Source organism: Phyllostomus hastatus, unplaced genomic scaffold (assembly GCF_019186645.2).
Source record: "Phyllostomus hastatus isolate PE091 unplaced genomic scaffold, TTU_PhHast_1.1 phas_contig_40, whole genome shotgun sequence".
NCBI classification, from domain to species: domain Eukaryota; kingdom Metazoa; phylum Chordata; class Mammalia; order Chiroptera; family Phyllostomidae; genus Phyllostomus; species Phyllostomus hastatus.
In genome coordinates, this window is record NW_025333872.1 from 88,298,430 (window position 1) to 88,368,798 (window position 70,369).

The 70,369-nt window shown below is 49.4% G+C and overlaps 2 protein-coding genes and 1 pseudogene across 4 annotated transcripts; 1 reads left to right on the forward strand and 2 right to left on the reverse strand.

The window, feature by feature from the left end:
* Nucleotides 1-1,774: 1,774 nt before the first annotated feature.
* LOC123821516 lies at nucleotides 1,775-22,775 on the reverse strand (annotated as a pseudogene).
* A 665-nt stretch (nucleotides 22,776-23,440) lies between these two features.
* Nucleotides 23,441-47,339, reverse strand: RAET1E (retinoic acid early transcript 1E). 2 transcript variants are annotated; one of them, XM_045843747.1, is made up of 7 exons: nucleotides 47,202-47,339; nucleotides 46,677-46,952; nucleotides 27,137-27,400; nucleotides 26,611-26,883; nucleotides 25,803-25,943; nucleotides 24,533-24,663; nucleotides 23,441-23,698 (listed from the first exon to the last, which is right to left on the reverse strand). In XM_045843747.1, exons 2-7 carry the CDS (start codon nucleotides 46,834-46,836, stop codon nucleotides 23,627-23,629), a joined length of 1,041 nt encoding a protein of 346 aa, XP_045699703.1. In that variant the 5' UTR covers nucleotides 46,837-46,952; nucleotides 47,202-47,339; the 3' UTR covers nucleotides 23,441-23,626. The 2 variants fall into 2 exon arrangements, with proteins under 2 accessions (XP_045699703.1, XP_045699704.1); XM_045843748.1 differs by lacking the exons at nucleotides 23,441-23,698; nucleotides 46,677-46,952; nucleotides 47,202-47,339 and adding an exon at nucleotides 42,452-42,673 and having other exon boundaries at nucleotides 24,452-24,663.
* A 14,706-nt stretch (nucleotides 47,340-62,045) lies between these two features.
* On the forward strand, nucleotides 62,046-67,561 carry LOC123822058 (UL16-binding protein 3-like). 2 transcript variants are annotated; one of them, XM_045843897.1, is made up of 5 exons: nucleotides 62,046-62,203; nucleotides 64,508-64,738; nucleotides 64,969-65,244; nucleotides 66,008-66,181; nucleotides 67,228-67,561. In XM_045843897.1, the coding sequence occupies exons 2-5, from the start codon at nucleotides 64,579-64,581 to the stop codon at nucleotides 67,422-67,424; spliced, it is 807 nt and encodes a 268-aa protein (XP_045699853.1). In that variant the 5' UTR covers nucleotides 62,046-62,203; nucleotides 64,508-64,578; the 3' UTR covers nucleotides 67,425-67,561. The 2 variants fall into 2 exon arrangements, with proteins under 2 accessions (XP_045699853.1, XP_045699852.1); XM_045843896.1 differs by having other exon boundaries at nucleotides 62,046-62,184.
* Nucleotides 67,562-70,369: the final 2,808 nt, after the last annotated feature.

Here is a 70,369-nt window from a genome sequence, read left to right on the forward strand (position 1 = left end):
AAGCCTTAATATCACTGTCTGAGATGCAAATATATTTCAAGTTGGGTGGCAACTCCCACGCCTGGTGGTGGCAGCCTGGCGTGTTATTTTCAAGATGATTCTGAGGCTGGGTCCTCACTCCCCAGGAGCCAGCACTGGGGCTGGACAGGAGCGCAGGAAGCTAGGAGATTACTGGGCAAGTGGGATGAAGGGGGCTGAGAAAACAGTTCAACCAGGCCAAGCAGTGAAGAACCAAATAAACCACAAGCTCTTGTCTTCCCTAACCAAGGCCACTTGTGAGCAGATGGTTGACACCTCTCCTCCCCAACAAGAGAACGAATAGCTTACATCACCCTGCTCAGGCAGAGACAGAACAGAGACCCCGATGGCCCCATTAGGGCCAGCCAAACCCCACAACAGAAAGAGTTGGGAATAAATCACAGAAAGTCCAATTAGATCCAGATAAACACAAGATAAAAATAGTAAAACCCTGAAGCTGACCAGAGAATCAGCCCAAATCCCCTGCCCACTCATTCTGATGTGCCAGCACCTGGAAGGACACACCCAGGAAGCTGTTGAGTGTTCTGCTGAGACCCTCCCCTGAGACCCCCCCTTCAGAAGACAGACAGAAACTCTCAAGGAAAAGGGCCCAGTCTGTGCTCCTCCCTGAGCACGCCCACACCCCTCCCCGCTGCCTTTTCTCTGGCGTTTGCTTTTGCTTGCTTTCTCCGAAGCTCTAAGGGTCCCCACAAAACCTGCAACTAGGGGAGCAGTGGGCAGTGGCAGCTCATTCCGGGCTAACCCCCCGAGCCTGTGTCCCTTCGCCTCTGTAACTTCCCTTCCTGAGCCCACACAGTCCCGGGTGGCTCACTCCTGTTACTGTGACCTCCTTCCTGAGTCAAGGCAGCCCAGTCTAGGCTGGGTTCACTGCTGTTGCTGTGAGCTTGCCTCTTCTATCTGCAGCCCTTCCTTTGTTTCACTGTCCCCAGCTTTAATAAATGCACTCTCAAAGTCATCTGGACTCACGTTGGGAAATCTTCCCTGCACAAAGCCAAGAACCCACACATTCCAGACCGTGCTGGGTCAGACCTGCCTCAGCCCTGGTCCCTTTCAGGTGACAGGAGCGCTGAGCAGCACCCAGCACAAATCAGGGCTGATGCACTGCTGCATGAACCTCAGGCTATTTAGCATCCCTGAAACAGACTCAGTGCTGCATGGGGCCATAGGTCATCTGCTTGAAATCCTGTGTGAACTGTGAGGAAACTGAGGTCTAGAGACAGGAAGCAACTTGTCTCTCAAGGTTCTAAAGGCAGAGCTGAGACTGGAACCTAATTCAGAAGACCTGGCCTTGGGTCTCCACTCTGCCTGCTGTGAATTCATTCATGCCCACGTGGGCCTCTCTACCACAGGGACACAGCAGGAGTGCATCCACCCTGGCCTCTGAAAGCTCAGTTCTCTCCATCAGCTCTTCATGCCTCCTGCCAAAAATGCCTGGCCTGCCCGGACTCAGTTTCTTAGGTGGCTGTCCTCGCCACAAAGAGAAAATGGACTAAAATCCCAAGGCAGGGATGCAGTACTGAAATTGACCATTAGGTGGCAGGATCCACAAGGAATTGAGCAAAGCGGGCATCTGAAGTGCACTTAACCTCAACTGTCAAAAACAAAAGTCCAGAATGGATTTTTTGCAAACATATTTGTATGAAGGCACTTAAAATCTACAAAGTGGATAAGCAAAATACTGTAAGCAAATATACAAAGACATTCAACTTTGTTTCCAATAAAGGGTGATATTTTAAAGCTATTTTTATTTGTATCCTCTGTATCTTCTGCAATGGACACAAACTTTTCATAAGTCATTAAAATAGTGACAAATCACTTGAATGTATACAGAGTTTGAGTACTGAAAATATTTGCAAAAGCATACATAACTGTGATCATCTATATTTCTTTTTCGTATGTCATACAATCATGCAGCTATAAATGTATAAAAAAGAAATTTAGAATGATATAAGCTTGCAATGCTTCAGCAGTGTGAATGCTTTTAAAAGTATTACTGGCCTTATTAAACTATAAATTACGGATTTAGTTAAATTGAAAGCATAATTCTGAATTATTAGCACATGCAACCATTTCAACATAATATTTTCTTTTCATTCACTTAGTGTGAAGAGGATTTACATGTGAATACATAGGGGTTATACTGCTTTGTCTCAAAATAATCTGAAATTTAACACTTAGGGCATTAGTTTCCTTAACATAGTTGGTAAAACTTTAAGCTCTAGACCTGGTCGGTGTGGCTCATTTGGTTGGAGCATCATCCTGTAAACTGAAGGGTCGTGGGTTCGACGCCCGGCCAGGGCAGATGCCTGGCCTGTGTGGGTGCCGTGCCCAGATGGGGCGGGTATGAAAGGCAGCCTATCGATGTTTCTCTCTGGCCTCAACGTTTCTCTCCCTCTCTCCTTCCCTCCCTTCCACTCTCTCTAAAATCAATAAGCATGTCTTTACATGAGGATTAAAAATATAAACCTTTCTAACTCTAATTTATTTACAAATAAACATAGTGATACCTCTGGATTGTGCATCTAGTTATGAATGTAAGAAGGCAATTAGTAAGTGTTTCTGACTATAAATAATCAGAGCAAATGTCAGGTGTTTTTTTTTTTCTTTTGGCTAAATTCTTCATTTAACTCTTCTTCCTTTTGAGCTATTTCCTTAACACTCTTCAAATATAACCTTAATTTTCAGCCAGTGTCATTACAGAAAATGAGGCTCTTTGTGGAGAACCTGTCTCAAGTCCTTTCCTGGCATCACAGGGTCCGTTTGAATCTTTGGTCCCCGAAAGGTGGAACGATCCCTCTTCCCCGTGTCTGATGATGCAGGTGGCCTGTTTGGGGCCGTGGTTTTCTGAGACTTCTCCAGCAAGAAGCCGCCTGCTGCATCCTTGCTTGGTCCTGTGGGTCTAGGCTGGGAAGTCGCTATGTGAGTCTCGGCCTTCTGCTCCAGGCTCACTGAAGCGTAGAAGAGCTAGTTAGTTGCTGGCTTCCTTTTCTGAACTTTAAGGAAAACCACTGAATCTGCAGTAGAGTTGAAATCATGGGTACTGGGGAATAATCACCTATGCATTTAAGACATGTCAGAGCCCCCATGAAAACTTCTCTCCCTTGCTTTCAAGGGATGCCTCCTCTTTCAATGATTCACTTTCTACCTCTCACACATAAACTGACAGAGATGAAACATTTAAACCTAAGGCTGTGAGAACCATCATCCTTCCTCAAACCAGCAGTTCAGGAACTTTCTGCAGCTTTCCCTCTTCCTTATGCTGCATGTTTATGTATGTGACATAAGACTGCTTTAGGTGACTTAGCCACACCCTAGTGTATCACAAATTTTCTTTAAAAATTTTACCAAAACAAATGTTATCTCATTAAGCTTTCTGAAAGCATATATAGCAGAACCTCGGTAATTCATTCTGAAAACAGTTTGAGAAACGACTTGTTCAAAATCCGAATCTCTTTGTTTGTGGCCTGAGAGGCGCGTGCTGATCTTACAGGTGTCCGCACGAAAGGGCTGTTGGGTGGAGAATCGAGACCCAGAACCCTGTTGGACAACCAGGAGGTTTTTTTCCATGAACAGCTTGGTCGAGAACCAAATTGTTCAAGAACCGAGACGTTTGAGAACTGAGGTTGACTGTATTAATAGAGCAGTTTTAGGATGGTGAAGAAACTTTTGGAAAATCAAAAACAATTTCTGAAAAATGTCAGCAATACAGAATATCTGACCTTTGTAACCAGCACTAGAGACTCAGAATAAATGCTGCTTAATTTAAGGCAAAGCTTGTTCGCATAAAGTCTCACCTGAAACGGGGCAGAAAAAGAGCGATACTGACTTTGCATTGCACGTGAGAATACTGACGCCCCCTCTCCCCAGATGCCACGCCGCTGACTCACGGCTGTGGCAGAAAGCTTCGTCAGACCCGTCCGGGCACTGCTCCACTCCGGGCACTGCTCCACTCCATCGCAGGCCAGTGTGATGTCGATGCAACAGCCGTCGTCACAGAAGAAGTGGTAGCGCAAGCAAGCCTTCGAGCACCCTATTTATAAAGAAGACTCAAGGCACAGGAGCTCAGGAACGCCGACGTCCACCGCGTCAAGATGAACAGAGACTAGATGTGTGATGCGATGCACGTGGGTAAAGAGAGGCAGACACTGAGGAAACACCCGGTAATCGGAGCTGGAGCAACAGGTTCTGGAAAATTTAAGGGGGGGGGTCTCTTCTCGGCCCCCTTGACTAAATTCTCAGGAATCACCGCGGGTTTCACTGCAGGGCTGCTCTCCAAGCCGACACTGCCTGCGAGGTGGGAGGAGAGAAGCAGCAGCTCTGGCCTGCCCCCTCCTGACCTGGCCTCCTCACTCAGGAGTCTGCCTCTGCGTGCGTTCCTTCACCCCATCATCTCCTCGGCTACACCCTGTGCGGCCCTCAGGGGGCTGGCCATGTTTTATACATGCGGTGTCTTACATTCTTGTTGCCTAAGTGATGCTTTTCACTGGGGTTAACTTTTTACTCTTGAACCCTACTTGTCCATTCATCTAGATCATATTGGACTGCCATTCCCACCTTGGTACAGTAAAGAATAAACAGAAACTTTAGACACCAGCTGGTATGAATTTATTTTCTTTAAATAATGAAACTGTCTCCCTTCTGGAGCTCTTAGGAGTTTTTAATCCACAGTGCAATGCACAGAAGCTATCATACGTTTTCTTAAAAGGCATTCCCCGCTCCAGATTGAGCCAAATTTACTAGACTCAGCTATGTAACAGCTGCGGGACTTCCTGAGACTGGGAATGCAGATGGAAGAGATCAGGCTGGAGGCACAGGAGGAGCCCGTAACTCCCCAGGGACGGGATGGACTAGAGAACTCTCTCAGGACCCGCGCCAGTGGCGCCGATGCCACTCCCCTGAGACAGGTGGCCAAGCGTGGTGAGCAGGCTCAGGTGAGGTCCTGGCTGCATAGTCCACCGCGGGGCAGGTAAAGGCCAGCAAAGGAGTGCAAGAGGAAGACGAGGGTGGAGAAAAGACAGATTGGTTAAGGCTCCTGAGAAAGAAGAGGAAGCAAGGGGCCTGTGGTTGTGACTGAGAACTTGGGCCTCAAAAGGAGCTTCTGCTTCCGTCAGCAGGGAAGGAGTTTAGAGGGAGAGTGAAGGGGAATCTGGACCCCATGCAGGACATGGCCACTGCTCACGTTCCCTGAGTCCACATGAGTCCATAAAATTCCTAAATACACTGAAGTTTACTTATTCCTTGGTAGTTTTGGAGATAGATCCGTATTTATAATTTGTCCATTTCTTTCTAACGGGTGGTCTCTAAACTTTTGACCACGTGTCCCAATTCACAGCATGTTGGTGAACACACATCTCCCGTCTATAAATAACATGCATGTACCTCTGTGCTAACATTCTGTGCATGTTATGAAACACACTGAGAACTTAGAAAAGAAGATTAAAATTCATAAAACATAAATCCCTGTGTCTTTTTTTCCACCCTAAAAATGTCTTCACCATTTGTGGGGGACCCTACTGGGAGACCACTCATCTAGATCATACCGGAAGTGTCTGTTGGCTGGCTCTTTGAGTGGATTATTATCCCCTGAAGCCTGAGAACATGCAGCCCCTATATCCAACACTGTGCCGAGTCGTCATCACGTCAGCAGAGGTATGTGCTTGTCTGTTCGCCCCGGAAGGGGCCGCCACCCTTGGTTACCATTACAGCTGGGTCTTAACTAGAAGACCAATACTTGCAATAGAGAGACAGAAACACCTCTTCATCTCCACCTCTGGTTTTCAATGCCTCAGTGCGGTGTTTTATTTAATTCATAGTGTGTTATTCCATTCTAACCAGTGAGTGACTCTGGAGGGCAGACCGTAGTACAGCATCCTTTTTTAGCTCCTATATAGAGTTATATACACTAGACCTATGCTCAAGAGGCCTTTTGGTAATCAAAAGTGATCCCAATAACTGCCTGCCACTTTGAATGCATTTTATTACCCTTTTGGAGAAAGGCCAGAAATGTATGACCAGCAATGTACCTCTGGGGCCTGGGACATGGGCCTGAGTGAACAAACCAGGGAGGACAAGTGGGGGTGGGGTGCTTTAGCCCCGCCTCCCCGTGCATCTCAGCACAGGCCCCTGCTCCCTCCCAGGCTGTGCACAGCAACCCCTCCCTCACTTCTGCAGGGAAGGCAGGGTTTCTCTGTCTTCTTCCTGAGAGCGAGCACTTTTCTCCCAGAATCAGCTCTCTGCTCAGTCCCTGCCCAGGCCTGCACTCCATCGCAGGAGGACAGCCCTCTGAGGCCCACCGTCCTGTGCTGGGGAGTGACTGGCTGGAGACAGTGTCACGTTTCCAATGGCCCTGGTGCTCGCCCAGCACACGAAGACACTCAGACTGTTGATATGTCCCCAGGGCTGGCTGGCAAAGGCATAGGCGGGGCTGATGGCTCCGCTGCCTCCCAGAGCTGCTGTGGGCAGCCCCTGGAGTCTGGCCTGTACCCATGAACTCACCCCTCTTCCCGCAGAGTCAGCGTAAACCTTGGCTGGATTGAGCATCAGCCCCCAAACTCTGAAGGCTGCTCATGCTCTGATTCCCTGGGGAATGCAAATCACCAAGGTTGCCAAGTCCTTGGGATTCTAAAATCTCCTTCCTTCATTTCTCCCTCCCCCACCGCCCCTGCCCCTCTCCCCCCCCCCCCCAATTCAGCAAACAGTTTACCCAGTAGACATACAGGTACCGAGGTTTCCGATTCCAACACAGCACACAGATAGCGGCAGCAGCAGGTCCGAGCAGGTGCAGCCCCCAGGCACCCTGGTCTCCAAGTGCTCCGGTCCTGGGAGCCAAGGCCCTCCGCGCATAGGCTGCACCTCCCAGAAGGAACAGCAGCCTGACCTGTGCAAGGAGCTATTTACCGCACCCTCGATCGGAAGCACAGCTGCCCCAGATCTGGGACACCACCACCACGTCACACCTTCTGCTTCACACAAACACGGCACCCGGCACACAGCAGAAGTGTACGGAGCTTGCTGATGCCCTCAGAGCTGCGCTGTGACCGCGGTTTGGGGATCAACCCGCACTGCCCTTCAGATGGCTGCGATGGCCTCAGTCTGTGGGTTCGAATGTCCCCTGCACGTGACACTAACAAACACCGGAAAGTTAACCCGCTTCCCCCTTCTTTTTGTGAGTCTGAGCGTAATATTTTTTAATGTATAATTTTAATGATAGTAACGTTTAAATGGGAACTTCAGGTCTCAAGGTACAAATACCGCCTGCATCCCTCTCTGTCTTTGATGGAAGAGGAGATCAGCAACAGTGCTAGTAATTCACAGTCACATTCCAACCTCCCTTTCCTTACTCTTCCAACTGCTGGCCCGACTACCACCCACGCACTGAGCAATCAAGGATGTCACAGACATGCTGCAAGGATGTCACAGACAAGCTGCAAGTTCACCAGAGCCAAGGCTAGTGACCGTGCCGGTTCAGTGCACCGGGGCTGGGACCAGGTCTCGGAGCCACACCCTGGGCCCAGCACTGCGCTTGCGCACTGCGGACACTCCCACGCACTTGCAGACCCAATGACAGGAGCGTCTGATGCACCAGTCTCAGCCCTTCCCCGCCAGTGAGAGGCGGGGATTCCCTCTGCAACCTGTCTGGACCTTCAGTGGTCCTGGTTTCATATGATTTTTTGGCAAGCTACTCTTAGAAATGTAGACGTTTGCGAAAGAAAGCCACATATAAATGAGATGGGTTTACACCATGCAGCAGAACACGGGCCCGAAACAGGCAGCAAAATCTGTGTTATCAATGCACCTGTGCGTCCGCAGAAACGGTCCGCACAAATGTTTAAACAGCCCTTTCATACTGACACACGCACTTCATATATTCTCACGTGTCTTCAATGTACTTCCTACTCTTGAGCGCACATATCAGACAGGCCACCCAGCTTGCAATGAGGTCCTCCCCGGAAAAGCCCTTTTTCGAAACCGACTCAAGGGCAGACGGGTCCCTCTGGCTCACACAGGGTGCTCCCACCCCATCCCGCAGCGTTCGTTGCCCAGAGCACTGTTGAACGGAGCCCACGTCCGTGATCGCACTTTTGGCAGAGACTGTCTCCTTCCACAACCCCCGTCCGCCCCCCGTGGAATGTGGTGCTAGACCCTGCAAAGCCGATCGATACCATCCTGCCTCAGCAGCCTGGCCTCCGCTGGCCACTGAGAATGCGAGGGAAGGACCTCCTCCTCACCTCCCGGGGACGAGGCCAGGGGCAGCAGGGTCACCGAGACGTTGTCGGAGCTCCTCTGCGCGGCGCTGTCCGTCACGGTGAGCTGAAAGGTGTACGCTCCTTCCCGCAAGTGGGACAGCTTCAGGGTTCCCGACTCAGGTACCTGCCACGGGACGGGAAACATCACGTTTGGTTAGGAGACGTGACGCGTGCAGTCCCACACCGTCCTGGACTGGAAGTCGGTGTGGTCCTTGCTGCCCGGCCCACGACCTGCCTCTCCCCTCCTGTCCGAGGCTGCGGGACGCTGAATCAAGCGCTACTTTGGCAGGCTGGCCCGACTCTGAACCCCCAGTTTCCCGTTTTACCTGGGCTATAAGGCCCTTGACGGGCAGTCCTCCTGTCCTCACAGCCCCTGTCCCAAACCTGTACTGCTCCCCAGCTCCATGCCCTGTACCAGCCCTTCCTTCTCAGCTGGTGACCTCATCTACATCAAGAAGGAAATCAGGACCTCCGCTGTGGTCAGGATCAGGCTCCACCCTCCACCTCCAAGGTGCCCAAATCTGAGTCATTGCCACGCCCTCCTGCAGTCATTGGCTCAGCTGTCCTGGTCTTAGGCAGCACCCTGGTCCTTGACCCCTTTCCCTCTGACCTCTCTGCTCAAGTTTCTCTTGACCTAACAACAAACCAACAGCAAATAAAACTCCCCAGGTCGTCTCTAGCCGCCATATGGTTTCCTTTCCATTTCAACTCAACTTCTTGAAAGGACTGTCTGGCCACGCTGCACATGCAGTTTGTATTTGATTCTTGTCCACTTACTGTTTACCCCACCCCCTGAAACGGTGCTGGAAAAACTCACTAACCGACCCTGCAAAGGTCACCTAGCATCAAGGTCAACAGTACTTCTTAGCCTTGTCTTTTAAAAAAAAAAATTACACTGGCCCTCTGCCTGTATTTAACAGTGTTGGCCACTCTGTCTTCTGAACTGCCTGCTTCCCTGGCTTCTGTTCTGCATCCCAGGCCCCCAGCTGTTCCCTGCTGATCACCCTCAGGGGTGTCTGCTCACCCCCTAAAGCCGGGCACCACCCCGAACTTCTGCTCTCCTCACAACAAAGCAGCGTCCTGGTCACGGCCAGAGCAATAGCTTCTGAGGTCCTGCTCTGCGGTGTGATTTTGGGAATCACTTTTAGATGCTCAATCTAAACACTGTTTTGTTTAAACGCCCCAATGATACTGTTTCGTGTCCCACCTGTCAGAAGATTCCTTTCCACTTAACTGAATTACTTTGGAAATTATTCTCTACCAACGAACTCTGACCTTATACATTTTATAACACTGACGCAGTGATGGACTTGAAATAACTCACCTGCTTGTTTTTATTTATGAAATCCTAGATTTGGACGCCTGCACATAACCTTAGAGGACTTGCCAGTACCATAAACCCACGAGCAGGAGGCTGTACGACCATTTGGCAGCAGCATAATGAGATACAGTCAGTGGCTGTGACACTTCAGGCTGCTCAGTCACCACCAGGCAGATCTCCCAGCTCAGCCTGCGTCTGAGCCAGTGGCTCTGGAGAGGGGCATCTGGGAGTCTGCACATAACAGGCTCCCGGTGATCCAGTGACCACAGGGAAGGACCGCAGGTGAGGTGGTCAAGGGCGTGGAGCCCGGTGTCTAGCAGACCTGGGTTGGAATGCCGGCCCTACCATGTACCAGCTGTGTGACCTTGTACACGCCACTTAACCAATGTAAATCTCAGTGTCTTCATCTGTAAAATGGAAGTAATAGCACCTGCCTCATGAGGATCAAATGAGATAACCATGTAAAAAAAAATCTTAATGTAGGGCCTAAAGAAATTGCATAAATTATTTTTTTTAATCTAAAAAAGAGCTTTAGTATGATAAATGCTTAAATATATCCACTCTCTCCTTTGCTTTCATTCTCATCTCAAGCTGAATGGCATTGCCCTGTTTTTACAGCTGGGTACAGGGAAACTATTAAAGTGACTGTCACTCACTGAGGCAGGCAGAATTGAGACCTCCGATTTGTAAAACAGCCTACAAGTTGTCCCATCCCTTTTGGGGCAAAAGGTTTAAGCTGGAGAGTTGGCAAAGAAAGGTCACCTGTCCTCTGCTGTTTATTTCACAGAGGTGTGAGGCGGTGCTCACTGCCTCACTGTCACACTGTCTTCAGGCCCAAGTGCACCGCCAGGGGGCCAGACAGGGGTCACTTTTGTGAGTGCTCACTGCTACCTGAAAGGCCAGCCGTGAGAAAGCTGGAGAGAAGGAGATCACTTTAGAAGAGGGTGGAGTGGGTGACTGATGCTCAGAGACAAGGGTGCACCGAGTTGAAGGGGGCAGGCGGTCTGAGAACAAGCAGAGATGATCAGAGAGTCAGACGAATAAGGTTTAGAACAAGACAAGAGCTGTGGTTTGGAACCTAGAGTCATATTTAACCTCTCTTCTTTCACATTCTACCAATCTACCAGGAAAAATGAAAAGGATTTAAAGTATCTCTAAACAGTTCTGAAGTGTCAGGAGTGAGGATAAGTATATGCATATTTATACACACAGGTCTATGCACCATACCCAATTTGTAACCTTAGTAAAACAAGGAGTTTCTAATCTCTGCCCAAGACCTGCTGGAGCCTTTGATGTTTGGCCTCTGCTAAACCACTACCTCCCGCAGAACACCCAGCCTGCTGTTCTGACTCAACTCCGCCTTCCCAAGAAGGTGATCTAGTATCAGATACCACAGTTGGGTTTATTTATATACACTAAGTTACACACACACCTACACATATTATTAGTTACCATTATTGTAACACACTTACCATTATATACACTTAGGTACAAAATAATACCTAACTATTCTTGCCACCCAACAGTTGCTCCTAAAGTCTATAAGGCAATTGGGTGTAAGTCAGGTACAAACGAGTGGGGAGGTAGCGTGGTACAAAATGCAACTAGCTTTCTGCCTTGTGTCTGGACTAATCTAACTTGGAAAACTGGATGAGATCTCTACAAGTGGTTTGACTGACGTAATAATCCTTATCGTGATCCCATGACATCTTGCCGGAGGCAGTGGGAAGAAGACAATGAGCAGGTCCCCTGAGGCCAAAAAATGAACTGGCGCTCTAACCGTCTAGATATAACACTGCAGGCAAACACACGTTTAGACTCTGCTCTTCAGTTCAGGGTTCCCTCCGTCTGCTTGTCGTCACACATAGGATGTAGAGTTCCACAAAGACAAGCAAAATGAGTCCAGCGGCCTGACCTTTCCTGTTACACATGGTCAGATGAATGCAGTTAGAGCATCTTTACAAAGAACAGACCTCTGACTGACCGTCTTTCTCAATTCGGGGGTAAGGTGTTAAGTGAGTTTCCTCAAGAAGTGGGAATTTCTCTGGTCAGTGTCGAGGCATCTACTCACAGATTTGCTGATCAGGAAGAAAAGATCATTTTAATACCCATTTTCTTCAGGAAAAATAAACGAAGTTATATTGCTGATGATTTGAAAAAGACAGTAAAGAAAAAGCAACTTTAACTAACCACCCTAAGACAACCATCAGTAGCCACTGTATTTATTTTTTTGGTCCTTTATTTGGATATTTTTTTACAACCATCAGCAGCATTTATATTATTTCTTTTTCTTAATTTGTATTTTTTGCATAATTTTAAATTTTACTATAAATTATGGAATGGGTATCTTCAAATTAATCCAATGTAGAAAATGATCATACATTATTCTAAGAAAAAGAATAAAGCTTCTAATGGTTAATAAAAAGAGTTGAGTATTTCTCATATAAACCTGTCCCAGAAGAGGATCATTTTCAAAAGAATAGGACCAGAGAAGGCAGTAATTAAGGCAGAATTAAATTGCATATATTGAGATTTCAGGAATCAGTAGGAGAAATAGTTTTGGACTAAAGCCTCTCTCTTTTCTGTCAAATCCTCTTAAAACACACCATGTACATAGTGGCCTGCTTCTAAAGTTGGCCAGGATTAGAAGCCTCTAGAAGTAAAGAACAGAGGGAAGAACAGACTTATTCTTCCCTTCTGCAACCCAACCAAATGTCACTGCTGCTTTACTGTTTCAGAATGCGTCTACAGTTTTCTTCAACTCTGCCCTCATTTCCCTTTCATGCCTCTAACCCAACCCAATCAGAGAAGAATTATTTTTTAATGTCAAAAGTGTAAAATGCTTTCAGATATAAGCAGAGCTGCTTAAATAGGAAGGAGACTCAGAAGCACGAAGAAACAGTGCAGAAAATCGGAGGGGAGAGGCCACTTAGCTCTTAGCAGCGTGCAAAAACAAACACAGAAATCTAGGAAACAGCCGGCCTCCTGGGCACGGTGTGTGCAGACTCCACGCCCCGTGCTCAGTGTGAAAGAAAGCACCTCCGGGGCGCTCCTGGCCTCTCTGACTGGGGTGACTGGAACAAGAATCTGACTTCTTTCATCTTCTTATTGCTGGCAGGACCTAAGTTCTTCTTTTTTTAAAGATTTCATTTATTTATTTTTTAGAGCGAGGGGAAGGGACCGAGAAAAACGAGAAGGAAACATTGATGTGCAAGAGATACATCAATCAGTTGCTTCTTGCATGTCCCTCACAGGGGACCTGGCCCACAACCTTGACTGGGAATTGAACCAGGGACCCTTCGGTTCCCAGGCCGGCACTCAATCCACTGAGCCAAACACGGAGGGCAGAAGTCAATATTCTTGTGTCTATTTAAGTTTGCTTCCCAAAACCTTTCTCTCTGGGTCAGTTTTAAAATACTCCTTTGACCTGTTGAGAGCAGTCTGAAAGAGAGGCTGACCGGGAAACCTCGGACCGTACCGTCTCACGAAACTTGGATTTCATCAGGTTTTCTGTCTGCTCAGGGACGTCCCAGTTTGCCTCTGTGCGCCTGGTGTCATTACTGAAACCACACCCTTTCACTCTCAAACATGTCCCTATTTAGATGGTATTCTGCCTATTTACTTAAAATGATTATGCAGGGCAGTCAAGCCAGTGGGCAATTGGCTTGAATTTAATAATGAACTTATTGGTGTGAACAACACCCACGTTTTGGTAAGCTGCTACTACATGTGGTATTCAAAAATCATTTGGTTAGAACATTTTCCACATCTGATGAGTGCAAATCGATCCACAAACAAATGAAGACCAAATCTCCCTGAACATCCTTGTACTCTGTGTCGTGTTCCTGAATGTCATATTTTACATTCTGACTTCAGATGCAAATGTATTATGTTGAATAATCATGAAACTCAGTGTCATCTAATGAGCCACCAGAAAAAATTTGTATTCTTGCATTTAAGAAATGTGTTCTAGATTAACATTCGGTTAAGGGGAGGTAGAATATCTTTTTCCAGAGCAGGAAATAAGTAACTTTAAAATCTAGCCATCAGCCCCCTGGTTCTGACGAATCCTCTCTCCTCTTCTTTCTTCCTGAATGGAGAAACCAGGCCAGGAACACGAGCTGTCCCTCCATGAGGGGCTGAGCACAGTGCTGGACACGCACTAGGTGCTAAAACAGTTAGCTGCCAATCTTGTTATCACTAAGGTGGCAGCATAATTCCTCTTAGGGCGAGGCCCTCACTGGGTTTTGTTGGTTTCCGAGTGCCTGGGTGGGTCATTTGGACGTGACAAGATCGGTCCTACAACCTGGCCCCAAACTGTTGCAAGGCAAAGGGACACTGACTATTGTCCCCGGGAGACGAGAGGAGGGCTGAGGAGTCTGTGCAGATGGGGACCACGGGGGACGAGAGAGGAGGACTTCAGGGGGCTGCCGCAGGTGCTCAGGGGGAAGGGAACAGCGAGAGCCCCCGAGACTCAGGGATCGTCTAAGGGCTTCAGAAGAGGGGTGTTCATCCAACACGGGCTTCCACTTAACCTCCGCACTATGCTGGGCTGCCACTGCCCTTCCTCCCGCCCCAAGCCCCTTCCCAGCTGGCCCCACTCCCCAGCTTGGGGGTGGGGGTGCATTCACACTGCAGTCAGCTGGAGCCCCTTCTCAGAAAACAGTGACCTGGCTGGAGAGTCCAGCTCTCCTGGCAGGAATCGTGGAGTGTGAACTCTGGCTGCCCAGGTAACAGGGACCAGAGGGGTGGCCCTTGAAGGCTGTTAATTACTGTTCAGGAAGACTCTCAAAATGTAAAAACCATGATCTCACACACATACATGAACACGCATCAATGATTTTAACTCATTAATTGAAGAGAGCCAAAAAGGTGTTCTGCTAATTCACAGGAGAATCGGAAAGGATATAAGCAGTCAGGAATGATGGCTAGTACAAAGTTGCTAGTACATGCAAAACTGAACCAAGTTTGCTATTAGTACCTATTAGGTGAGGAAATGAGTGTATTAATAGATTAATACCTACAAGTGCTGAAATGTCTTCTTTGAAACGCACTTTTCTACATGTCAGAAACACTACATTTCTATATGGAAAAATTATTTGCATTTCTATGGGCAAGAATCACTTGCATTACTAACTGTTTTCTAGAATTAATAAATGCACATCCTGAAAAATCTGCCCCCCAACCGCCAGCATTCTGCTGACAGACATTCAGTAATCTCTTGCCATTTCAGTCGTTCACAGCTTTTTAGGGCCATTTCATCTACAGAATGGGAAGGCACCCCCTAGTGGGGCGGCTCTGAGGAGCACGGGTGTGTCTGAACCACCTGCCACCGCGCGGCCCCTCAGTCAGTGACGCTTTATTATGACGAAGTCACAGCAGGATGAGAGTTTACTTTGCGGGTGCTTGTGGGTATACTTCGTTGTAAGACAGTCACAGTTCGGCTGCAGGGTCTCTCCTACCACAGACGCTGTCACTTGGGTGGTGGTTTTGTGACTCCAGGTCTACCTGCCATCGCTGTTCTGCACTTGGCTGGGAAATCGGTCCAGATTTACCTCCTGACGGCCCGGCAGTCAGCCGGAAAGGCCTATAAGAAATGTCTAATCTTGTTGCTCCTTTATAAATATCCTCAATAACTACCATACTGGACCATTAGCCTTATTTAACACTCATAAGTGCCATTCTTCATTTACAGGACAGAGCTTTTAGTAGTGCGATGAAAAGCCAGATGGTAGCAGAGGCGGCCTGTGACTGCTCGGACAGACGTACCCCAGAAGCGCCCACGAGTAGGCAGCGTCCCTGTCCGGGGAGCTCTCCGGTGATGCGATCGCTATGTCCACGAACCTTTCCTGATCAACCTCGGTTCTCAAGGGTTTCCGTGAGGATAGAACAGTTTCACAGCTGACACAGTGCACAGAAGGGTGATAAGTAAGTCTGATGGCTGACCCTCTAAGTTCAAATGATTTCTACGGCAGATGAAAACCCAGAAGTTGGTATGTGAAAAGGATAAACATACGGTCCTGCCCTCAGGTTCAACAACTCAATGACACAAACGAGGCGGAGACACCATCAGGGCAGCGGTGTCTGTAAAAGACGAAGCAGGTTTCAGGTAATCCTGCGAATGGGCGACGCCACGCAGACCTGCTGTGTGACGCAGCCACTAAAGCAGTTTATGTAAATTAAGTCTCCCTAGTAGAAGTGGAGGGGTCTGGATCACAGGAGGTGGCATCTGTGTCAGGAAGACACACACAACTTCAGGTGACATATGGGGTTCAATGAGTGGTGTCAGATTTTAGTGGTATCAGACTTTAGTGGTATCAGAGGGATGACTCTGAGAAAATCCAGCAGAGGCTGGAGGGTGGACGCTCTGGCCCTCAGTTCATGTGAAGACATCTGAAAGGAGTGGGGGTGTTCCGTTCCGAGAGAGCATTCCAAGTGGTGACATTAATTTTTTTCAGACTTAAGCAACTGTCACCCAGAACAAAGAAAGATGTGCCGGGCCAGGTAGCTCAGTTGGGTGGAGCATCAGCCCGATATGCCAAGGTCGTGGGTTTGATCCCAGGTCAGGGCACATACAAGAATCAGTCAATGAATGCATGAATAAGTTGAACAACAAATCAATGTTTGTTTTCCTCTATCTCTCTTTCTCTCTCCTCCTTCCCTCCCCCTTTAAAAAAATCAATCAATAATTTCTTTTTAAAAAAGAAAGAGGCATTCAATGCTTTTCCAAAGAGAAGATTCTGCTCCAATGCACAGAAGTAACAGGGAGACACAACCTGTTTGCCTAATGACTACAGCTGATTGAAGGCGTCATAGGACACAACGTGAGGTAGTGAGCGTCCGTCTCTGGAAGTATCTGGGCGGAGAGTGGGAGAGCCCTGAAGGGATGTGTAGGAGGGGCTCTTATATGGGTGGGAGGCTGGGTGCCAGGCTGAACGGGGGCCCGGCCCCATTCTAAGACTACATAACCATCGAGTAAATCAGTGCATGGAAATCAGTCTTGAGGGACTAGGTGATTGTTTTTGTTTTTGTTTTGAGAGAATATAAATCAATGTGTCCCCACAGAGGGAAGATCTTGTGAAGATGCAGGAAGGAAAAGGCAGCCAATGACAAGCCAAGAAGAGACGCTTTAACAGAAGCCAACCCCACTGGAACCTATGGATTTCTCCCCTCCGGAACTGTGAGAAGATAAACAGTATCTGTTTAAGCCACAGAGTCTGTGGTTCTTTGTTGGGGCAGAGCCAGCAAACCAACACTGATTTTTCCCACTTCCTCTAACCAAAGTGGTTTGGATGGAGTTTATCTGCCCAAACCAGGAAATACTGCTAACCAGAAGCTGTCCAGATGAGATTAACAACAAGCCTTGGGACTCAAGACTCCGGGTGTGTCTGCAGCTGCCAACAGGGGCTCATTCCTACCCACAGCAACTGCAGCTTGGCCGAGGAGCCTGGTGAAGATCAGAGTGGAACATGCTCACTTAGTCAGTCAGTGATCTCAAGCAGGCCTGACTGCTAGGTAAGATGACTGCTTTCTGGATCGTGTGAAGGGTGAGTTCATTAGAATGTGATTTTCCTCTTTATGCTGCTTTGCATTTTCAAATTTTCTACCTGAATCTTAAACAAAGAAAAGAAGAAATCAAAAATTTAAATAGTAATCTCAGTCATTAAAATAAAGCATGAGTCTTTTTCCCCAGAGCTTTTTTGTATCCTGGAGCAGTCAACAAAAAAAGCAGCAAGAACAAAGCAAGCTTCAAAACAAATGACAAGGATCACTGTTTACTCAGTAGAAAAGTAAATTCATAAACTAAACCATTTTGTGGACAATCACTTTTATACTCTCTCCATTTTAGACCTTCTCTGCCGGCTGACAGGCCTTTTGGAAACCTAAGTGGAAACACCACTTTGCTGCAAACATCAGCTTTCGTGACAATGAAGAAGGACAATAATTACCTTCATGTCCACCGACGGGTCGCCCTGCAGCAGTGCCCACTCGTACGGGACCATGGCATGGTCATCTGTGCTCTCACGGCCATCCAAAGTCACCTCGTCTGCGGGCAGACGCAGAACCACGTCCCGCCCGGCCTTGCTGAGGGGAGGCTCATCCTTTTCTGTGAAAGAAAGTAATTCACAGGAGAGATGATTCCCTACTTTTCCTAATGGAGAAGTATCTTGTTTGCTAGGATAGAGGTAGTCCAGCAAAGAACCACTGAGAAAATATCTAGCAACTGGAAGTTATTTTCCTATTGATTTTCACTGTATTTTCTTTACATAATAAACAACAGTATGAATACAGAATTGAGCTGAAATACATGCAGGAGAAGAGGTGTGGCGTGTCAGGAATGAGCAAGAGCAAGGACAGGCTTGTGGGTGCACGACAGGGAACCAGGCCCTCCAATGCGTCCATCTGAAGGAGTTTCACTCTCCAGAGGGAAATTTTCACTTACTTTTTAAACCACTTATGTTCCAAGTTCTGTTAAATGATTTTATAACAAAAATTCCTGAAACAAACCTTAAACAAAACTAAGTCCACCTCTGAGACAGATTTTCCTTGTCCTCAAGTTTTTAAAACAGGAATGATGTAAAGTGTCCAATGCATGGGAAACAAATCACACTGGGAAGTTAAGACAAGTTCTTGGACCCACGCAAAATAAAGCCCACGTGAACTTTTCTGGAGTCTAGTTTTTCAGCTAGGAAAGCAGAAGTTCACAGCTTCTAATAAACTAATTTTTATAACAGAAGCCAGCACACTGAGTTTTGAGTTGTTCCACAAAAGCAAAACACATACATATAATATTTACCTGTGACCTAGAATGGAACTAAATAATTGAAGGCTACTTATAGTCACTTAAATATTTTTTTAAAAGATTTTATTTATGTTCAGAGAGAGGGGAAAAGAGGGAGAAAGAGAGAAACATCAGTGAACGGGAGAAACATGGATTGATTGCCTCTCACACACCCCCAACTGGGGACCTGGCCCACAAGCCAGGCTCTGACTGGGAACTGAACCAGCAACCTTTCAGTTCCCAGGGCGGTGCTCAATCCACTGAGCCACACCAGGCAGGGCCATGTTCACTTAAATATTAATAATTAACTGACAGCTGGTTCAGTGATGACTGATGGGAGAAGCTGCATTTCTAAAAGCAGAGTTGTGACTATTTTAATTGATTTAAGGTTCTTATTAGTAAGTATACACAAGTGCAGATGTATTTTAAAGAGATTCAGTAGTATCACTTGAAACACAAACTCTACAGGATGGCACACACCCTTTTTGGTATCTACTATTTCTTCCACCCTCCAGTGCCAAAGCTCTGGTCCAAATGCTGGCCTGGACTAGTTCCTCCTTGACTCAGTCTGAATGACGTTGTGAGTAAGGCACTGCCTTTCTTCTTCTGCCACCAAAGCTGTCTCCTAAGCAAACTTCTGTGGGTCCCAGATGTCCCAGTGCCTGGCAAGTGAGGTTAGGGGCAATCCTAGCAGCTTCCCAAGAGGCAACAACAGGTAGTTGTTCTCCACAGGTTGCAGCTAGAACAATGCTTCTGGAATGCTAATCTAAAAGTCACCATTCCCTTCCAGATTCTAGAGACCTACCTGTCCAGCCCTATCTTCTCAACTAGTGATTCCCTCAAGGCCCAGAAACAGGGCCTGTATGTGAGGGGGATGCAGCTCTTGGAGCTGCGACTTGTCTGAATGAGAAGGCTGCTGCCAGCCTCAAAGGGAGATGCCTTTTTTAATGAGCATGTTACAAAGAACAAGTGCACCTGAATGTCTACTGAGAACAAAATGAGTCCCGTTTTTAGAGTCCTTTAAAACAGTGAGGACTTGTAACTCAGATTTCAATAAGCCACTGCTTAAGAAGAAACTTGTTCTGACTTTTTCCACCTCTGAGCAAAGATCCAAGCCTGATGTCTTTATTCTGCTTCTCCCAGGTAAAGAGAGATGTAACAACTGCGTTACTAATGGGCCCTTTTATAGAGATTAACAGAGAACTCTGCTTGGGTTCTGGCTTTCCACACAATGGTTAACCACTTCATAATTTGGGAATGCATCCTATAATTCTGCAGTACTATATAAGGATTACCAGCTATTTGCATTGAAATGTATCTTAAAATACTATTTGTAAGTACAGAAGCTAAAATATAACTAACTATATGCTATAAATACCAATGGATGTAATAATGTATATATGTCTACACACACACGTAAAACCTCAAAGATTTAACCCTAAAGATTCCAGATAGAAGAAGCAGTTAAGTGTTGAAATAGCCCACATATTTTAAAATTAATGAATCTTCCCATGCTGGAAGAAAAAATCATTTTTTAATGATTTACTTTTCTTTAGGTGAGCTTTAAGATAGGATTTAAGAGCACAGTGAAACCCTCATCTCCTGTAAATTGATCACTGTTATATTTGAAACAACAGAGAAACATTTCCCCCTCAGTTCAAGTCCAGAGAAATCATGTTGCACAACGTATTTTAAAATAAGCCAGAGCTTATCTACTCAGTAACAGGCCTTAAAATTTTTAAAAAAATGATGATAAGAAAAGGAAAGGAGTATGCTACACTTAAAAATATTTGACTTGCCTTTGAAGCACAAGATAATTTTGAATTTGCATCATAAAAATGTAATAAACCAGTGTCAAGTACTACGGTAATATTACCGATTTCTTTTCTAAATGAAACATACTTGGTAAGATCTACAGAGAAGAGACACAGCAATTTTGGTGGGGCAGATCAACTGGCATTTTACACAGAGAACAATGATACCGCTGACTAATCTGACTCACAGCGCACTGCTGTAGTAGACACAGCCTTCCTGACCAGGAGGGGTCTGCCATCTGGATCTGGGCTGTGTGGGCACAGGGGACGCAGCGGAGGCTGAGACCTTAGCAGGGCCTCCCGAAGTCAACTCACGGCAGTGGAGCCAGACTGAAAGAGAGGCCTGGGTAGTACAGGTGAAATCCCATCATTTTTTAAAGTGTGTTTTTAAAAATTGCAATACGTTAGAAAAAAAATGATCCATAACCTCAATGTGATTATCATCATCTATAGTGAGTACTGTTCTAGTCTTTCTCCTCATGAGCTGATGATAATGTCGGTTTCGTACAAACCTGCCTAGAGAATAAGGAAAAGGGATTCTGGTTTTCTGCTGTTGGGCCTTTTGAGTCTGCCTTTGCATGAGAGAAAGAATTCATGTGCCCCGTCCATGGGCCTGGTTCAGGGATGCTGGTGGGGGTCCAGGTAAAAGTGCCTCCTGCCCCCACTTCAGGGGCAAATTGGGGGTCCTTCCCAGTGCCTGCTTCTAGGATGAGACCTGCCACGTCTGCCCCCGTGACAAGGGTTCTGAGCCTCCCCCTCTGTGGAGGTGGGTTGGGCATTGTGCACACAGATTCCAGACCCTTCCCATTGGCCCTGCAGGGCAGGGAGACTCCAGATTTCCAGACCTACTGAGTCTGCTCACCTCATCTTGAATCAAACAGAGCGTGGGATCAAACACTGAGCTGATCTCAATCAAAGCTCTAGTCCCTCTGTGACCTTAATCTCCAGCTACCACGTCTTGTGCCTCTTATGTGTCTTGAGTCTCTCCTTCTGAACATCTGCAGAAAGTAAAACTATCACTTGAAAAGCATGATTTTAGCTTTTAAAAAAGGGGATGTACCCTAAACTTTCTTATTTTCAACTAAAATCAAGTCCCTTCTTTTCACGCTATGAAGGGGAACGCTAGTGCATGGATATCAGACGGACCCACTTCAGAAACACCCGACAGGTGCTCTTCCCCGTTTTTATCTGGTGAGAGCAACTACAGGTGGAACCGTGAGTACGGAGAGCCAAACTCAGTAACAGTGTTATGAGTAATCAGGGACATAATTCGATTTTGCTCTTGCAGTTACTTGACCAAACCATACCCTAAACCTGAGGTTGAAACAAACGGGGCTTTTTTTGGGGAGGGGGGCTGTATGATTTTCTCCTTTAAAGTGAATTTCCGTGAATCCTCTCAGATCAGCCTCAATCACCAAACCTAAAAAACTGCAAAATCAGCCCAGCGTGCCTGCTTCTGCCCGATCTACAGGGGTTTTTCAGAAACCATCCCTAAGACTGAGAAATCAAAGCCACTCCTCTGCAGGCCCGCAACTAAGGTCATTTGGAACAAGGATGTTTCATTTCTCACTTGGCTGTGGAGGGCCCAGTGCTCATGGCCAGGCGAATCTTCCAGAGGCAGCCACCCAACTGGTGCAAGGACAACAGGGCCCAAGTGGCCTGCTTACCCAGTCGAGGCGAGGCCTGGGCGGTGGCCGGGACGCCAGCTTCCAGGTCTTGCTGCCCTTCCAGGGCGCGGCTGAGGCTGTAGCTACTGTAGCCCCGGTGCAGCGCGAACCTGCAGACGCTGCGGCGGCTCGCGGTGAAGTTGAAGAGGTAACATCCGAGCGCTGGGGCCGGGACCCGGGCCGCCGGGGCAACTCCACCACCGCCACGGAGCAGCGCGGCTCAGAGCAGGAAGCTGCCAAGCACTGCTGCCAGTCCCGCACTGCCGAGGGCGCCCTCAGAAAGCTGGCGCCCGCCGCGAGAGAGTCTTTGATGCGGACAATGGCGTCCGACATGACGCTGTAGCTGCCGCCGCCCCGCCCGGGACAGCTCTGCTGTGGGAGGCCGCCAGCACGCAGCTCCAGCTCCAGCTCCTCCTGCGGCCGCTCCTGCTGCAGCTGCCGGCGGAAGTCCTCCAGGTGCCAAAGAGCTGCGCGTGCATCTCGGACAGCGATGCGGGGCGGCGGCCTGGCCGTGAGACCAGACCACTCGGCAGCCACAGGCAGAGCAGCAGCAGCCCACGCAGCGCGGGGTGCCGCGGCGGCTGCCTGAGCTCAGAGCCCGCGTTGTCTGGGGCGGCGAAGGCCATGGCGGCCAGTGGCAGAGGACGTGATCCGAGGTGGGCCGTAGAGAGCGAGGCCGGCATGCAACCGCGGGCCCAGTGTTTCTCCGGGACGGCAGCGGCTGGAGGAGGCCCTGGAGACTCAAAGCGCAGCCTCCCGGGAGCCCGGCTGCGCCCCCAAGGCTGCGGGCGCGCGGTCGCCGGCGGGAACCTCAACCACAGGAGTCATAGCGGGCGCGACGTGGCAGCGCTCCTCGTCTTTTCCGGGTTTCCACGCGCCCGCGCCTCTCTTCCGGGACCGCCTCTCTTCCGGGACCCCGGTGCGCTCCTTGGCCACCAGAGGCCTGTGCGCGGATCAGCACCAGAAGAGTGAACAGCGGCTGTGTCCAGCCCCGCCCACTCCCCCCGCACAGGACGTCACATCCACCCTCCCCTCGTCTCCTCCCATGCCACGTTACCCCCCCCCCCCCCCACATTCCCCCTCACACAGCGCGCGCGCCTGGGACTCAGTCCCCGCCCAGAGCCCCGCCCCTTCCCTTGCTCGCCTCTACCCGGCAAATCCCAGTCTCCAGCCCACCCAAGGCAAGTGACGCTGGCAAGTGAGCTTCAGGGAGTGCTAAGCTGAGTGCTGTTGTCCTGAGCTAGGGAGCGTCCGGAAAGACGGTCACACACGTTTGTCTCTTTCCACACTGGCGGCCTTCTTAGAGGAGATCCCTCCAATAAAGCAGTAGAGTCACACGCTGGTCACACACAGTGTGGGGAACTTAAGCACAGAAGTGAGCAGAACGAGTGTCAGGCAGCAAGTCCCAGACACTGGCGGGTGCCTGGAGCACCCTCAGTAAGACCTCCGTGGGCTTTCATTTATTCCACTAACCAGGATGCATGCTGACTCTCACTACAACTTCCTATGCAAAACAACAGGTGGCACAAAGGGGTCACTCAAGTTCATTTTGCAGTATCAGTGTTCTAGGATCTAAAATGAGGAAACAAGGTTTGGGAGGAAATAAAGATTGTATCAATGCAGAAAGGAGACAGGATAATAGAAAGTTCTGGAAATCTTAATGCCTTCACAATACTATGCTGTAGTATCTAGTCAGCCACTACCTGACACAGTGGATAAAACCAACCTTCTTTATTTCATTAACCAGCCAGACCTGCTCAGGGTATCAATTCAAAGGGGCATGAGGTCTTGGGGAGCAGGGGCTCTCCGCACATCCTTGTGCCTTCAGGGTCTGTTGGGAACCGCCCTGACTGGTATCAGAGGCTGAAACCCCCGCCTAGCTAAGGGTAAGGGAACGCCCTTGGAACCGTAAGCCAGCAAGGAGACAAAAGCTTATCTCCCTGGCAGGAATGCTGCTTCTGCTGCTGAACCCCAAAAAGCTTGGTCGGTTAGCCAAAGACGGGTAAGATTCCCCACGGGGAATGACCTAAGCCAGGCACGATCACTTTTGGGAGGCCCCCCAAAAGAAGGACTTGGGGGGCTGCAGCAAAAAGGGGGTGATGGACCCTCGCTCCTCGGCTTTGACAAAGTCTGAGTTCTCATCGTCTGGGAGAAAATCTCCTTATCTCTTGGTTACCTAGTTCCCTTGCTCCACCTAAGCCTGAAACAATGACAGGGTGGTACAGCTCGGTACTGAGAAGTGCGGATTTCCCGGGGTGATCAGGCCTAAGAAAGAACATGTAAATTACTGTGAAACCTTCTTTGTTTAGAATGCTCTCAGTTGAATGAGAAGGGTCTTAGGAGGAAGTTAGTTTGTTCCTCAGTCTTACAGCTCTTTGACCCCAACTCAATAGACCGGCAGAGTTCTTTGTTTTCTATACTTCCTCACTTCCCCTAATGAGTACTATACTTTACCTGAATTATTATGCAAAATGAGCCCAATAAAAGCAGGTATGGACGGTAAATCAGCGCGCTCCCCCACTGGGGGGTGGCCATTTCGTCCCTACTTCCCCACAGAAACTAGTCTGTCTCTGTGCATGTGTTGTTTTTTCTCGCATGTTTATCGTCGAGCCATCCACAGCGTTCCGTGGTCACTGCTGGCCGGTGACCTACGCGCAACAAGGGTCTGCTCCAGACACATCGACTAGCTCAGCTGGGGAACCACCAGACACCATATTCAGTTCTTCACCTCCAAAGCACCCCATGGTTTCCACACTAGGTCCCTGAGACGTTGTACTAGGGCAACACTGTGCTGTTGAAAAATACAAAAATCAGTAGGCACATTTACTCAGGTTTCTACACACACACTCGAAATATGAACACAGTCAAATATGGGGACCTGATGAGTTATCTCTACAGCCTGTGGAAGGGCCTTCAGTTATATCATGTGGGATCAAAAGGAGGCGTGTTTTACCACACAGTAATAAGGCACATGAAAATGTCCAACCCCAGGGAGGCTGTGCTGGGGAGTTCTCGCTGCCTGTGAGCACCTCCTGCATCTTGTTTGTTTCTGAATCAGTGTCTGTTGACTCATTTTACTCCTGCTTTTGCATACCATTTTGTTGCTTTTTCGCATGTCTGAATATTTTTTGATTGCATGCTTGAATATTATGAATTTTACAGTGTTAAATGTCTGTATTTTTTAGGGGGCAAAAATAAATAACTATAGAAAAATGCAGTCTCTACTACAATGTTTTATTTTTGGGATGGACATTTGAAAAATTATAGCTTTCATACCCAGAACAGAGTAGGAGGTAGAACTGGAAGGTAAAAATTAAAAAAAGAGGGAAAACAATTAGCTCAATATTTTTGTCATCACGTGAAAAGGAGATATTTTAAAGGTTTTTGGGGCCCATCTCCTACTGAATTTAAAGCAGAAAAAAGTGGCCTCTTAGCCCGGGCTCTGTCTGGAGTGAACCACCACGGGCCGCAGGCTCTTCCACCTGCGAGGTATCCACCCCACACGACTGTGGTCGCTGTAAGATGTCCTTGGAGCCGGGTAAAGATTTCTTTTTGTCTTAGGCCTCAGAGAGCTTCAGTAGGCTTGTTATGAGGAGAAACTTTCACAGCTTATAAAGGTGCTCCCTGAAGGTATCATCAAACCTTTTAAATGCTAGTTATTAAAATAATTATGAGTATTAAAAATAAACATGTGTGCTAATATGATATAATGCTAACCAACAATTGTGTGTGACTTCAAAGTGTGCCGAACACTTTCCTGTACATGATTTCAAATGGCTACTGTGGGGTGTGGGGGCTCAGCACTAACAAAGCACATCATTTCTACATAGAGATGGACAGGGGAGAAGGCTTTGGGGAGACCGTGGCTCACCTCTCCCAAGCCCTTCCCAGACTATGTCCTGCCCAAGAGCCAGAGGCCAGCCTGCTGCTTACCTTTCATCCTGCCTGATTTCCACATCCAAACACCCAGGGAGAGGATGACTCCGAAAAGAATGGAGCCAAAGACACCAGCGATAATCGATGAAGTATTTTTCTGTGTAGTTGGAGGCGATGCTGAGGACGGTAATGGTGGCACTAAAACAAGAAAGCAAACATCCTATCAAGCATAAAGCACCTAACAGCACCTGTTTTCCCATGACACCCCCACATTTACTGACTCATCATGTGACAGCCACCCTGTTAGGTCCAGGGGTATAAAGATGGAGAGGGGTTGTGCTCTGTCCGCAGGGGTCTCACATTCTACTGCGCGAGACAGTAAATGTCCATCTGTTTATAATACAGTTTGCTATGCGTAGACCTTTTTGAGGATGACAGAATTGGGGGTGCTTAATTCTGTCTGAGGAAGGAGGCGGAGGCTTCATAAGAGGTGACCTTTGACCTGGTTATAGGACAACTAGAACACGGGAAGAAGAGAAGGCCTGGAAGCAGTATAATGCAGAGACATCTGAGGACCATCTAGTAGTGCCTGATGGCTGAATCACTGCCCAGTGCAGGTGGGAACTCCTGTGCTCAGGGAGGTGGGATGGGATTCCGGGAGCTGGTGGGAAAGCCCATGGCAGGCCCTGGCTCTCCAGACAGGAAGTCCACCAAGGAATCAACCAGTCCATCCATCTGTCAAATTTTCCATTACACACACACACACACACACACACACACACACACACACACACTGGCACAGACACAAGGAAGGCATTAGACCCTTAATGAGAGCTACCGCATTCTCCGCCCCCTGCTCACTCACCTGGGGGCTCCAGCACTTTCTCCCAGTGGTCTAAGAAGTCCCCAAGCCAGCGATTGCAATCTCCCGTTGAGATCTTCCTGAAATGCTCCACCTGTCCATTCTTCTCCCAGTCCTCCTTCACCTCTCTGGCCCCAGGACCAACAACTATCCAGTTCTTGCTCATTGGTTCAAAGACGAGGGTGGTCTGTTCACTGATGTTAAACTTCAAGGGCCCACCAGTGCATCGTCCTACTTCACACTGGCAGGACAGCTCAGCCTGCAGGGTTGGGGGACCTGCAATGCACACACAGGGGTGTCACTCTGCCCTCTGAGAGCTCCACCATCTCCCACAGTCACGCGTGTCCCTGCACATGTAGGGGCTGCAATCTCCTCTGCACGCCATGCCCTGTTCTCTCCCTTAGGTCCACTGTGGCTCTGGGGTTGGACCAGGGTGCAATCCCTTCCCACCAAGCCCCCTCCCTGCCTGTGCACCCTCCTCCCCTCTCCTGCTCACTGGCCCCACCCCCCTTCCCCTCCCCTCACTTACCCCTTGTCTTGTTTCCCTCCAGTCTGATGTCAGTCACGGTCATCCTGAGCTCGGGCCCCATGTCTCTCAGCGTTTGTGGCAATTCTGTCCATAATGTGGTGGCCTTTACCTTCTCTCCCAGGGGACCCAGAGGTCTGACCTTGTTGCTGTCACTGTCGTACTGAAGGAAAGGCTCTTTATCTACTGAGCCCTGGAATTTATACCAGGGCTGCCCAGGTCTGGACTGGGACTGGACGGTGAGGTTGATGACAAGAGAGTGAGCATCTGTGGGGGAAAAACAAACAGCAGACAGGTAGCCTGGGGACTCCCTGTGAAGGGCCTGGCTGCTGAGAGAGGGGTCTCAGCCCAGGTCCCTCCATCTATCTCTGCAGCCTTAGTCCTGTCTTGCCTTTAACTGTCTGAGGTTTAATAAAACACTCTGATGCTACCACGGGCCCTGTTTCCAGAGGATTCATTTGACAGATGTTTTTCGTTACATCCACCAAGTTGTGAGTACAAAAATACAAGATTTTTTGGGTCCTGCCAGGACTCAAAATCAAGTTGAACAGACAGGGATTGAAACACAAAGGGAAGAACAACATCAGCACGTGCCCTTCACGATGGGTCCTGGGTATTCAGGAAAGGCTTCCTGGAGGAGGCGGGACCTGGCAGGAGAGGGAGAGCTGCCGCAGGTGAGCACAGTACTAGGTGCCATGCCTTAGGGTGGGGTCCCCTCTGACCCGCGTGTACACAATTAGGCAGGATAGTGAAAAGTTAGGAAAATTCCTTCACAATGGAATAAGGGAAACTGAGGCCAAATAATTAAACACGGGCAAACAATCTGAGCAATTTACAGGCAGCTAATGAATCACAAAGTTTTATCTTCCCACATCGTCCCAGGGCAGACTGACTTTGGTCCTGGTCCCTCTCCAATAATGTTCTTTAAAAATAAAACTAACCAGAAAAAAATAGCCCTGATCCCTTTACACACACATTTTGATGAATCAACGTAGAAAGACAAAACTCCTCAAGACCAAGAATCCAGGGCTGCTCTCGCTAGAGCACACTCCTGCCTGAGTCTGTTGTTTTCCCTTCAACTCAGAGGGACCCCATGTGACTTGTGAGCAGGGGAGCTGCGGGGGCGGGGCGGAGGCGGGCAACAGCTCCTCTTGGGTTTAGCTCGGAGCCTACCTCCAAGGCCCCTTTTTCTCTGACTTCCCAGTGAGCTCATTTCTTTTACTGTGACTTCTATTTCTTAGGGAGCCAAAGCAGCCCTCCCTGCCTAGGCTCTCTGCTGTTGCTTCTCCTATCCTGAGCCCTCTCTTTGTTTCAATGTCCTCAGGTTTAAAAATGTCCTCTCCAAACCACCTGGACTCATGTTGTGAGATCTTTCCTAAACGAAGTCAGGAAACTGCACACTAACGGCAGGCCTGAGGCAGACCACCTCCAGGCCCAGACCCCACCCAGTCATGGTAACATCCTGGGGTGTCTGTCTAGCTATGCCACATCCTCGCCTACCCTTAAGAACACCTGGACAGACACCCACTTCCTTGCCTGGTGCCAGCATGAAGCCCTCTTCCCCCTCCCCCTCCTCAGCCCAGTCTCCGGATCCCAGTACACTCACCGCTTTGCAGTATATTCCAGGTTTGTACCACAAGCAGTAGAGAAAAAAGACGGGAAGTGGGAAATGCTCGCAACATTCTGCCGAGCAGAAACTAACAAGTAGTCAGAAGGGAGAGACTGTATATATGGACGTACTGGGTGTGCCCTACGTGCATGTGTCCTCCAGCAGACGGGCGCGTGCCCATTCAGTGTCGTACTGAAGAATCTTTTTCCCAAAGCAGAGTTTTGCAATATCACCATTGCTCACTGAAAAAAGCGGTGGGTATACAGAAAACGAAATTCACTTTGAATAATAACCTTTCTCCATTCTCCTCAAAACCCCTTTTGACGTGAGCAGGATTGTTGGAAGTTCTCTGAGCTCCTCTCTCCTCCCACCCCCCACTAACTTCTCTCCTTTTGCCCCACCCTGTTCTTCCCCTACCACCCTCCCTGATTCCATATTCTTTTCTCTCGCTTCCCTCACCCAAACCCAAAAAGGGCCACCGCACTTAAGCGTGTGAGATGCCTCACAGTCAGGCAGGAAGGGCACTTGGGCCTTGAGCAGGGCCTGGCCTCGCTGGCAGAGAACCTTGAGCGACCAGAGCTGCTGGGCTGCCAGTTGCTGCTCCTCCCCATTGGGACTAAATGGTCTGGGATTTCCACCTCTCCCAGCACACCCAATCCGTGCTCCTCTCGGGGTCCAGTGTTCTGCCTTCCAGGTGCCCAACCCGAGTTTACCTCACTTCAACTGCCTCCGTGCACAGAAATTTAGACCAGCAACTGCCAATCACAGAAGATAGAGTTTGATGGATCCTGCTTGGTCCTGTGGCCTTACAGGTCCAGTTATTTAGGTGCAGAGATTATAAGGTAGAAACATTGTAACTGCAGAACCTGGTCTTTTCCTGTTTCTAACAAGACCCGGGAAGCAAACACTAAACCTTGGACACACCACTTACCAGTAACACTCGTGAACCCTTAATGCTACTTTTTAAAAGTTGGCCTTGAATCCTGCATCAAGAACACAGATTGAATGCTTGCCTCCTGTCTTCTTGCCAGTTGACTCACAAATAAAGCTCCTTTCTTTCCTCAACAGCTGGTGCCTTAGAATGGGCTTCCACGCATGCTGGGGAGTGAACCCTCGCTGTGGACACGGCCTTCCCTCCCTCACTGAGGATGCAGCGGGAGAAAGGGGGTGGTATGGAACCGGGGAAAATCCTATGACGCTGTCTTTTTTCTACTTTATTTTTTAAATTAGATTTTATTCCTTATGCTATTACAGTTGTCCCAGTTTTTACCCCTGTGCCCCCCTCCGCCCAGCCCTCCCTCACTGCCTCAGGCTATCCCCACACGGTTGTCCTTGTCCATGGGTCACGCCGACGAGGTATATGTTCTTGGCTACTCTGTTCCCTATGCAGTACTTTACATCCCCACAGCTGTTCTGTGACTACCTATTTGTACTTCTCAATCCCTTCACTGTTTTCACCCATCACTCCCGATCCCCTCCCATGTGGCAACCATCAAAACGTTCTCTGTATCTGTGATTCTGTTTCTGTTCCGCTTGTTGGTTTATTTTGTTTTTTAGATTCACTTGTTGATAGATATGTAGTTATTGCCATTTTATTGTTCGTATTTTTGATGTTCTTTTCTTTTTAAAGAAGACCCTTTAACATTTTCATTTAACCCTGGTTTGGTGATGATGAACTCCTTCAGCTTTCTCTTGTCTGGAAAATTCTTTACCTGTCCTTCCATTCCAAATATAGCTTTGCTGAGTAGAGTAAACTGGGTTGTAGGTCCTTGCTTTTCATCACTCTGAATATTTCTTGCCAATTGCTTCCAATATGCAACGTTTCTTTTACTGTTGTTCTATTACAGTTGTCCCAATTTTCCCCTGTTGCTCTCCCCTCCCCTGCCCACCCCCACTCCCAGTCAGTCCCCGCCCTGTTGTCCATGTCCGTGGGTCATTTATACTAGCTCTTTAACTAGGTCCTTCCCCTTCTTTCCTCCTTTATCCCCCTTCCCTCACGAAGATTCTTTTATCATTGACAGTCTTATTAGTCCCCTCTAGGTAATAACTGCTTTTCTCTTGCTGCTTTTAAGATTCTCTCTATATCTCTAAACTTTGCCGTTTAAATTATGATGTGTGTTGGTGAGGGCATCTTTGGGGTCGTCTTGTTCGGGACTCTCTGTGCTTCCTGGACCGTATGCCTGTTTCCTTCACCAAGTTAGGGAAATTTTCTGTCATTATTTTTTCAAATTGGTTTCCAATTTCTTGCTCTCTCTCTTCTCCTTCTAGTACCCCTATGATGTGAATATTGGTATGTTTGAACTTGTCCCAGAGGTTCCTTAGTCTGTCTTGTTTTTCTGGATTCTCTTTTCTTCTTGCTGTTCGGATTGGTTGTTTCTTGCCTCCTTCTATTCCAGATAACTGATCTGATTCTCAGTCTCAACCAGACTACTGTTGATTCCTTATAAATTGTTCTTTCTTAATTGGTGTGTCCTTCATTTCTGATTGGGTCTTTTTTATGCTGTCGAGGTTCTCACAAAGTTCCTTGAGCATCCTTGTAACCAGTGTTTTCAGCTCTGCATCTAATAGATTGCTTGTCTCCATTTAGTTTAGTCTTTTTCTGAAGTTTTCTTCTGTTCATTCATTTGGGGCATGTTTCTTTGTCTCCTCATTTTGGCAGCCTCCCTGTGTTTGTTTCTATGTACTAGGTAGAGCTGCTACATCTCCCAGGCTTGGCAGAGTGACTTAATGTAGTACTTGTACTGTAGGGTCTAGTAACACAGCCTCCCCTATTTCCCAACCTGGGTATGAGAGGCCTCTCCTGGGCACTCCCACTCTGTGTGCTGTGTATACCCTTTTGTTTTAGTGGAGTCTTGATTGATATGGGCATGTCCAAGACCACCCTCCACCTGTGTTCCATCCAGGGTCACACAGCACAAGCTACCAAGTGAACTGCAGATGGCTGCTACTTGTCCTGGGCTCAGAGGTGCCCAGGAGAGGCCAAGCTGTGAACCAAGGCTGATGGCTGCTAGTGCTGGTCTGGGGCAACTTAGTGAGAGGTACAGGGCTCACTGAAGATAGATGCTGCTTGTTTGAGAGAATTTAGGAAAATCTGAAGCATTCACCGAGGTAAGACATCCACATGAAAAAGCCACTACAAACACCTTAGGTAGGCCCAGCAGCTGGCTGAGGCAGGGCCTCACAGAATAAGTAGGGTGGGGCACACAGTGTGAGCCAGGTTTATGGCACCTGGGATGTGGAGCCTGCCTGCCAGCTCTGTGTCTCTGTTGGGGGAGGGCTCAGGAAATGAACAGTGGCCTTTGCCAGCACTTCTGTTTGGGACAAGGCTGCCTCCCTGGCTCTCACCCTGGTGCCAGACAATTCAGTTCTGCCTCATATGTCTCTGATGCCTTTCAGTGTGCTGCCTCTACATTGGATCTCACAGGGAGTGAGTCTGAGTAAATCTGTGTGTGTGGGCCCTTTAAGAGGACCTGCCAGGGATCTGGCAGTTTCTGTCTTCCACAGCCTCAGTGCCCACTGGGGATAACACAGATTTATGATTTACAGCTCTCTAGATGGACTGGACATTTTTAAGGTTTTTCATACACACTGCCAAAATATCTCGTGGGACCAGTTTTCACTGTTGCCAGTTAAAGAACCTCTACCTGTTGCTAAGCTCAGGGTTCATGGTTTAAAATATTTGGTCAGTTTTGAAGTTTTTGAAATTGTTGAAGTAAAAAATAAACACTCATTTTGCTAGCAATTCTATCTCCAGGAATTTTTTTTGCAAATATACTCACAAAAGTTTAGAAAAATGTGTGCATAGATGGTTATCTCAGGGTTGATTGCAAAAACAGTAGCTGGAAACACTTTAAATGTACAGAGATAGAGGCTAGCTGAGTAAATTTCGGTATTGCCCTGTGGGTGCTTTGCATTTGTGTGTCTCCCAGATTCACCAGTAAGTAACAGGGGGAAAGGGCAGCGGAACATGTACAGTGTTCTCTTCCTTATTAAAAATATACATGCGATCCTTGCTTTCACTGAGGTGAAATTGCATTTCCATAACCTATGTAAGTTTGTTTTCCCATTTACTGATGGAAAATGCATGTGAACAGGAATGGTTTGCAAGTGCCCCTACTTTGAGAAACCATCGGGCAGTGCCCATGCAGACGGAGACTGCAAAGGAAACCGTGAAAGCAGGTCTGGCCGAGATAGGCTAATGGAGAAGGTGAGCTAATGGAGAAGGTGAAATACAAGCCATTGTACTTAACAGCCAAAGGACCTCTAAGTGGTTTTTTTTTAACCTGGCAATTTAAAAAACATATTAAAAATTAGCCAAATCTGCTTAGGGGTGAGAAAAAAAGGAAACAACAGGAAAACATATGTCCTTGTCTCTCTTAGTTTAGATAGGTGTCCAGAAGGACCCTGAGCTCTCACACCTATGGCTTCATGCAGTCTCCCTCACAGTCCCCTTGACCAAGGGACCCCGTCTGCAGAAAGGAGGGGAGCAGGGGTGCCTACCCGTGGGACCCGCGTCCTCTCACATCCCTCCACCCAGAAGCCCCAGACAAAACAGGGCACATTTCTGGTTCTCAACCCACACTGGAGGAACCCTGGGAGAAGACTTCCTAAGGGACAGGGCACCCAGACCTGGGACACCTACACGTGGTGTCAGCAAACTATGGCAGTATCCAAATCTGCTCCCTCACTCATGTGCTCGTCGTCTTTGGCTGCTTTTCCATCACAAATTTGGAGGTCTTTGGCTCATATAGACACACATAGTGAGTGATCTACAAGGTGATAACATTCACCATCTGCTCATTGTAGAAAAAGTTTATAGGACTGTAGATCCAAGATGGCAGTGAAGCAAGTGGAGGTTACATTCACCTCCTCCCAGGACCAAACTGGTATTACAACTAAAATAAAGGAAAACCAACCTGAATCAACAACTGAAGACTTGCTAGACAGAAGTCTTATAACCAACCCAGGATTAAAAGAAGAAGGCACATAAAGACTGGAAAGAAGACGGGAGGTGTGAAAAGAACCGGCCCAACACCCATGTGGCGTTGCTGAGAACCAAAGGGCTGTCTCAGCTGCAAAGGTGCCCCGGGAGGAGTGTCTCATCCTGGGCTCCCCGGCCCAGAGCTCCAGAGCTGGGAAGAGGAGCCCACATCGCACCTGGTGTTGAAAATCAGCAGGAACTGTGTCTGCCAGGGAGAGACTCCAGTCTGCTAGATACCCAGGTGTCCCCCTAAAGGGCCAATGCACAAAATCTTGTTCTCAGCAACTCATCCTTGATGCTGGGGGAGAGAGGGCAGCTGGCATGGACTACAGTCATGTGAGAGGAAACTGGGTTGTGTAGGCTGTGGGGGTGGGGAGAAAGCTGAAGGGACAGCACCCATGGTCCCTGTGCAGGGTCTATCCCCCACACCACAGGGGCCATCTCTCTTGAGTGGAGCCCTCCTCTCCCTATGGCATCAGCCTGGGGCAATGCGAGAGCGCTGCCTTCCTGACTCTGTTGCCCAGGGCCAGGGAGCTCACGCTCTACTGAGCTCATGCCCTGTGAAGCAGTCAGCCTCCTTGGCCTGGGGTGCAGATGCCGGGCTGACTCAGGCTGTCACAGACTGAGTTGTGTGCCTCTGAGATCGGGGCAACTCCTTGCATCTTCCTACTATTCTGACCAGTTCCTTTCCCAAAAGAGAGATCCAGTAGCCCCACCCTCTGACTCCTAGTGACCCTGTGCTGCTGAGCTCAGGCTCTCCAGGAGGTCCAGGCAGGGTCCGGGACACACTGAGTCCTGAGGCTGTAGGACACGGACTATGTTCTCCCTTGCATGCCTGTCCAGAGCAGAGCCCTCTCTTCACATGGCTAAATCTTGGACTGGTTTGGCCTGAGAAATCTGTTGGCCTCCACCTAAGGACTGCACTAGACCATGGCCACCACAAAGCTCTGTGGGCACCAGTGGGTGGCAGCTAGCCTTGGTGTATCCTGGGGCTTTTGCTGAGTGGGCTCAGACCCGGCCCAGGCACCAAGTTTGAATTTGTATCAGGCTGGTGAATACCACTCACCCATACCTACTGAATCACTGAGAACCACCCCATACAATCATGAATCACTGGAGGCTCTGTTACTAACTGAGCCTAACAGGCAGGTGGAATCAAAGGATGCAAATTCCTGGGTGCCTTGAGGCTGCTGCTGACCTGCCCTGGGTGTGGTGCTGGTAAAAGCTGGACTTTGTATGCAGCTTGGCCTTTCCCATGCACACAGATTCCCAGAAGAGGCAGCCACACACTGTGGATGGCTTTGTAGCTACACACAGGTTGCCCAGGGCCAGTCACAGGCAGCGTCTGACAGTGACTGCACTGTAGTCTGTCCCGAAAGGCCGCAGGACAAGACACCCAGGAATGAGCCTCAGACGACATCAAAGCAGGGCCAATTAGCTGCACAACCAGCACATCAAAGGGAGATCTTGCAGGCACCATGCCCTGCTGAAACCAATTCCACTTTGTGTGGTCAGCACCTGCACAGCAGATCATACACTGTGGTTAGGACCAAAGCTCACAGGCAGCCAGCCTGAGGGTCGACTCCATGCATGGAAGGGCCCACAGCATTCAACACTCAGTCAACAGCAGGACTCACAATACATACTCAAGGGGCATTCCTGAAACACCCGTGGTCAAGGAGACTGTGCCACTGGGCTCCATAGGACACCAACTGCATAAGGCCACCCCCCCAAGAAAGGAACACAGAGCAGACCTGCATAACACAGAGAAACAAACAGAGCGGCTGCTGAAATGGGGAGACAAAACCAAGTCCCCCACAACAGGAGAAATCTCCAGAGAAGAACTAAATGAGAGGGAGGCTAGCAATCTAGCAGATAAAGGCTCAAAACAATGGTTATCAGGATGCTCAAGGAGCTTAGGGGAGGAATGGGTGAACTCAGTGAGAACTTGAACGAAGAGTTAGTGAGCGTGAAAAAGACTATAGGAACTATAGCAGATCTTCATAAATGTTGGATATTAACCCTTTATCAGATGTATTGCTGAATACTTTCTCCCATACTGTGAGTTGTCTTATTTTGTTGATGATTTCCTTTGCTGTACAAAAACTTTTTAGTTAGATGTAATTTCATTTGTTTAATTTTTCTTTCCTTTTCCTTCCCTGGGGAGACATATCTGATAAAATATTTATACGGGCAGTGTCCGAGATTTTGCTGCATATGCTTTCTTCTATGATTTTATGGTTTGGGGTCTAACATTTAAGTCTTTGATCCACTTTGAATTTACTCTTGTGTGTGGTGTAAAAAGGTGGTCTACTTTCATTTTTCTGCATGTATATGTCCAATTTTCCCAACACCATTTATTGAATAAATTATGTTTAGCCCATTGTATATGCTTGCTTCCTCTGTCAAATATTGACTCTAATTGTGTGGGATTATTTTTGGGTTTTCCATTACTGTTCCATTGATCTATATGTTTGTTTTCATTCAAGAGCCATGCTGTTTCGATTACTGTGGACTTATACCAGAATTCACTACTATTAAAGTACATTATAAGAAATGTTAAAGGGTCTTCTTAAGAGGAGAAGGAAGTAAAATATAGGAAAATAGTTATAAAGAATAAAATGGCAATAAATATGTACCAATCAACAATCACTTTAAATTTAAATGGCTTAAATGCTCCACTAAAAAAATACATATAGTAGCTGAATGGATAAGAAAACAAGACCCATATACATGCTGTCTACTGGAGGCATACCTCAGGATGAAAGACACAATTTATTAAGAGTAACAGGATGGGAAAGGAGGGTTCTTTTGAAGTTTGGGGCTCACTTATCTGGACAAGTAGATGCAGACTAACCTCCTCTGACTCCATGGGTGCAATGCCACTCCCAAAGGTGCAACACTCTGATGACGAAGCCACCCCTATGGGGAAACCCTACTCACACCCCTGTCACTCTGAGAGGGAGGTGAGAGTCCCAGTGGCCCCTGACTGCTGGGAAGTCTTAGCTCATGGAGACTGGGAGAACCCATGAAGCCCCACTCTGTCCTCATTTTTGAGCCCTTTCCTCATTTAAAGGAGAGAAATAGACAAAGACCCCCTACTCCACACGTTCAAATGTCTGGGTCCTGTGTCCTTGTCTGAACCTGAGCCACCTCTCAAATCTGCAGCCCGTTACTAGAAATAGAGGCCCAGGTCAATGAGGAGGAAGAGCCACTGCAAAGCTTCCTGCTGTCTGTTCCCAAAGACCACAAGGCCACCGACTCGGGTGGGTGTGCACTGGAAGCAGAGACTACCGGGACATTCATGTTGGTGTGTCGTGGTTCTGTTCTCTTTGTTTCTCAGATATTTTTGACTTTTCTTTTGAATTCTTTACCCTGTGGTTATTAGGAATCGGTTAATTTTCACATTGCATAGATTTTGCAGCTCTTTTTTTGCTGCTCATGTCTAGTTTTATACCATTGTCATTGGAAGAGGCAGTTAGTATGGCTTCAATCTTCCTAAATGTGCTAAGCCTTGTTCTGTGTCCTATTGCACTGTCTGTCCTGGGCGAGGCCGAGTATTATGCTTCTGTTGGATGGCATGCTCCACAAACACCTGTTACGTCCATTAGATCTAATGTATGGTTCATGTTCATCGATTCCGTGTAGGCTTTCTGTCTGGATGATCTAGCCATTGCTGAAAATGAGGTCCTTTTTTCCATTTTTTTTCTTGAAAGATGTTATATATTTATAGTGGCGGGGGAAGGGAGGGAGAAAAAGAGGGAGAGAAACTCGGATGTATGAGAGAAACATGGACATGGAACTGAAAAAAAAAATAGCTGGAGTAGCAATATTTATACCCGACAAAACAGACGTTACAACAACGGTTACAGTAAGAGACAAAGGAAGACCCTACATAATAATAGAGGCAACAATCTAACAAGAGAATATAACTCCTGTAAATATTTATGCACCCCACATAGGGCTACCTAAATGTATAGAGCAAATCCTGATGGACATAAAGGGAGAGCGGGACAATGATGCAGTCATAGTAGGGGATCTTACCACCCCACTGATATCAATGGGTAGGTCTTTTAGACAGAAAATCGACAAGGAAACAGCAGCCTTACATGATAGAACAGATTAGATGAATTTAATTGATATTTCAGAGTATTTCACCCAAAAGAAGAAGAATATACATTGTTTTCAAGTGAGGATCAAATATTTTCTAGGAAAGACCACATATTAAAGCAGAAAGCAAGTCTCGATAAATTGAAGAGGACTGAAATTATATTATGCATCCTCTCTGAACACAAAGGTATGGAACTAGAAATCAGGTCACAAGAAAAAACTGAAAAACATACAAATACATGGAGTCTGAATAACACGTTGCTAAACAATGAATGCGTTAACTCTGAGATCAAGGAAGAAGTCAAAAGATACCTCCAGACAAATGGAAATGAGAACACAACAACCCCAGATCTGGGGGGCACAGGGAAAGCAGTCTAAGAGGGAAATTCATAGCACTACAGGCCTACTTCAAGAAACAAGAAAAATCTCACATAAACAATCTAACCTTACATGTAAATCAACTGGAAAAAGAACAACAAACAAAGCCGAACAGGAACAGAAGAAAGGAAATTAAAAAGATCTGAGCAGAAATAAGTGAAATGGACTGAAAAAACACAGAAGATCAACAAAAGCAAGAGCTGGTTCTCTGAAAAGATAAATAAGATTGATACATCTTTAACCAGACTCATCAAGAAAAAAGAGAGGACCCAAATAAATAAAAGCAAAAATAAAAGAGGGGAAATGACAACTGGTATCACAGAAATAGAATTATTATAAGAAAGTATTGTGAACAACTATATGTCACTAAATTGGACAGCCTGGAAGAAGTGGATAAATTCCTAGAAAGATACAATCTCTCAAAACTGAATCAAGATGAAATAGAAAATCTGAACAGATTGAATATCAGTAATGAAACTGAAGTAGTAAAAAAAGACCCCAAAACTTCCAAGAAACAAAAGTCCTGGACCTGATGGCTTCACAGGAAAATTTTACCAAGTTTTCAAATAAGAACTAACACCGACCATTCTCAAACTACTCCAAAAAAATTCAGGAAGAGGGAACACTCCCAAGTTCATTTTACGATGCCAGCATTTTGCTAATTCCAAAACTAGATAAAAACACTATAAAGAAAGAAAATTATACGCCAATATCCCTGATAGACACAGATGCAAAATCCCTCAACAAAATATTAGCAAATTGAATCCAGTAAAACATTAAAAAGATCATATACCACGACCAACTGAGTTTTATTCCTCTTTGCAAGGTTAGTACAATATTCATAGTCATTAATGTGATGTATCACATCAACAGAATGAAGAATAAAAATTAAACAATCATATCAATCTATGTAGAGAAAATCATTTGACAAAGTCCAGGACCCCTTTATGATAAAAAGAACTTTCTGGCAAAGTGGGAACAGAGAACACATCTTAATGTAATAAAAGCGACTATGACAAACCCATAGCTAACCTCATACTCAATGAGGAAAAACTAACAGTATTTCCCTGAAGCTGAAGAACAAGACAAGACTGTCCATGTTCACAGCTCTTATTCAACACAGTACTGGAACTCCTAGCCATAGTAATCAGACAAGAAAAAGAACTGAGGGGCATCCAAGTTGAAAAGGAAGAAGTACAACTGCCATTATTTACAGATGACCTAACAGTGTGTATAGAGAACCCTAAAAAGGCCACCAAAAATTACTAGAACTGATAAATAAATTCAGTGAAGTTGCAGAATACAAAATAAATATCCACAAGTTGGTTGCATTTTTATATACCAATAATGAACTATCAGAAAGGGAAACTAAGAAAACATTCTCATTGGTAATTGCATAAAAATTACCTAGGAATAAATTTAACCAAGGAGGTAAAAATACCTGTACTCAGAAAATTTAAGACACTAAAGAAAACACTGAAGATGATGCAAATAGGTGGAAGCATCTATATCCTGTGCTCATCAATCGGAAGAATTAACATTGTTAAAATGTCCACACTGACCAAAGAAATATGTAGGTACAATGCAATTGCTATCCATGTATTCGAGGTGTTTTCCACAGAACTAGAACAAGCAACTCAAAACTTGTATTGAGCCACAGTAGAACCCGAATAGCCACAGCAATCCTGACAAAAAAGAACAAAGTTGGAGAAGTCACACTGCCTCAGATAAAACTATATTACAAGGCCATAGTAATCAAAACATCATGGTATTGGCATGAAAACAACAGAGTATCAATGGAACAGAACGGAGAGCATGGACATAGACCTGTGCCTATACGATCAATTAATATTTGACAGAAAAGGTAAGAACATACAGTGGGGTAAAGAGAGACAACTCAATAAATGGCAATGGGAAAGTTAGACAACCACATGCAAAAAATTAAACTACACCACCTTCTTACAGCATATACAAGAATCAACTGAAAATGGATTAAAGACTTAAATGGCAGACTCAAAATCATAAAACTCCATAAGGGAACAATAAAACATAGGCAGTAAAATCTCAAACATTTCTCTTAGTAACAGTTTTTCCTGATATATCTCCCTGGGCATGGGAAACAGAAGAAAAAAATAAACTACTGAAAGCACATCAGAATGAAAGGTTTTTGCATGATCAAAGGCAATCATCATCAACATGCAAAAACAACCCACTTCATGGGAGGACATATTTGCTGATGATATATTCGTATATGATAAGGGGTTAATATCCAACCCTGGAAAAGAACTCATACAACTCAACACCAAAAAAATAAACAATCCCATTAAAAAGTAAACAAAGGCCCTGTAAAGACAGTACTCCAAAGAGGACCTACTGTTGGCCAATATGAAAAGATGCTCAACATCATTAATCAGAGGAATGCAAATTAAAGCCACCCCACACCTGTCAGAACGGCAATCATCAATAAATCGACAAGCCCGTGCTGGCGAGGATGTGGAGAGAGGGGACCCTCCCTCAGGCACTGTTGCTGGGGATGCAGACTGGTGCAGCCGCTGCAGAAAACAGTATGGAGGAGCCTCGAGAAACTGAAGATGGAACTGCCTGATGACCCAGTGATTCCACCTGTGGGTGTGTGTCCAGGGAAAGCCGAAACACTAATTTGATAGAATGTGTGCACCCCTACGTTTATCTCAGGATTATTTACAACAGCCACGATACCAAACCACCCTGAGAGCTCACCAACGGATGAGTGGATAAAAAGGTGTGGTACACACATTTACACAATGAAATATTACTGGGCCATAAAAAAGGACCCCAAATCTTAGCATTTGCTGCAGCATGGATAGACCCGGAAGGTATTGTGTTAAGTGAAATGAGTCAGTCAGAGATACAACAGAAATACACAAACAGAAACAGACTCAGAGACACAGAGAACAGGCTGATGCTTGCCAGATGGGAGCGGGCTGGGGCACAGGGTGAACAGGGGAAGGGATTGAGAAGCACAGACTGGAGTTACAGAACAGTCGGGGGGATCAATGTGCAAGATGGAAAATGTAGTCAATAATACTGTAATGACTCTGTATGGGTCCAGGTGGGTACTTGAAACATCAGGGGGACATTCTGTAAACTATATGACTGTCTCACCACTATGCTGTAACCTACAGAAAATAATACTGAATGTAAACCTCAATTAAATAAATTAAACAACAACATCCACAATGACAATGAGTAACAGTATAACTCAGAATAGAGTGAAGATTTTCGAATCTAAAGGAAAAGAAAAAATGTGAGTAGACTCCTGCCTGTGTGCGAGTGTATGACCTTAATATGCCGTTGCCTCCACGGTAGGCGGGGAAAGTGGGTTTGGGAACAAAGAGCAGCAGAAGCGTCCTTCCCAGGGGCATGCTTGGTCAAATTTAAAAAAAAAATCTTTCTCTCCCTCCAGCTCTAGGTTCGTGGGTTAGGTCAGAGGGTTTTGCGGGGAGGTGGGGTGTCCTCAGACAAGAGAAATTAAGGTGCCGCTGGCGAACGGAGTCGGGTCACTTCAAACTTGGAAGATGTTGGGGACAGGAGTGTTCTGAGGGCGCAAAACTTTGTGTAAAAAATGTTCTGTGAGGAGCAAGCAGTGGTTCCCTAGAGGAAATGCCTGTTGAATCATCGACCTGAAGCCGGCAGAGGGCGCACAAGTCTCACAGTTAAAGGCTGAGAGGCGTGTGTGGGGCGGGAGTGGGGGGGCCGGCTGGGGGGTGACGGAGGAAGCTCGGGGCAGTAAGAGGGTTTCCCGCTGGGGTAGTCGTCCAGCTGAGTGGGGACACGCAGCTGCCCTGGGGTCCCTACCCTCAGGGACGTCCGCTGTCCTGTTCACACCCGGTTGCCGGGGGCTGGGAGCCCCCTTCCGAAGCCCCAGTTAGGGCGGCGGGGTAGGTGGGAGTTCGGGGAGCGCTTTCCAGGGCCGTGGGGCGGGGGATCTAGCGGGATCTTGAGGTTACAGCATAGTGGTTCCACAGTGACAGAGTTTACAGGAGTTCCCGCAGCGCGCTCCTCTCCCTGTTCTCTGCCCTTCCCCCCTCCCGGCTCATTCATCCAGTGAGACTTTTTTCCGAAGGAAAAAGACGCCCGGGGAGATGACGGCCGAGGGGTCCGCACGGTCTGTGCCCCCCTCCAGGAGCGGGAAGGTCCCCACTGGGTCCCCGCCTTAGTGCCCACCCCGCCTCTCCCGAGGTAGCACCCGCATACTCACAGTGGGGCGCAGCCGGGTCCGGCAGCAGAAGAAAGAGCAAGAAGACAAGAATGACACCCACTATCTGAACCATCGCGACCGCTACCGTGGGGCCCACCAGGTCCGCAAGGTGGAAGGATCCACGAGCCTCTCTAGCCACTGGCGGTTTAGATGACCGCCTCATGTGAAGGGCTAGCCTCACTGCCAAGTGCTGATCTGTGTGGTTGGGCTGGAGGAGGAAAGGAGGGGGAACTATTCCAGCCGCAGCTCCGCCCACGCAGCATGGGGCTTTTTATGCCAGAGAGCGGAGCCAGGGTGAAACCGAAAGGCGAAGCAACAACGAAGGCCCCAAGGTGCACTGAATGCCCGTGCACGCGGGGCGGAGCCGCAAAGCTCTACGTTTTCAGGCGAGTTGGGGTTGCTCTCATTACTTTTGGGCCACAACTCATTTTTTTTAGTTTTCTAATTTTTTTTTAACGGAAGGAGGAAGCGGGAGAGTGACAGACAAGATCTGTGGTTCCACTGATTTACACCTTCACTGGCTCATTCTCGTATTCTTGTCTGTGCCCTGACCAGGGGTCCAGTCCCACCTTGGCAGATCTGGTTGAACCTCTAACCAAAGTAGCTACTCAGCCAGGGTTTTATTGTCTTGGGGCAGGGAGGGGGGTGGGGAGAGGGGGGAAAGAAGATGGGGGGCAGATGCAGTAACACTGCAACTTTATTCCGCGAAAAAGAAAACTGATCCACCTCCGTGTCACAGCGAGGCTTTCATGCCTCTGTTGAGGCCATTTCCACTCCTGGGGCTGTAACTCCTGTGATACTGGGTTGGCCAGAAACTCCATTTAGTTTTTTCCCTAAAATAAAAGGCACATTTTTCATGTTCACCAAAAACTTGATTGATTTGGATATGCTGAGTATGTGAATTATCTCCTGCTATTGGCTTGCCGTGGGTAGAGGCCAGGGGTGCTGTTAAACATCTTTCAATGCATGACAGCCCCACAGCAAAGAATGATTTGGCCAAAATGTCAACAGCACAAGAAACCTGTTGGTGAATTACCTATGGGGGAGGGCTACCTTGGTGGAGGAGTCCAAGTATTCCCTTCTCATATTTTCCACCCTTTTTTCCAAGGAGAATGCTAACACAGTATTGGATCCTGCATGAAAGGTCACAGATTAATCCCAACCATAAACCTCCCTGAGGATGCAGGTGCCTGATCCCGACCCTATCCTCATGCAATGACAGCCGGGTCTGAAGGCTTTCTGCAAAGCACATCTATTAAAACACTCAGGCTTTGCAGATCCTAAGTCTGTGCAACTACTCAGGCGGCGCTAGCAGGAAGGCAGCCGTACACAACACATGGCTTCATGAGTGTGGCTGGACCCACCACCACGGCCCTGTGCCCCGTGAACCTATGGAGGCATCTGTTGCAGGAGAAGGTGCTACGTGGGCTTCACGGCATCCTAAGTGGATGATCACACACAGAATCATAGGATCATAGCAAGGCCACGACACCTAAAGCAGGAAAATTCACACCTGGTGTGGTCCTTGGCCTGGTGGAGAGGTGGCCTCAGAAGTGGCCTAGGAGAGCTGCCCACCCAGAGCAGGGCTTGTCCACCCACTGGTTCTTAGGTCACAGAGTCCCAGTGGCCAAAAGACAGAAGTGATTTTCTGGCACTGAAATGAGCAGGGTCGGAGATAACAAATGAGATGCAGGAGCAGGGCCCTGACCTTGACACCAGAAGTGCTGCAGCAGCAGGACTCCGCTCATACCTGAGCCTTCATTCAGTCTCTCCCCTGGCCTCATGGGAGCAAGGAGTCCAGTCCACAGAGAGGAGGGGGCAGGGCCCCTGCCTGTGGGACCCGCTCCCTCTCACTGTCACTCTGTCCAGAATCTGCAGGCAAAATAGGGCATGTTTCTGGTTCCTGAACACACCACAGGTGCTCCCTAGGCGAGGACTGGCTCAGGCACACAGCACTCTCGTTGGGACGCCCTGTTACCTTGAACGCAGGGCTGGCACACTAGGACAGTGTCCAGACCCGCCCCAGGATCATCTGCTCGCTTCCTCGGCTGCTCATGTTGGACAGCAGAGGACGTGCGGGGCTGACGCAACGACATACGAAGTTCCGTAAAGACGAAAATACTTACTATTTGCCCACAAAAAGTGTTGCAGACCCCACCTAAATCTGTGACGTATATGCTGCTGTCCCCCTAGTAGGTAGAACACATGGTTGGGACTAAAGCCTAGACTGACAGGGTTGCTATTTACCATCACTCCTAGGGCCAGCTTCAGCAAACTGCTTTCTGTGGCTCTGTGGCCCAGGTGCAGAGACTTTAATGGGGCTGGTCTCAGGCAGGGGGAGGAGATACAACTGCGGGGGAGGGGGATGATACAACTTGCCACCTTTTTAGGTGGCAAGGCCTTGGTGGCACTGGGGTTCGTGAGCCAGGGTGGTGCTGAGCTGGGGGAGGAGAGAGCTGTGCAGGGGAGTGGCTGGGGTGAGCCTGGTGAGTCAGCTCCTGGGGCTGCAGGGTGGGATCCTCTGGCAAAGCTCCTGGGAAGGTCAGGGGTCGAGATCAGCGGGGATATTGGAAAGTGTGGTTGGAAAGTCCTGTGAGTGAATTTGGGGCATGCAGTTGTCTGGGGTCACAACCCTCCATGAACATCTTGGGTCCACACCCCCACCCACGGCTGGATAAGTCTGACACTGTTTTAGATTAAATGTATGCTCATCATTCTTAGAAAATCAAAATATTTGTGGGTAAGGCTGTGGAGTTGGCATTTTCCCCCTGGCTACTGAGAAAAATAAGTAAAATACTGGGAGACAATATTTTCCACTTATGTATCTCATTAAATATAAAGGAAAATGCTCACATTAAGAGAAAAATAACCTATGGAAAAATGGGCCAAAGACATGAAGTAATATGAAAAATAAAAATTCAACCTCAACTGTAGTCAGTGTAACATACATTCAAACAAGAATGAGATATATTTTGTCATTTTTGGGCCAAAAAAGTATATAATATGTAATATTGGTTGGTAAGGGTATAGGCACATGGGTGCTGTTTATGGGAATAGAAAATGGTATAGCTTTTAAGTAAACAATTTGATAGTTTATAAAAATGGAAATGTATATACCCTTGAATCTCACAGTTGGATGTACAGATTTATAGAATTATTCATACACATGAACAAAGATATATATATTTATTTTTTCATTACAGCATGGTTTATAATACCAAAAAGGGTAAAAAATAAACATTTATATATAGGGTAAGGATGACAAAAATTATGGCTTTATAGGCTGTTGTGAATTCATTCATCAGATAGCTTTCTATTAGGGGATCATATAACATTGTCCAAACTAGGTTAATTTTGGTAGTGAAAGAGGGTGCTATTAATAATTACTCCAAGAAAATGAGATAGATCCAGGAATAGGATTGCTGAAGTCAGTGTGCACTGATGGGAATGATATCCTAACCACCACCTGGTAGGTAAAAATACACTTTACAGAAGTATAATATAGCCCTGGCTGGCGTAGCTCAGTGGACTGAGCGCGGGCTGCGAACCAAAGTGTCCCAGGTTCGATTCCCAGTCAGGGTACATGCCTGGGTTGCAGGCTATGACCCCCAGCAACCGCACATTGATGTTTCTCTCTCTCTATCTCCCTCCCTTCCCTCTCTAAAAATAAATAAAAATCTTTAAAAAAAGAAGTATAATATACACACTTATATATTTATATTTTAACGTTCCCAAACTGCAGCTGAGTTTGTGTATGTGTGATTGCATAGGAAGACATGGAAAAATACAGGGCACACTGCTAATACTCACTATTTTGGGGGAGTGTGTAAAAATGGGGGAAAGGGGTGAATTTGTTCTTCTATTTTATTTATTTATTTTTTAGAGAGTGAAGAAGGGAGGGAGAAAGAGAGGGAGAGGAACATCAGTGTGTGGTTGCCTCTCGCCCACTCCCTACTGGCGACCTGGCCTGCAACCCAGGTGTGCGCCCTGACAGGGAATCACACCAGCGGCCCTTCGGTCCGCAGGCCGGTGCTCAAGCCACTGAGCCACACCAGCCAGGGCTAAATTTGTTCTTTTAAACTGTCTGCTTATGTCTTCATTAATTGATTTTTTTAAACAAGGGGCAGTCATTTTTGTATTACAAAATCAAATAGCAACAAAAACCTTCCAAAATTGAGACCATTGAAAAAAGAGTCACCACATCCTCCACACCCTGCTCACTCACCTGGGGGCTCCAGCACTTTCTCCCTGTGGTCTAAGACGTCCCCAAGCCACTGACTGCAATCTCCCATTGAGATCTTCCTGCAGTACTCTGCCAGGTCCTTGCTGTCCTCCCCGTCCTCCTTGACCCCTCTGGCTCCAGGGTCAAGGAGTGTCCAGTTCATGCTTATTGGGTCAGAGAGGAGGACGGTCTGCCCAGTGAAGCTGAACTTCCAGGATGCAGCTGGCGTTCTTTCTCACGATGGCAGGGCAGTTCCCTCTTCCTGCAGGGTGGAGAGACCTGCAGTGCACACATAGGGGCGTCACCCTGCCTCTGAGAGCTCCACCCTCTCCAGTCACGCGTGTCCCTGCACATGTAGGGGCTGCAATCTCCTCTGCACGCCGTGCCCTGTTCTCGCCCTTAGGTCCACTGTGGCTCTGAGGTGGGACCAGGGTTCAGTCCCTTCCCGCCAAGCCCCCTCCCTGCCTGTGCACCCTCCTCCCCTCTCCTGCTCACTGTGTCCGTGTCCCCTCCCCTCCCCTCACTTACCCCTGGTCTTGTTTCCCTCCAGTCTGATGTCAGGCAGGATCGTCCTCAGCTCGGGCCCCATGTCTCCCAGCGTTTGTGGGCAATTCTGTCCATAATCCGGTGGACTTTAGCTTGTCTCCCAGGGGACATAAAGACGATCTTCTTGCTGTCCCTGTCACACTGAAGAAAAGTCTCTTTGTCCACTGAGCCCTGGACTTCACATCAGGGCTGCCCAGGTCTGGACTGGGATTGGACGGTGAGGTTGATGACAAGAGAGTGAGCATCTGTGGGGGAAGAACAAACAAAGCAGACAGGTAGCCTGGGGACTCCCTGTGAAGGGCCTGGCTGCTGAGAGAGGGGTCTCAGCCCAGGTCCCTCCATCTATCTCTGCAGCCTTAGTCCTGTCTCACCTTTAACTGTCTGAGGTTTAGGAAAACACTCTGGTTCTACCATGGACCCTGGGTGCACACACTGTTACTAGGAGCATTCATTTGATTTTTTCATTGACATCTACCAACCTGTGAGTGCAAAAATACGAGACAGTGTCTGTCCTCCTGGAACTAAAATTCTAGCTAAACTGATAGGAATCAGAGCATAAAGGGAGAAAGACCCCATAGGACACACGCCATTCAGGAAAGGCTTGCTGGAAGACGTGGGGCCCGGCAGGCGAGGGAGAAATGCCCCAGGTGAGCAGAGTATCAGGCACAGCGCCTTCGGCTGGGGTCCCTGGCAACCTGGGTGTAGGAGCTAAACCACACTCTTACCACCTCTAAGAGCACCTGGACGGGCAGGGCCCGACTTGCCTGACTCCTGTGTGAAGCCTGATTCGTGTCCTTCCCCTCCCAGCCAGGCCTCCCGATCCCAGCACACCCACCGTCCAGGGTCTCCCCAGCTCCTCCCCGCAGCAGCAGCAGCAGCAGCAGCAGCAGCAGAGGCAAGAGAAAACTTGCAGCGCCAGACGCCAGCGACATCCCTGCCTCCCTGCTCAGTCAGAGCCCGCACTTGGGGGCAGCTGACAGACCCACTGAGACCTGGTGAAGCAAGCTGTGCCGGGTTTTCTGAATATTCACAATATAATTACTCACTAAAGAAAAAGGAAGCAAACTACAAACCAAAATCCACTTTGAATAGCCTCTCTCCACGCTCCTCAAAACCCCTGTGGGGAGCAGGAGTTTTAGAAGTTGTGTGACATCTTCTCTCTCCACCTTCCACCAACTTCCTTTCCCTTTTCCTCTGGGCTTCTTTTGTCCTTCCCTTTCTTCCCATTTCCCCTTGCTTTTGCCACTCTCCCCTCCCCCACTCCTAACTTCTCTGAATTAAGTGATTGCCAATTGCTCTCAGGAAGCACACAGTTGGAGACACACCTGAAAACAGAGAGCACCTGGCCTGCCCACAAAGCTAGCTTTATGAGGGTCTGATGATCCTATTGGAGCCAAGCCCGCCCCCCCCGCCAAATCCAAATAGTTTATTATTAGAGTCTCAGGGCTGACTTCTGAGCGTGGCAAGTAGTCTCAGAACAAAACTTGGGTGACGTGCGCATTTCTCATGCCCTTTTTGACTTGTGGGCTTCTAAGGCAATATTTTAGACCCATTTCCCCCTCGCTCTGATAGCTGTTCCATCCACCTCTTACCCCAAGCTGCTCCAACAGAATACCATAGATTGGACAGACTGGGCAACAAAGAGTTATTTCTCACAGTTCTGGAGGCTGGGAAGTCCAAGATCAAGGCATCAGTAGGTCCGATGTCCAGTTTGTACACAGCCGACTTCTCGTTGCGCCTTCCTGTCGCGCAGACCAGAATGAGAACGCGCACTTCTGTGTCTGATGAGGTCGGGCTTGTTCAGGGTGCTATGGCCGTAGACCAAGCACTTGTGTCTATTTAGAATCTCATCATAGGAGCTTCACCCTCACGGCGCAACTCCCTCCAAAGCCACCACCAGCCTCCATGCAGAGCATTTTAACATAGGCATTTTTGAGAGAGAAATATTCCATGCGTAACACCATCAGTGCATCTCACACTTATTTAGAATCCAAATGAGAATCATTTGGTGATATCCTATGTGTCAGCCTATGGACCTCTCCTGGTAAGTAGAGGATTCCTGATAAGTGGGTCTGCAGCATTGGTCTGTCATTGCATCAAACAGACTTCAGAGAAAGTAACCATGGACTATGTATGGGGCTCTCTCTCTGGGGATAAGGGGTTGTTTGCCCAGAAGACTCTGGTTCAGAGTGTCTCGAGGGGTTCAGGATTGCACATGAACATTCTCTGTCTACTAAGGTTCGAGAACCTCAATTTGAAAACACATCTCCGCCCCCAGTACTGGCAGAAGGGCCTTCCACCCCCAGTACTGGCAGAAGGGCCACAGACTGGGGTGGAGCCTGCTCCATAGATACCCTCCCTGACACCGGGTGTAGAGTGGGCGACACGCACAGGTATCTGAACACCAGGAGGGTGTGTGTGTGCGAGGGACACGCCTGTCTTGGCTTCTGAAGGGGCCGCTATTCTCTCCAAGTCACTGAGTGGGTCGTAGACGTAAAGAGCACTGGTGAAAAGTAACTACACAGTACACATGAAAGATAATAAAGATGGAAGCTTCTTTGCAGCTGTTCATTTACTACCTGGTTTTTATTGAGGTATAATTGCCATATAACATAATATTAATTTCAGGAATACAGCATAATGATTTGATGTTTGTATATTCCCTATCTGATTGAAAAGAAAACTGCATTACTAAAATTATAAACCTGTTTTATGGGCTTACTATGTATAAAAGTAGTACCAAAGGTCTTAGATGGTGTGGCTCGATGGATTGAGCACCAGTCTGTGAACCAAAGTGTCGCTGGTTTGATTCCCAGTCAGGGCACATGCCTGGGTTGTGGCCCAGGTCCTCAGTGAGGGGGTGTTTGAGAGAAAACCACACATTGATGTTTCTCTCCCTCTCTTTCACCTTCCCTTCCCCTCTGTCTAAAAATAAATAAGTAAAATCTTTTCTTAAAAGATTTTAAGAAAGGGAGGGAGAAAGAGAGAGAGAGAGAGAGAGAGAAAAACATCAATGTGTGGTTGCTGGGGGCCGTGGCCTGCAACCCAGGCATGTGCCCTGACTGGGAATTGAACCTGCGATAGTTTGGTTCGAAGCCCGAGCTCAATCCACTGAGCTACACCAGCCAGGGCTAATAAGTAAAATCTTTTTTTTTCTTTTAAGATTTTATTTATTTTTTTTTTAGAGAGGGGAGGGAGGGAGGGAGAGAGAGAGAGAGAGAGAGAGAGAGAGAGACATCAATGTGTGGTTGCTGGGGGTTATGGCCTGCAACCCAGGCATGTACCCTGGCTGGGAATTGAACCTGGGATACTTTGGTTCCCAGCCCGCGCTCAATCCACTGAGCTACACCAGCCAGGGCTAATAAGTAAAATCTTTAAAAAAATAAAAACAGCACCATGGGTGAGGGAATATAGTTATAATACAGCAATGTTGCTATTAATTTCAAGCATTGTTTTAGGTGAAGAGGCTAATTACAATCTCCAGGGCAAGTAGTTAAGAGAAAGTTTGGAAAGAACACAGCAGCAGCAGCAACGGGGCGATGAACACAGGAGCGGACGGTTTCCGGAGTGCACGGCCCGTGAGACACTGAAGGCGAGGGACAGAGACCGGCCCCGGAGGGACTTCCCAGCCCGGGAGGGACGTCCCAGCCCCGGGCGCAGCTGGATGCAGAGTTCCAGAGAGAAGCTCCCCAACAGAAGCACACCAAGGTTTAATCGATCATCTCCAGGATGTTGCCCTGGCTGCTGTGACTCAGTGGACTGAGTGCTGGTCTGTGAACCACAGGGTCACGGGTTGGATTCCCACCTGGTCAGGGCGCAGGCCTGTGTTGGAAGCCAGGTCCCCAGCTGGGGGCCACGAGATACTGCTCACAACCACGTTCCTCTCCCTCTGTCACTCTCCCTGTCCCTCTCTCTGAAAATAAAATCCTCAAAAAAGTGTAATTCATGTAATCCTTTAAGTGCTGCCGTTAGTATTTGTAAAAAGTCATTCCATTTGACAGTAACGTACAGGTTAGATCTTCTCACTTTGCAATATTCCCAAGTTTACAGAACGGCTGGCCCAAATAGTTTACATGTAACCAAAATTTTTTGGTTTTACTTTTTTTCAGGTAACATACCCATAGAGTGAAATGTATAAAGAACAATAATAATCTTAAGTCTCTGGCTTGATGAATCTTTCCATGTCTTAGTCAAATAATTTCGAAATTAAAAATTTTAATATTCTTGCGGATTTCTCTCAATAGTCGAATTATCTGTGCTTTTAAAAATGTGACATTGTAACAGGGCAGAGCGGGCGGGTCCGCGTGAGCCACGCTGGTGAAAGACTCTGCAGTTAATGCCTGGAGGAGCAGGTCTTTATTTACAGCATTCTGGCCTCCGGGCAGCTGCGAGCATCACTGGGCTCTGAGCCCAGTTTCCCCAGGAGACCCAGCACTTCCCATGCTCCCCACCAGCCTACTAGCCCAACGCCCCCAAGTAGAAGCCCCCCATTTCCTTATCTTAAGTCGACTGTGCAAGGAGTTCTCCAGTCCCTCTGCAAGGTGCTAAAGTCGCCATCCTCACGCAGCAGCTGTCTCCTTTCAGGACCCGGGACCCGTGCTCATTAGCCTCCATTTTAGCAGCGCAGAAAAGCCTGTTCCGTGTTCCTCTGGACCGTGGTGAACTCGGGAAAGACACAGGTCTTCAAGTCCGGGTCAAATCCAGGTGCAGCAGACCAGGATCTTGCAAGGAAGCCCTCCTTCCTCCCTGCAGGCAGCCCACCTGGCCTAATCCCTCGCTGCAGCCCGCAGGGCGCGAACCCTCCTTCTGCTTCCCAGACCTCACCGCGGAGACTCAACGGCTCCCGCGCTGGAGTTTAAATTTCCGCTCCTCCCCCGAAACCCCATTTCCGACTCCTCCCACACGGGGTCTAATCTGCCTGCGGCTTCTGGCTGTCTCGGCAGCGACCCAAGCAAGTCCGGGCAGTGTGTCCCAGTGACACAGAGCAAACCATTCCCGCACTCGCGTGCAGGCACCGTAACCGGGGAACCTCCTCCCCGCTCCTTCACCGGTGGGAGTCATGCCCGGCTCCCTGGCTTGCCAGGGCGGCTGGCGACCTATTTAGCACCACTTCCGCTTCTCCTCCCCCCAAACCAGGTTTATGGGAATATCTTCTACATCCTTGTTACAATCTGAAGTGTGTGTGGGGTCTCCAAATGAGCAAGGCACCCTAAGTATCATAAAGGAATTCGAAACAGCCCAGCCCTTTTGCTTGAAGGTGTTTCGATTACTGTGCCCTCTGACCACTATTTCAATCGCATGTCAGTACTCTGTCTTTAAAGACTTCTCAGAGCCCGAATCCCACCAAGGGAACCTGTCTCCTGAAACACCGCCCCACCCCACATGCTGTATTTGTCAGCATGTGCTTCATAGACTTCCTGCATCAAAATCGCCCGTGAAAATGTCCAAGGAGTTGGTTTCCCACCCCCCAGTACGTCTTCAGTCGGTTTGGACCTGGGCACAGAACCGAGTCCTGGGGTGAGGCTTCGGGAAGCAGCCCCGCCCCCACCCTGAATGTGTGTGGGCTGAGGAGAGGAAGTGGGGCTAAACTCTCCCAGCCCAGGCCTGGTCTCTGGGTTGAGGGGAAGGAATTGCTTAGAGTCTCTGGGCCAAACCTCTAAGGAGCAAACCCCAACTATGAGGCCCTGGAGGGGCCTGCCTGGGAGGCCCAAGTGACCCCACCTGCCCCCAGTGGCACCGGCACACAGCTCGCGCACACAGAGCGGCTCACCCCCACGCCCCCCAGCAGAGTTCCCCACCCGCGCCTCGCCCACACTGTCCCCCCTTTCCCGCTGGGAAAGCTCCACAGCCACGAACACAAAGGTCTTCCCCAGCACACGTGTGCCCTCACGTCACACTGCCACGCCCCCCTCGTCTCCACGCCCTCTGCCCAGCCCTGCAGGGAGGTTCCAATGCCTCCACCGTCCTCCCTGACACCGTCCCCTCCTGTCGTTCTCACGGTCACACCACCCAGCGGGAGTGCAGCGGTGCCTCTGCGGCCCTGACGTCCGTGTCCCCGAGAGCTCACGACGGGAGCACCTTCCCGTCGCCTACGGCCCCGGGCCGTCTGCTGTGCAGAAGTGTCCATTTTCAGTTGGGTTGTTTCTCACTATATTATTAAGTATAAACGTTCTGTATATATTCTCGATACCCATCCCTTACCAGAGATATGAGTGGAAAATATTTTCTTTGTGGAAATTGTCTTTTCACTTTCTGGGAAACACAAACATGTTCCAGTTTGAAGAAGGCAAATTAACCTACTTTTTAGGAACTGAGTTTCCCGGGGGCAGTAGCCTCCGGCGCCTGCGGGGAGTTTGAATTTAGGCAGCGTGGGATCCCGGGCCCCGCCGCGCACAGACGTGGAGTGGAGCACAGTTGCCGAGAGCAGGACCGCAGCCCGGGCAGGGAAGCTCTGCCCCGACAGCGCGGACGGGAAGAGGCCAGGACCTCCGGGGGCCGGCAGCCTGCGCAGCTCTGGCCCCGAGCCAAGGGGCTGAGCTTTGCAGCACCGTTCCAGAAGGTGGGCCCACCGCGGGAGCTGCTGACCCTGGCACCACCCGGGAGCTGCGAGAAAGCAGGCTGGATGGAGCTGGCACACAGCGGTGAAGAAGAAGGCAGCGCCCGGGACCTCAAAGCTGGAGGCGGGAGGCTCCCCTCTGGAGCTCCGTGGGGGACCAGTAGTCCTGGGAGGCAGAGCCAGCCCTTGGAAAGGCGATCTGATCTGGAAGGCTTAAATCCCCTCTTGTTTCGCCGGTGAAGCGCGACCTCGTGTGGCCATAATCTGAACTACATTTCCTGCGGTTCAGAAAACAAGGCCCTGAGTTAAAAACCCGAGGTGGTGCCCCGAGAGGCCGGTCCTGTGTGCCTGGAGGACTATCCGTCTGTGCTAATCTCCCAAGAAGAGGGAGGGGATATCCGTTGGCCCTGTTGAACCAGGGAAGGGCTTCCCTGGCTGGTGTGGCTCAGTGGAATGAGTGCCGGCCTGCGAACCAAAGGGTCGCTGGTTGGATCCCCAGTCAGGGCACAGGCCTGGGTTGCGGGCCAGGTCTCCAGTTGGGTGTGCAAGAGGCAACCACACACTGATGTTTCTCTGCTCTTTCTCTCCCTCCCTTCCCCTGTCTCTAAAAACAAACAAACAAACAAACAAACAAACGGAAGGGCCAAGAAACTGTCCACAGAGGACAGGCCAGGATCAGAGAAGGGCCATGTGGTTCTCCCTGAATGTTGGGCAATTATCCCCTATGAGTACACGGTTTAGGTGTTCCCCCACCCCTGAGTACACCCGGGGTACTGATGGGCTCCAGGTCTGTGGCTACACACGAACGCAGGGGAGTGTCCCCTGTGGGTGCGAGTGGTAAAAGCCATTCTGTGGGGACGTGCTGACCCTCCCCCCTGTGCAGCTGCCATCCCTACGATGCGTAATGGGGGTGAAACAGTACCAGTTGCCCAGAGGACATGAGGACATCACAGAAACTATAGGAGAGCGGGGGAAGTTGGGAGCAATTAGGGCCTCCCACCGTCCTTTTAACTCTGCCGGGTGGCCAGTGATAGGGCCACATGGCACATGGAGGGTGACAGTTGATGCGAGGGAACTCAGCAAAGTCACATCTCCACTGCACGCAGCATCCCCTCTGCGGTGGGCTTGATGGGCCAGTTACCTAATGAGCTGGGAACCTACCACTTTGTAGCTGACCTAGCAAATGCCTTTTTCCCACTGATGGTGCTCCAGAGTCAAGATCAGGGTGCCTTCGTGTGGGAAGGCCGGCAGTGGACCTTTACCGACTCCCTCAAGGGTCCTTGCACAGCCCGACCATATGTCACAGGCTTGTGGCAGAGGACCTGGCTGAGTGACCACCTCCACAGGTGCGCCTGCTCCATTACACTGATGACATCGTGTTAACTGGTGATTGTCCTGGAGAATTAGAGAAGGCCATGACACAAACGCTGTCCCACCTGAAGTTCTGTGGCTGGGCAGCCAAGGAAACCAAGCTGCAAGGGCCTGGATCATCTGCCGAATTCTTGGGGGTTGTCTCATCAGGTAAGACAAAAGTCATCCCTGATGCGGTGATGAATGAAATTCAGGCGTGCCTTAGCACTGTGAAACAGCTCCAGACGTGTTTGGAGATCCACAGGTGCTCTACCCCACCCAACTTACAGGCCCACCCAAGCTGCTTTTCCATAGGAATAACTGGTCTTGCTTCCTAAATCCTATCCAACAAGCAACAGTTGGCTTCAGTGAGTCCTAGTGGCAGCCAGATTATTCACAGGTGGGCTTCACCTGGGTGTCTCCAAGCCCAGCACAGGAAGCAACCATCTCAGATTGCTTTACAGCTCAGGCAGGGTACCCTGGGCAAAACACAGGTGGGGGCTGACCTTGGCCTGCACTGCTGGGCACCACTGGAAATCCCAGGGCCAGTGTACCCAGTGGGCAGCTATAGACCACATTGGAGCACCACCCCCCTGCGCCTGCACAGCTGGTCCTCCACAGAGGGCAGAGGTTGGTGGTCGATGGTCACAGCCAGTCCTTGCAGCTGACTAGCCTGGGTAAATCCGTCCCATTGATCTGCCAGCAGCAACCAAGGCTCAACTACAAGAGGAGGGTGTACTTAGCTCTCACAAAGGGCGCACCTGGAATACCTGGCTTGGGTGACAGGGGAGGCTGTACCACTGGATCTTATAGGACACCTTCTGCATTAGGCCACACTACTAAGACAGGGAGTCAAAACAGCTCTACCTAATACATAGAAACAAACACAGGGAGGCTGCCAAAATGAGGAAACAAAGAAACATGGCCTAAATGAGAGAACAGATCAAAATTCCAGAAAAAAACTACACAACATGGAGATAGTCAATCTATCAGATGCAGAGTTCTAAACACTAGTTATAAGGATGCCCAACAAACTTAATGAGGACCTGAGCAGCATGAAAAAGAACTGGCTAGAAACAAAGGACATACTAATTGGAATAAAAGCAATTTATAGGAAAACAACAGTACATGGATAAAGCCAAGAATCAAATCAGTCATTTGGAACATTCAAGGAAGTGAAAAACAAGCAATCAGAACAAGAAAAAGAAAAAGAATCCAAAAGAGGACAATGTAAGCAGCCTGTCAGACAACTTCAAGCATTCCAATATTTGCATCACAGAGGTATCCGAAGAAGAGAAAGAGAAAGAAATTAGAAATCTATTTGAAAAAAATAATGAAAGGAAACTTCCCTAATTTGGTGAAGGAAATAGACATGCAAATCCAGGAAGCACAGAGAGTGCCAAACAAGATGGATGCAAAGAGCCCCACTCCAAGACACACATCATAATTAAAATGCCAAAGGTATTTTTATAAAGAGAGAATCTTACAAGCAGTAAGAGAAAGGAAGTTACTTACCCATAGGCGAGTCCCCCTAAGACTGTCAGCTGATTTCTCAAAAGAAACTTTGCTGGCTAGAAGGGTCTGGCTAGAAATATTAAAAGTCATGAAAAGTAGGGGCCTATAGCCAAGATTGCTCTGTCCAGCAAAGCTATCACTTAGAATCGAAGAGCAGATAAAAAGCTTCCCAGACAAGAAAAAACTAAAGGACTTCACCAAACCATTAGTATATGAAATATTAGAGGGACTTATTTAAGAAAGATAAGATCAAAACTATGAACAGTAAAATGGCAAAAAAATACAAATCTGTCAACAACTGAATCTAAAAAACAGACTAAACAAGAAGAGTAGAGACAGAATCATGGACACAGAGAGCATTTTAGTGGTTGCCAGATAAGAGGGAAGTGTAGGGAATGGGTGAAGAGGTGAAGGAATTAGCAAGTACAAAGAGGTAGTTACATGGTAGCTGTGGGGGATGTAAAGTACAGTGTAGGAAATGGAGCAGCAAAGTAACCCACGGACATGAACAATGGGGTCAGGATGGCCTAGGGAGTATGTGTGTTTGGGGGGGGGTGCTAACTGGAGGGGGGCAACGGGATAAAAAATTGGGACAACTGTAATAGTATAATCAATAAAACATAATTAAAAAAACAAAAGAGCAAGAAAAAAAGGACCTTAACGTGAAACTCAAAATCATAAAACTCCCAGAGTAGAAAAAAGAAAAAAAAACATAGTACAATCTTGAGAATTTCCTTTAGCTGTATATTTTTTCTGATATGTCGCTTTGTCAGGAGAAACAAAAGAAAAAATAAACAAATGGGACTGCGTCAAAATAAGTTTTTTTCAACCCTGGCTGGTGTAGGTCCATGGATTGAGCACGGGCTGGGAACCGAAGTGTCGCAGGTTCGATTCCCAGCCAGGGCACATGCCTGGGTTGCAGGCCATGACCCCCCAGCAACCACACATTGATGTTTCTCTCTCTCTCTCTTTCTCCCTCCCTTCCCTCTCTAAAAAATAAATAAAAATAAAATCTTAAAAAAATAATAAGTTTTTTTTTCACAGCAAAGGAAACTCATCAAAATGAAAAGACAGCCTAGTGAACAGGAGAACATATTCACCAATGATACAGCTGAGAAGGGGTTATGACCCAAAACTGAAAACGAGCTCATACAAGTTAACAACAGAAATCAAACAACTCAATTTAAAATGTGGGCACAGGACCTGAACAGACACTTCTCCAAAGAGGACACAGGGATGGCCACCAGACATATGAAAAGATGGTCAATGTCATTAATCATCAGAGGTTTTGTGGGTCAGCTGCAGAGGCTTTTGGGGTGTAGAGGGGCCGGGGGCGTGTCCTCAGGCAAGAGAGACAAGGTGCCACTGGTGGAAGAATTAGGGTCACTTCAAAAGGGAAGGTGTTGAAGGCGCTGGTGTTTTTAGGACGCCAAAGAAGTGTGTAAAACTATGGCGTGGGCTCATTAGAGGGGAAAGGAGTGTCTGGTGGGAGTCCAGGTTTCCAGAATGGGCCGGCAGATGGCGCTGAGTTCAAGGTGTAGGGCAGCGAGGGTGGGGGTGGGGTGGGGATGGGCGGTCTTCACAGCGGGAGGGGGAGTGGTGCGCAGAGTCGGGGCTTGCAGCTGCGGTTTAGTCCACACCTCGAGCGCCCTCTGACCTCTTCACGTCTGGATGCCAGGGGCTCGGGAGCCCACCTACCCAGAAGCCTTTAGTGTAGCGGCGTTGCTGTGGGGGGTGGGGCGGTTAGGGAGCGCTTCTCGAGGCGCGGGGCGGGGGTATCGAGGGGGCTTCTTCAGAAATTCCCGCTTCGTCCTCCTCTCTCCCTCTGCCCTTCCCGCCTCCTTGCCCATTCGCCCAGAAAGACTTTTTTTTAAAAAGATTTTATTTATTCATTATTTTTTTTAGAGAGGGAAGGGGGGAGGGAGGGGGAGAGAGAGAGAGAGAGAGAGAGAGAGAGAGAGAGTCATCAATGTGCGGTTGCTGGGGACCATGGCCTGCAACCCAGGCAGGTGCCCTGACTGGGAATCGAACCTGTGATAGTTTGGTTCCCAGCCCGAGCTCAATCCACTGAGCTATGGCAGCTAGGGCCAGAAAGACTTTTTTGATGGCGTCGCCGGCTAATTTCAGCCCCTCTAGCCTGGAAAGGGGCAACCAGGTGTGCGGACGCCACGGAGGCAGAAAAGCGCCCGCGGAGATGGTGGCCCAGGGGCCCGCATGGTCTGCGCCCCCACCCGGCAGGAAGGTTCCGTGACCCCACCGTGGGCAGCCCTCCGGTTCCCGCCAGTCCCCTGCACCCGGTCCCCACCGCTCCTCTTGTCACCTTAATGCGGGCCCCTCTCCTCAGGTTCCATCCCCGAACTCCCAGCGGGGCGTAGCCCGGTCCCAAGCAGGAGCAGGAAGAGGGGTTCCACTCCTGGTGTCTGCACCCTCCCCACTGGAAGCCCAGATAGCAACTCCTCCCGTGTTGCCAAAAGAGGTCCTGCAAACTAGGCCCCCAGTGGAAAAGAAGAAGAGTAAGAATCTAATAACAGCAACTCTTCAAAAGGTTGCCCGAAGCATAAAGTGGCTTTGTTTCTCAGCTCACTTATCCAGTAAGGGCCATAATTCTTCTTTTTCTTTTTCTTTGCTTTTACCTTCTTTTACAGGAAAGGGGCAGAGAGAAAGAGTGAGATTGATTTGTTGTTCCACGTAATTTTGCATTCATTGCTTCATTGTTGTGTGTGCCCGGATGTGGGATCCAACCCCCAGCTTGGTGGATGGGCTCTGACCAGCTCAGCTACTCCGCCAGGGTTTTTCACTTCCTTTTTTGGGGGAGTGGAGTGGGGCACAGAGGTGGTGTGGGAGGAAACGGTATTCAGCAATTAAAAAAACAACGACCTCAATAGCATCACAGCACACTTTTTCTCTCTCTGCTGAGGCCCCTTTCCACTCTTGGGGCTGCAAGTCTTGTTAATATTCAACCCCCTCCTCCTTACACCCCCCAGGCCTCCTTCACCCCATTGTCTTATCACCTCGTCTTTTCCCACTTCCATTCCCTCCTTTAGAGTCATGACTTTTTGCGCTCAGAAGGCACACACTTCCAGATACAGAACGAACAAGTCAGTCGTGGGAAGTATGGTGACTGCAGCGGACAACACCGCACTGCACACCGAGGGTGGTCGGGAGAGTAGATCCGACAGTTCTCATCACAACAACAAAGCAACAGACAAAATAGTGCCCACGCTCGGGGCCGGCCGATGACTGCTGGACTCGCTGTGGCAATCCCTCCTCACTACATACAAATACCGGATCGTCGTGTTGGGCATTCGAAACTAGCATAATGGTATATGTCGATGGTATCTCAGTAAAAATAGGAAAAGGAAAAATGGAGTTGTCTTCTCGTGCAGGTCTGAAGGCCGGCCCGTGAGGCCGAGGTGTGGGCAGAGCCAGGCCGCTCCCTCCATCTGCTGCCCCTGGCCGTCCTCGCCTCACAGCTGCTCAGGCCAACGCCTGCCCCTGTGGGTCCCAGAACCTTCTGCCCCCACGTGCCCGGTCTTCACGTGGCCTTCTCCCTGTCTGCAGCTGTGCCTCCTCTAGTGGACACCAGTCACACTAAATTGTCGTCCCCCCAGTGGCCTCACTTTAACTCCATGGCATCTGCAAAGCCCTGGTTTCTAAAGGAGGCCACGTCACAAGCACCGGGAGTGAGAGCGTCAGCACAGCTTTGGGGACACAATCCGACCCTCGGCAGAACTCGTATAATCTGTCATTTCCACCTCCCCCAATGTTTCCTTCCTGAAAATCTTTTTCTGTGACATGTAATGGACACCTAACATTACATCAGTTCTTAGGTATGTGTTTTTATATTTGTCAGTATTGTTAACTATAGACACCCTGTACACTACATCTCCATGACACTGATTTTATAATTAGAAGTTTGTACTTTTGACCACAAGAAAAAATTACTTTGTTAAAAATTTTTATTTTTCAATTACAGTGACACACCCTGTATTCATTTGACATGTGCAATGTAGCGGCCAGACCTTTATGTCTGGTAAGAAGCAGTCCCCTGGCATTTTCTGTGTTACTGAATGCAGCTCTGCATGTGTTCAGTGGCTTTAATGAAACTTGCTCTTTATTGTTGCATGTTTAGATTTGCTTTTTGTTATTTTAAACATAACAAAAGCATAAATCTTATGCTTTTGAAAAAGAAATGGTACAGGAAGCAATGCAGCACACGACCCCCCCATGGTGTGGGGCGGGAAGGGGCGGAGGGTGGGGATGAAGCTAGTTGCCTGGCATTACATGGATGTCATCACTGGTCGAGTGGTGCAGTTTGTAGTATTAATCTCTGGCATGCTTCTCCCTGAAAAAACCCAGGCTATCTAACGACTTTCCACGTAGTTTCTACCTAGTTTTCTACCAACTTGACTGTGAACTCTGCAACAACATACAGTGCATTCCCTGCTTGCCTATGTAAATGTAACCAAGCATATCTCAGCACACGCCAGCACATACACAGAGTTAGGGTTAGGGAGGGGTGAGGGAGAGGGAGGGTGAGGGGTGAGGGAGAGGGAGGGAGGGAGGGGTGAGGGAGAGGGAGGGAGGGAGGGTGAGGGGTGAGGGAGGGAGGGAGGGGTGAGGGGTGAGGGAGGGAGGGAGGAAGGGGGTGAGGGAGAGGGAGAGAGGGAGGGGTGAGGGAGAGGGAGGGAGGGGAGGGGGGGGAGGGAGGGAGGGAGGGTGAGGGGGAGGGAGGGAGGGAGGGTGAGGGGGGAGGGAGGGAGGGAGGGGGAGGGGGAGGGAGGGAGGGAGGGGAGGGGGAGGGAGGGGGGAGGGGGGGTGGGAGAGGGAGGGAGGGTGAGGGAGGGTGTGGGGTGAGGGGGAGGGAGGGAGGGAGGGGTGAGGGGTGAGGGAGAGGGAGGGAGAGGGAGGGGGGAGGGGGGTGAGGGAGAGGGAGGGAGGGAGGGGTGAGGGGGTGAGGGAGAGGGAGAGAGGGAGGGGGTGAGGGAGAGGGAGGGAGGGGGGAGGGGGGAGGGGAGGGAGGGGTGAGGGAGAGGGAGGGAGGGAGGGAGGGGTGAGGGGTGAGGGAGAGGGAGGGAGGGGGAGGGGGAGCAAAGGAGGGACAGAGGCTGGTGCAGGGGCGCGTGGGCCCGGGCTCCTTGGGCCGGTCTCCCCCGGCTGCAGCGGTGCGCAGCACCTGCACCCGCGCTGGCCGCACGTGGGCGGGGCTGCCGCGGGGGTGAGGCGGGCCGGGCTTGGGGGCCAGAGCGGGCGCAGGCTCCCACTGTCCTTCCCCGTCTCTCCCGCTCCCTCCCCGGGTGATACTCCTTCCCCCGGGTCACCCCCCTGCTCCTCGCGCCGCAGCCCGAAAGCCACGCCCAGCCCGGAAAAGCGGGGGTGTGGCGGGGTGGCAGGGGAAAGGCAGCGGCCAAGGCACTCTTCGACGAAGAGCCGCGACGGCTGCGCCCATGGAGCCCGCTCGCTGCGAGCTCGGCCAGGTTGTCCTGGTGCTGACTGTGCTGGCGGACCGCGCCCGGGCAGCGGGGTGTCTCGGGGCTCGGGGCGGTAAGTGCGGGGTGTAAAAGTAAGTGTGGGGGCGGGGGGTGGGGAAGGGAGGGAATAATGGGGTTGGGGTGGCGGGGCATTAAGTTCGTGGACGGGGACGAAGTGCCCGGGGCTGTTCCAGAACCTCCAGGCGGGTCCCTGCTCAGTCCTGTGCACCAGCTCCTCTCGGGTCGCGGTGCCCACACGGCCTTCAGGCAGGAAGAGGGGGGGGAAGGGGGTGGCTGGGGGCCGAGAGGTGGGGTGCGTCCGCCCGGGCAGAAGGAAGCTGGGAAAGAGGAGCCACTAAAGCAAACGCGGATCATCCCCAGACGCCCTCCTGACCGGTTCACGTCGTTCTCCTGGGGACATGGGCGCCCCTGTCCCATGACTGTGGCGTTTCCTGTGTGTCGTGACCCATAGACACCGGCCTGCCGAGATACTGTGCTCACACGACTTCCGCAGGGAAACCCCCTGCACCCGCACTGCGCTCCCCAACTTCAACGTCCCCGGGGGCTCTGGGGGCAGGTCCACAGGCCTGCAGCACCCGCCAGGCTGCCCCTTCACCAGCCACTTCCCCCTGAGGGGTCTCCATTCTGAGTCTTGAACTCCGCAGCCGGAGCAGTCTGCAGCCCCGGGTCACTTCCACCACTTTCCCTGGGGAGCAGTGCTCCCGCCCCAGCACATCCCGTTTTATTCTTTAAGGTTTAAGGTTGGTGCTCATCTCTTTCATTGTGTCCAGGAAAAAAATTTGTTTTAGCACTCTACTTAGAGAAAGGGGAAGACAGTTTGAGGATACTGTATTTAAGTTTCCCTGCTATGGCAGCCTTCGGTCCACAAAGAGTTCCCAAACTACAAAGACTTCTCATTCCTGCTGCAAACCTGGGAATGTGAAATGATCACTGTGTGGGTCTGTGGACCAGCAACCCCTCCGTGGGCAGGACCCGGGGCAGGTGTCTGTTTATTTCCCCACCCCCGGCCTCACTGTAGACCCGGTAACTTATGCGGACCCACGACCAGAGCAAATGGGAATGTGTGAGAAGCCCCTCCTCCCAGTGCACACCCACCCCGGTGCAGCCGGCCGACCAGTGCGAGTTCGGAGAAGGAGTTCGCACTCGCACTCCCTGCGGTGTTGGGAGGGCCCCTCTCATTGCAGTGCAGCCTCTCTGTCTAGTAATGAGTTCAGGGTCTGAGAAGTGGCTCAGCTCTGGGAACTGGCAGAAGGATTCGTTCTTTGGTTGGGAGGCCATTTCAGCCTCCTCATCATCCATCCTTATGTCTTGTCTCTGTTTGTTGTAATTATTCAAACCCATCTGTAAGTATCCAGGCTGGTGTCCACCCATTTTGCATCTCAGATCCCCCTGTGCTCTGAGCCTTAGCCACTGCTCTGTGGCTGAGTCATGTCTGGATTTCCGACCTTCCCAATCGTTTTGAACATCTTACCTCTTCTGCTCCTGACCCAGAGCACCTGTACCTGTGATTTGTTATCTGGACATTCACCACGTCCACCACTGCTGGCAGACATTTTGGGGGACACGGACTCCTACCACCATCCTCACCTTCAGCAAAAGTCATCTTCCAGCTTGTTGAGAATTCTGGCGTCTTCTCATCCATGCTCTCCTCCTAGGCTCAATAAACGAGAGTTAGCTTCAGGCTTTCCCATGGAGCAAAGTTGTTTAGACTCTTTTCTGCCTTTTCACATTACACCTCCCCCTGCCATATTCAGTTCTCTGAGCCAGCTGACCCTTCCTCCACTACCTGCTCGAAAGTTCTGGCCATTCTGCTCCAGGCACGGTAGCCATGCCTTCTGCCAACCTTGCAGGACCCATCCCAGCAGCAGGTTCGCACCATTGCTGAGGGCTGTGCCAGATCACAACCCCTGATCATGACCTGTCCCTTCTCCGGCATGGGGGGATCTATCCACATCCTCAACCCACTGTCACCCAGTTTTGTGAGAGGCAGACCCTTACATGCTGTCCATGTCCTCCCATAGGACACTGAGCTATTTCCTGACAATCCTCTGGCATCTAGACCTTTCCTCCGCAGCCACCTGGCACAGCGGAGGAAAGGATTGGTTATGGGCTGAAGGACGATGGCATAGCCTGGTGCACAGAGAGGGCACATCCAGAGAAGTGTGGCTTCCTGCCAGGCAGAGGCCTCCTGCTCCTCCTCAAGCAAAGGGAGGGCCCCCGCCTTCACCTGGTGAAGGGAGAGGCCAGGCAGGGTGGGTCCTTGCTCTGCCAGCCCAGCCAGCAGGGGGATTGCCTTGCTGTCACAGAGTTGGGTGAGGGGTGTTTTGGGTTGTTTTCTTCCAACTCCAATCCTCACCCGAGTTTTTTCTTCACAGATGCTCATTCTGTCCAGTATGTTCTCAACATTACCTTTAATGAACAACTACAGTGTGTGGCCAACGTGTTCATGGATAGCACACTAATTCTTCAATATGACTGTTACAATGAAAAGGTCATATCTGAGAAACAGGGGGTAATGACCACAAATGACTCTAAAGATATGAAAGATATGCTGAAAAGTGTGTGGGACCAGATCAGAAGTAAACTAACCAGAGAAACACTCAGAGGTAAGTTAGAAAAGTCCCGATGCAGAAGGGAGCAGGCTGTGGGGTTAGCTACATTTATTGTCCCCACGTGGGAAGGGAGAGTGTGTGTCAGTGCTTCCCATGCAGCCCAGCGGGAAGGTCAGGGAGAACGGGGCTGGACTAGAAGGGCTCACGTGAGGTGGACACCAGGTGGGGGCGAAGGGTTTGTCAAGAGTGGAGGCTGACGTCTTTCCGTGGGGGCGGTGGGGCAGCTTCCAGCATCCTGCAGGTCAGGCTGCAGTGTCAGAGTGCTGCCAGTGGAACCGTCTGTGGACCCTGGGAGTGTCGTTTGGGTGGACGGAGGTCCCTGGACTTTGACCTGAAGAAGAGTGGAGAGTATACAGCGAGTAATTCCAGGGGCGAAGAGATGAAAAAGACGTGGGAGAAGGATGAGGACATGAAGGAGTTCCTCAAGAAGACCTCAGTGGGAGATGGGAAAAGATTGGCGAAAGTCTTGGTGGACAGGAAGAAGGAGCTGGAGACCGCAGGTAACAGAGAAGAGCGGGATGAAGTGGTGGTTCCCTTCAGATAAGGTCAACCTACCCTGGTGTGAGTGTGTGAGTGTGTGTGAGTTTATATGCATGTGAGTATGTGACTGTGAGTGTGTGAATGTGAGACTCTGTGATTGCTTCTGTGTGCGTGGATGTGTGCGAATGTTTGTGTTTGTGTGCTTGTGTGAGTGTGTGTTTGAAACAGAGAATCATCTGTGGTAAATTCTCTGGAGGATAACAGCCACAGGCGTGTCCCACGACTCCCCTGTCCCCTCTCTCCTGCTCGCTCCCCCCCCGCCCCCACCGCACAGAGCCGCGGACACTCCCTGTGGGTTTCCCGCGGACCCGGCCGGGCGGGCCTCGTTCTCTCTTCGTCCTGTCCCCGGCGCTGTGCCCTCCTCTCGCATCACTTCTCTCTCCGTCTCCCCTGGTCTGTTTCTGCAAGTCCTTCATCCGCCTCAGATGTCAGCTTCTGTGGGGACTGCTCTACCGCCTTCCTCATGTGTCACCCCCTCTTCTGTCACAGCAGGAGGGACGGGGTATGCTGTGACCCTGCTTCCCCCATTAGCTGCAGGAGCCCAAGGGGACGGGGCCCATGTCCTCTCTTTGTTCCAACCCCGGGACCTGCCACAGTGGCTGCCACACGTAGAGGGGTGGAACCTGTCTGCATCGTAGGGTGACCTGGGGCAGCAGGGCTGAGGGGGCGTCTCCTCATAAACGGGGTCTGGACAAGGCTGACACTCTGCTCTTTTCCTTGCAGCCGCACCAAACACAGCTGCAGCCTCAACCTCACCACCCACAGTTTCAACTACACCAAGCACGGCCCCAGGAGCTGCTCCATCCAAGGCCACCACCAACAGGCCTGTCACCTCAATCATCCCTGTGATCCTCGCCGGCCTGATCATACTTTGGCTGAGTTCTATTACAGTAACAGGTACAGAGGGCAGAACCCAGTGGGACGTGAGGAGCAGATGGCCCACAGTGAGGACAGGGAGGGTGAATTCACACCATGACCCCTGCCCCTCCCTGAACCTTCCCCTCCTGGAAAGGGGACCAGGACAATAAGACCTAGTACCACTTGCCAGCAGTCACGTGGACAAGCTCAGCCCCCAGATCTGCTGTCTCCTCACGTTGGTGCCAGAGGGACAGACAGGGGCCCACACCAAGGCCTAAGGCCCGCTGGTGCTGCAGGGGTTCAGTGATTCGGTCCTGACTCAGAGTCTCTGTTGGGAGAGAGTGTTTGGGCCCAGGGTGGGGACAGCAGGTGCACAGGGCAGCGGTGTGCTCATACTCAGGTGAGAGCAGTGTGGTGGCTGCATGGGATGTGTCCAGGGGACGGGGACTGTGCAGGGGGCTATAGGAGTGGGCCTTGGTCTAATCCCAGGAAGAAGGTGGGGGGACTTGCAGACACAACTCAGAAGGCTGGAGTTCTGGACTCTGTTCCCACAGAAAGGGACTTTGGGGTGGCACGTGAGACAGCAGGTGAACAGTAGGGAGTGTGCAGGACCAGGTTAGGGGGCCAGTGTTCTGTGGACCCCTAGGACTCCAGGGTCATCCCCGGTGCAATCAGCTGGCAGCCAGCCTCCTTCAGACCCCAGATCCTGAGCCCCTGAGGGGCCCTGCCCTGAGCAGAGCTGACTGGGGAGGGGGGTGGGGCTGAGCTGCTGGTGGAGGGGGATGCAGACAGCTGACTACAGCAGGAGTGCAGGGGGCAGGGCAGGGACAGTGGGACTCAGAGTGGTGTGCTGGGACCAGGGCAAGGAGAGCAGGAGAGAGGAAAGGAAGATGTTTGTCTGCATCCATCCGCAGTGCTAGAGGATCAGGATGCAGGCCCCTGTCTCTGCACAGGGCTCCTCATCGGTGTTGTAGGATCAGGGCTTCAGTGGAGGGAGCAGGGCAGTTCCTGGCCCCTTGAGTCCTCGCCCCAGCTGTCCTTAGGCCCTAGGGTCTGACTGTCGTGTGTTTGTTTTCTGGTGACAGAAGATGCTGCTCAGGAGCTCCTGAGAGTGTGGTCTAGTCCCACACGTGTCCCTTCTAGTCGGCCACCTTGCTGTCATCTCCAGCTGCTGGAGCCTCCAGGGCCTGTTGACCTCCAGGAGCTGCAGCCCTTACAGCCTCCAGGAGACCGTGGTGCTACAGCAGATGCAACATTCCTGTCATCTACTCCATGGAAGTGACCTGGAAGTAATTTACTTAGTAGCATATTACATGCCCTGTGGTGTCTGGGCTAATAGAAAAGCTATTACACTACCCCTGTGTAGAGTGTTTACAAATGGAACACTATTTAGAACTCAATAAATACTAAACTGCCAAAGAAAATGTGGATGACTCTCGGAGATAAGATGTTGAGGAAAGTGTCATACACAAGAGAACGTGCACGCTAAGTGGGTTCCAGTGTATCAGTTTCGAACACAGACAAAACTGACCTGGGGTAATAGAAGTCAGAGTCGGGGACACAGTGGGTGTGACCCGTGACTTGAAACAACAGGCGATCGTGCAGGCGGATTTCCTTTTGAAAATACATCACACTGACCATTTAAGATTTGTACTCTTTCCTGTTGCGATATTACATGCCAACAAAAAAAGCTTTAAATTTTTTTAAGTAGAGGGGTCAGTCTTCATTGATGTCTTAACAAATCTGTTATTTTCTCTTGTCAGGATCATACTCAATGATGAGTTAAATTATAAATACAACAAACACATTTTTCTGCACTAACACTAAGCGATCATTACTTTCTTCCACTGTTGTCATCCTCCCTGCAGTGTTCTGTCCAGGCGGAAGCAGGCAGATATCAGTAGTTGAAGTGGAGCACTTGAGGAAAGTCGGCAGCTTTGGGGTTGGAGCCGCGCTCCTAGGGCTCTGTGTGGGCCCCCAATTAAGATTCCTCCTGATGAGAAAATAATTTACTCTGCCTTTGATTCAAGGGGGAGCAATGTAGTGATGTAAGAAATGACTTCAGCCTCTAGCTGCCTACAAGAATAGCAAGGATCTGTCTGTCTGTATTGTACGAGTGGGCCCTGAAGTGCAAAGCAGATTAGCAAATAAGAGTGTCCAAGCGTGACTGGCAAGTGTGACTGGGTCAGACAAGAGCCACTGCCCAGAAAGGGCCCAGGTGGGAGGCGGTGGCAGCAGCAATACAGGGAGTGTGTGTACCAGGAGCTGGGGGGCAGTAGCATGGTGGGTGCAGAGGACCTGTCACAAGGAGGGGGATCCCGTCCACAGAGCTGCAGGCACAGGGGTCTGGCTTAACCCCTGGTGCGAGGTGACTGAGGAGGACTGCCCCACCCAAGCAGCCTGAGACTAGGCTGCATTTGCAGTGGCCAAGGGCGCTGGGGAGCAGGAGGAAGGCAGAAGACAGTTTGGATCCAGGTGTGAGTGGTGAGGAATTCCAGGAGGCTGGGCCTCCATGGGCCCCTGGGGCTTGGGCGCTCACGCAGCTTCCCTCTGGTGTGGGGCCTGCTGCTGAGGGGCCGCAGGCAGTTCCCAACGCACAGAGTCACAAGGGTCAAGCAACCAACAAAAAATGTCTGGACAGCTAAAAAGGAAGGAACGGGGCCCATACTCAAGAGAGAAAGGATTCCATAGAAACTGACTCAGAAGTCATCGAGAGCACAGGCCAAAGACTAAACTTCTACACTCTCCTTACACCCGTGATGGGAGGAAATCTGTTTTTATCTCTGGCCTTCTGAGTTCTCACTTTGAGCATTTTTTTTTCAAGATTTCTGAAATTTCCAGTAGCTCACTGAGTTTCTTCAAGCAGCAGTTCTGAATTATTTATTAGTTAGGTCACCAATCCATGCCGTTGACCTAGGTGTAGGGAGAATTATATTTTTTGTTTTTGCAATGGCGTGTATTCTTGACTCCTCATGTCCCTTGCAGTTTTGAGTCACTGCATTTGCATATGAAGCATTACACACGTCCTGAAGTCTTGCTAGTTGCCCTCAGACGGGGTGCTCTGTTAGATGGTGGTTATTGCAATCTCTCTCTGTCTCTGTGTGGGTACACCTGCTCTGTTCTTCTTGCTGTCTCTCATGGAAGAATTGTTAAACTTTTATATTGTTTCCTGTTTCCACAATTCACCAGGCTGGCTAATGGGAATTTCTATTTTGCCTTCCAGAAAGTGGTGATATATCTCAAGTTTGTGCTTTCTCCCTTGTTCAGGAATCGGGACCTGTTTTTGGAGTGCACTTCCTGTCTGCTGGGGCTCTCCCACAGCACACACGGAAATTCTCCCAGGGGCCAGAGGCGGGGTGTGTGTGTGTGTGTGTGTGTGTGTGTGGCTTCAGCACTGAGGCATTGGGGGTGCTCCCGGAACTGGTGGGGAGGTCCTCGGATGTGGTCCTTCCCACTGGGACTGCAGTGCAGTCACCTGGAGCAGGATGCCTCATCCACCTCTTTCCCAGTCTCCTCCTCCCCTCGGCCATGGAGGTACCGCCTCAGAGCTCTGGGGGGCGCTGGAGAGAAACAGTTTTCTCCAGCTGTGTTCTGCACAACTGAGGTAGCTGGGGCACTCACTGCCTCCTCTCTACCCAGATAGATCAGCAGTGTGTACTGTTTTACTTATTTACTTATTTATTCATTCTGTCATGTAGTTATTTAAATTCCGTGAGAGGAGGCAAGTTCTGGGAAATTTCTTCCACCACTGTTTTGGCTGCAGCAAACTGGTACATTTTTTCCTTATTGGCTTGCTGGAATCCCGCCCAGGGAAGGTGGACTTTTGTAAATTCTCTCCTCCTTTCCATGTGCACAGCTCAGCACTGTCCAGGAATTTCTTCTCCCGCTGCAGGGAGGGGTTCCTGGCAGGTTTCACCCTGTGACAGAGGTCTATGTCCCTATTGCCCAATTCACATGCCTGTGAGACTCCTCCTGGGTCCCTCAGCTTTATCCACAGAGCCCACTCAGGCCCGCTTAGAGCGGTGTGACATTCTGACTGAGGACGAGGGTGTTAGGACCCAGGGGAGGGGAGGGGGGGTGGTTAATTTAGTCTGGGAGGTGTAATGAGTTGGTGAACTTTGAGTTAAGGAGATTGCCCTCCAGCATGTGGAGAGGCCTTGTCAAGGCCATTGGAGGTCTGAAAGGAACAGGAAGTGTGACTCCCGCCCGAAGCCCCTGTAAGAGGGG

Coding starts and splice junctions, on each gene's coding strand:
- RAET1E (XM_045843747.1), bottom strand. CDS start 46,836: ATGAACTGGACACTCCTTGACCCTGGAGCCAGAGGGGTCAAGGAGGAC. Junction 27,401..46,676: donor GAAAGTGCTGGAGCCCCCAG/GTGAGTGAGCAG, acceptor TTTCCCCCACAG/ATGCTCACTCTCTTGTCATC. Junction 24,664..25,802: donor GAAATCAGGCAGGATGAAAG/GTAAGCAGCAGG, acceptor TGTATTTTTCAA/CAGCACAGTGTTGCCCTAGT.
- LOC123822058 (XM_045843896.1), top strand. CDS start 62,088: ATGGAGCCCGCTCGCTGCGAGCTCGGCCAGGTTGTCCTGGTGCTGACT. Junction 62,185..64,507: donor GTGTCTCGGGGCTCGGGGCG/GTAAGTGCGGGG, acceptor TTTTCTTCACAG/ATGCTCATTCTGTCCAGTAT. Junction 66,182..67,227: donor GAGTTCTATTACAGTAACAG/GTACAGAGGGCA, acceptor TTCTGGTGACAG/AAGATGCTGCTCAGGAGCTC.